Source organism: Enhydra lutris, unplaced genomic scaffold (assembly GCF_002288905.1).
Source record: "Enhydra lutris kenyoni isolate GAN:26980312 unplaced genomic scaffold, ASM228890v2 scaffoldscaffold26, whole genome shotgun sequence".
NCBI lineage: Eukaryota > Metazoa > Chordata > Mammalia > Carnivora > Mustelidae > Enhydra > Enhydra lutris.
In genome coordinates, this window is record NW_019154110.1 from 14,720,426 (window position 1) to 14,792,514 (window position 72,089).

At 42.6% G+C, this 72,089-nt stretch overlaps 4 protein-coding genes across 4 annotated transcripts; all 4 read right to left on the reverse strand.

Annotated features, from left to right (window-relative positions):
* Positions 1-8,498: 8,498 nt before the first annotated feature.
* On the reverse strand, positions 8,499-9,443 carry LOC111151619 (olfactory receptor 4D2). The gene has a single exon (XM_022509717.1). The coding sequence runs from the start codon at positions 9,441-9,443 to the stop codon at positions 8,499-8,501; it is 945 nt and encodes a 314-aa protein (XP_022365425.1).
* Positions 9,444-23,162: 13,719 nt separating this feature from the next.
* Positions 23,163-24,107, reverse strand: LOC111151622 (olfactory receptor 4D2-like). The gene has a single exon (XM_022509723.1). The coding sequence runs from the start codon at positions 24,105-24,107 to the stop codon at positions 23,163-23,165; it is 945 nt and encodes a 314-aa protein (XP_022365431.1).
* An 11,796-nt stretch (positions 24,108-35,903) lies between these two features.
* LOC111151627 (olfactory receptor 4D1-like) lies at positions 35,904-36,839 on the reverse strand. Its single transcript, XM_022509739.1, has one exon. It carries the CDS (start codon positions 36,837-36,839, stop codon positions 35,904-35,906), a length of 936 nt encoding a protein of 311 aa, XP_022365447.1.
* Positions 36,840-45,743: 8,904 nt separating this feature from the next.
* LOC111151614 (olfactory receptor 4D1) lies at positions 45,744-46,679 on the reverse strand. Its single transcript, XM_022509712.1, has one exon. It carries the CDS (start codon positions 46,677-46,679, stop codon positions 45,744-45,746), a length of 936 nt encoding a protein of 311 aa, XP_022365420.1.
* Between the last annotated feature and the right edge of the window lie 25,410 nt (positions 46,680-72,089).

Genomic DNA, 72,089 nt, shown 5'->3' on the forward strand with positions numbered 1-72,089 from the left:
TGATATACCTCCTCCAGGAAGCTTTCCTTCATCCCTTTCTTTTTCACCCCCCTACACAGTCTGGGTTACATCAGCAGAGCTCTGAGGCTTTTCTCAGCACATATCAGCCTGTATCAAAGGCACACTGTCACTATGTCTATCTCCCCGACTGGCCCCTGAGGCCTTTGGGGACCCCAGGCCTGATCTTGTTTACAGCCAGGTACCTAGCACCTTGTACTGGCTGGGCCCATGGACAGTGCTCAGAAATGTTTGTGGAACATGAGTGAACTGTGCTGTGTCCCGACTTAACTCAGGGAGTCGGCATACCCTCTTCCACCCTAGGAAGGAGGACATGTCCCTTCCCCCACCCAGCTGGGATCTCATCTCCTTTCCCCAGGTGGCAGTCTGGGACTCCCAGGATCTTGACCCTGATAGGCCAGGTAGGCAGGGTGCAGCAGGGTTGGGGAAGCACCATGGTGACCACGTGGAGCCTTGAGGTGGGCGCTAGGTGAGCCCCATGACTACCCTCAGTGTAAGGCTGAGAGGCCAGGAGCCTGCGCTGGGGGCAGCTGGAGTGGGTACTGCCTGAGGGACATGAGGACGAGACAGTCAATTGAGCACGGAGGCCCCTTGCTGAGGACATCAGAGTGGGATGCCCCCCAGGGTTGGGTGTTTGGAAAGCTTGGCTCCTTGCCAGGAGCGGGTGAATTCTTCCCTCCATATGTGGAGTCCAGAACTTGTGGCTGGGGATGGGCCAGGCTCTTTACAGGCTGTGGCCCGCCTGGACCTCAAAGGCTGGGGATTGAGCAGGAGAGCTCTTCCTCTGAAAGGGAAATGGGCAAAATGAGAGTCGAAGCCTGAGCCATACAGGAGAGAAGGATTTGTCTAACCCCACCAAAAAGACAACCTGGATGAAAGGAGGAGACGGGGCTGGTGGCGACTGAGAATAAGGGGGCCAGAGCAAGGTAGGGGTGACCTGAGGGTCAAACCCTCAACTGCTCTCCCTTGCTCGCTGGTGGCCATCGAGTATGAGGCCCTGGAGGATGTGGCACCACTGGTCTCACAAGCATTCTGTCCCCTCTGCTGACTCATCTTGGCTCTCCATACAGTGTCTCCTAAGGAAGGAGCCCCGGGGGCTCACACAGTCAGGTTCCAGCCCCCTCCCCCCTCCCCCCCAAACCCTATCTCCTTTCTCTATTCCTTGTCCTCTAAACCCGCTGGCTTTCAGCTCCTGCAACAGGCCTGTGTCCACCTACTGTGGGTTTCAACCACGACGGCCCTTCTCCTTTTGTGCCTGGTGACTCCTACCCTCCCTCCAGGCCCCACCTCAGGGAGTCTCGCCTGCCCCAGCCCCACCAGCCAGAACTCAAACGGCTGGGTTTTCTTGTTCCTGCTTACAGTTCCTTTCATAGAACCTAACATGCTTGTAACTGTACACGTATTTCTGTGGTTGGATCTGATGAAGCTCCATCCCCCAGTAGGTCTGTGTGTGTCTGTTCTTTTTTTTTTTTTTTTTAAGATTTTATTTATTTATTTGACAGACAGAGATCACAAGTAGGCAGAGAGGCAGGCAGAGAGAGGAAGGGAAGCAGGCTCCCTGCTGAGCAGGGAGCCTGATGTGGGGCTCGATCCCAGGACCCTGAGATCATGACCTGAGCCGAAGGCAGAGGCTTAACCCACTGAGCCACCCAGGTGCCCCTGTGTGTGTCTGTTCTGTTGCTCACCCGAGGCCTGGTAAAGCCTTAACAAGGGTTTGTGGAATGGTGGCATCTGCTGTGACCTTGCCCATCCCAGCTCTTGGGTCAGGGAGGGCATTTGTGCCTTTTCCTCATTTAGGACCCGTGTCCCTGGTCAGCGACATTATCTCCCTGGGCTGGGCCGGCTCTGGGTTAGGGAATGCTGTTGTAGGCCTGGCCCTGCCAGGTTGAGGCCCAGACCCTAGACCACAAGGGAGCCTTCCCTCCCTGGCTTCTTTTCACTGCAGTACTCTAGAACCTTCCCGCCCACCCTCCCCTGGCTATCTCGAAACCTCAAGATTGTGCAACCACTTACATAAGATCCGTCCCCCAGCCACGGTGGAGCTGCTGGCCTGATTGGATCTCTTTATCTGCTCGGCTCCAACAGCCCTCATGGAGACAGCTGCAGTGGGGCAGGGCTTGGGGCCTGCTGGGCCTGCTCCTGTTCCCGGGCTGTCTGGGAATGGGGTCTTTGGCCCTATTCTCATGATAAGAACACTGAGGTCTGCAGGAAGTAGGTGCTTGGCTCAAAATGCGGGGACTGGGCACTGTGCCAGAGGCCAGGGTGGGCCAGGAGTGTGTGCACGGGTGTGTACTTGTGTGCTCTAGAGCTGAAGACTCGCCTGAGCAGGCTAGAAGAAACCTACTGTGGGGCCTTGGAGAGCTGGCCTGGAAGCCCTGTACCATGCTGGCTCTGTGACCTTGGGTAAGGGCTTAACCTCTCTGATCTGCTAGTCAGCAATGAGGGGGGGATGTTCAGAAGGCAGGAGCACTCTCTGGTGAGCACTTGAGAGATGCAGAGGTCCAAACTGGGGGTTCCGCTGAGGGCAAGCGCCCTTCCCTTCTCCTCCTTCTTGCCTTGGCATTCTGTGAGAGCTGTACCTCGCCTCTTCCATTGGACTGGAAACTCCCAGGGGCAGGGACTGGGGGTGGGGGAAGGAGGGTTGTGGGCTTGCAGACAAAGCAGCAACATAGTGAGTGAGAGGGGCTCAGTGGGACATATGACCCACAGGGCCCTGATGCTTGTGGGGAAACTGTGGCCAGGCAGTGACTCAGTCAGTCAAGGACTCAGCTGTCCTTGTCATTTGCCAGCCTGGGCTCTGTGCTTTACTCTGCTCACCCGAGTCCTCACCGCAACCCTATGAGGCAGGTGCTGCCCCTCTGAGACCTCAGTTTTATGGTCAAGGTAGAGTGCAAACTTGTCATGGTCTTGGAGCCAGGGAGGGGATGTCAACCCTTACTTACTCAACAAGCTGTTTCCTTCTCCCCCAAGCACTTCTCCTCCAAGCACCCACAACAAGCAGGTGTGATAGACTGGGAAGGTGACCTGGGCCTGAGCCCACAAAGGCAGGCCTGGTGGCCCCTAAATTGGACTTAAGGGCAGTCTGCCAAGCCACCCTGGAGGCCACTGTACTCCAGGCTCCCTGCTGGGTGAGGCTGTCCCAGCCCTGGGAGGGGGATGGAAGCCACTATGGGGCAAGGGGAGATAGGGAGGAGCACGAAGGGGTAGAGACTGGGTCCCAGAGCCTGAGAGGGAGAGTTGCACCCTCCCTCATCCCCTTTGCCCTCACACGCTGAATCAAAACCTCCAACAGTCTCTCCACAAGAGAGGGCCCACAAAGATCCATTTTCCCCTCCTGGCATCTCAATACATCTAGAAAGAATAAATGCCTAAATGTTGTAGAAATTTACACATCCTGTTGAACACAATAGTCTCTTGCCTGGGACACTTACAATTTAGGAGTTTTAAAAATGTGAACAATTGGGGCACCTGGGTGGCTCAGTGGGTTAAGCCTCTGCCTTCGGCTCAGGTCATGATCCCAGGGTCCTGGGATCGAGCCCTGCATCGGGCTCTCTGCTCAGCGGGGACCCTGCTTCCCCCCTCTCTCTCTGCCTGCCTCTCTGCCTACTTGTGGTCTCTGTCAAATAAATAAATAAACAAAATCTTAAAAAAAAAATGTGAACAATGACTTGAGTGGTTCCTGACTGGCTCAGTGGTAGAGCATCCGACTCTTGATCTCGGGGTCATGAGTTCAAGCCCCACATTGGGTGTAGAGACTATTAAAAAAAAATGGGTTTTAAAAAGGCAAGCAATGACTTGAAAGATTGTGCATATCTTCCCCCTACCCTCCCAGTCATAGCCTCCCCAGCATCTCTGGTGGGGAGGATGAGTTTGGGGGTGGCCCCAGCCTCTCGGCAGCACGGGAAGTGGCTGGAACCAGCGCCCAGTGTCCTGGGCAGAAAGCCTACTAGCCGGGCCCTTTGTGGTAGGTGAGGGTCGCTCTCTCTCTTTACTCTTCTTGTCCTACCCACAGTACAGTCTTCTGATACCATCATGGAAAGAGTGACGCTCATCCCCTCAAGGAGCAGTAGCCAAGCACGAAGGTGCTACTATTTGCTGCCTCCTTCAGCCCTCAGAGCCCCCAGAGTGGGCTGTTCTGAGTTGGCTGCTGGTGTTGGACTCTGGGCAAGGACAGGTCTTAGCATTAGTTATGTCCCATCTAGGCAGCGATGACAGTTCTGACTACAGTCACGCCTTGTAGACTCCAATACACAATGGGCATGGGAACATTCCAGAAGAGATGGAGCCAGATGCTCCCTCAGTGCTCCTCCTGACACAGCCCTATCACTGAGGGCTTGCTGGGCTGGTGGATACACTCCAGAACCGGAAGGTCAGAGAGATGGGTGCTTCCATGAGATGCAGGAGACATGGCTGTTGGGGGCTCTCTGGGAGACATCATTGCCCTTGGTGCCCCAAGGCACCAAGTGGTGTTAAGGACCAGTATTTACAATACTATTGGTTCCTTTATTCTTTCAACAAATACTTGTGGAGAGCCTTCACATTCTAGGTCTTGTGGGAGGCACTAGATTTATGGAGGTGAGTAAAAGCAGGCATCTTACGGAGGAGAGACATGAAACAAACATTGTCCCCTGCAGGTCTGAGGGAGGAAAAGCCCTAGGTACATCCCATATAAATGGGAAAGGGTATTCCTATATCCTCATGTAAGGAGACTTGGCCAAGGTAACAGCCAGTTAAGGCAAGAACTTGAATCCAAGTCTCTTTTCTCTGTGTCAGATTTTTAGCCCCCTCTACTGGGTCTGACCTCTTTAACTCATTCTCTGCCCAGTAGCCACCATGTCCTTTCTGAAGTACAAATTAGATCATGCTACCACCCCAACCTCCAGTCAAGTCTTCCAAAGATTCATTGCATTTAGAATAAAATCCAAACTCTTTCCTCAACTGGGTCTTATCTACATACCCATAGTAACTTAAAAATATATCCACAAATTCTTTGACATTCCTCATCCAAAAGATGGAGTTTAATTCCCTCCTTTGAATGTGGGCTACACTCAGTGGCTCACTTCTCTCTTAGAGAATGTGGTAGAAGGGATGCTCTGTGACTTCCGAAACTGAGTGGTAGAAAGGCCACAGCTTCCACCTGGCTCTCTGTCCCAGGACACATGTCCTCAGAACCAGGCTACCAGGTTGTGGTAGACCAGTCGACTGCCCCACCTTGGTTCCTAGCTGACATCAACTTCAACAGCCAGACACGTAAGCTAGTGAAACTCACGTGCTCTTGACTCACTTTGGAGTCTTCCAGTGGAGGCCCAAGAAGCAGAGATAGGTTGTCTCTGCCATGGCCTGCCAGAACTCCTAGTCCATGGAACTTGTGGAGAGATTATATAGGACAACTTATTTTAAGCTGCTAGGTTTAGGGTTGATTGGTTATGCAGTGGTAGGTAACTTATACAACATCTTAGAGCTCACCTTCTACCAAGATCCTCTTCGTTCACCACACTCTGGTTACACTCTCTTTTCTTTTCCCTTTGACCACCAAGTTCATTCTTAGCCCAGGACCTTTGCACTTGCTCTTTCTTCTATCCGGAATGCTTGCCCATCACCCAGATCTTGGTCTGCCTGGCTCCTCGCCATCCAGATCTTTGCCCAAATATCCCCTCCTCAGAAATTCCTTCCCCAACCTCATCTTGTAACACAGCCCACCTTACCAGTCACATTACCCCATGCATTTCCTTCATAGCTTTTATTCATGAAATCATTTATGTGTCCATCTATGACTTATCTGTCTCCTCACACTTCTTCCTTCCTCTTTCGATCACCACCTGTGGGGAGGACGAAATGATGTGTCTTTTCCTTATGAGAGTTCTCACTGCAAGGCAGTGGGTCTCCTGGTCTTTGTGGCTTTTCTGTCAATTCACACTGTAGGGCAAGCCCAGGAGCCTGTGGGCCCCATTTCCACATTCTTGGGAGAGCCTCAAGGGATCTCCTGGGTACATTCCCTGTCATAGGTGACAGGGCCTCCTCTCTCCCCCCTTGGCCTTTCACCTCAGCAGTCACCCCATAGCCTTGCTGTTTTATTGACATTTGCACAGAATCAGAGAGAGCATGAGGTCCTCTCTTTCCACTGCTCACACTCTCCTCCTTCATAAGCCTCTGGTCTTCTCCCCTCTCTAGTTCTAATTCTTTCTCCCACTTTCTCAGGGTCCCCCCTAGATCTCATGTACACCACACTACACACACACACACACACACACTCCGGTTCACAAAGGGCAGGGTGGTGGAGAAAACCCACTTGGCAGGGAGAATTTTAGCTCTGATACTCTTCAGAGTTGCCCAGGCATGGCAGTTATTGAAGCACCTTCAGTCAGTCTTATGGTTTTAAATTCTCCATGGAGAGAACCTCTAATGGCCTTATAGGCAGGCTCTGCCCTTTCCTTGCACGCCCCTGCATCCATGAGGTGTAGGAGACATGGCTGTGGGGGGGGTTCTCTGGGAGGCATCATTGCCCTTGGTGCCCCAGCTGCTGCTTCTCCTGCTTTCGGCTCCCTCCCCATCCCAGCTCCCTCAGCAACTGCTAATGGTTCCTACTGGTTTAGCCACTGCTGCTCCCACATGAGTCTTCACAGGATTCCCTTCTTCCTCAGGGTCCTGCCCTTTCTTCCCTTGGGTCAGCCAAAACAAAGTCAGTTTCCCTAAGAACCTAGGGGTAAAGAGGACAAGTAGGACAGAAAAACAAAATTGGAAGTAGCTGTTTAATGGTGTTTAGTAGATGAATAAAAACATGAATGCCTAGACATAAATAATTATAAGTTCCTTGGATGGTGTCATTTAAGGAGTACCCTGCTTGTACCTTTCATGGCAGACATACCTGGGAGGGAGTCTGGCCACCCACATGCTCATTCTCTGGGAACAACCCTCACCCACAATTCCTGCTGGAGGGATGGACTTTGACAGCCATACTTATGTCACCTGACCTGCACATCCCCTCAGCCACATGGGACATGTGGCCCGATCTCAGCACATCACATTATTCTCATAGGGCTTTGGAATTTTAACCAGAGACCCTGAGCTGAAAGCAGAAAGCAGAATGGGAAGGTCCAGTTTTTGGGTTGAGGCTCCCATCTGCGTCATACACAAGGTGACTGGGTAAGGACAGAGAGAGGGCAGGAATGAGGAGACACCAGCTGTGTCTCTCCTGACAGCTTCATAGCCCCACAATATACAACTTCAGGGAGAATTTTAAACCTCCTCTTTTTATTAAAAGTGGCTGGGGTTGTAGCCCCTTGTAACCATAACCAAAACCTACTTCTCTTCAACTCTGCAGAACAACCTGACCCCAAAGGCCCAGGGTGAGAGTGAAGGAAACATGCGATGGTTGTGTGGCAATGAGGTCCAGGAAAAGAGATCACGAGGGACACCGGTGAACTGGAGGTGAGGGGAGAGCCCTTATGGACATGAAGGCTGAACTGGCAGAAACCAATGCAGGGAGGGAGAGGAAGGGGAAAGGCAGGGAAGGGGTGTGGGTAAGGGAAATGAGAGTCAGCACAGAGCTGAGGAGTTGTCTACACACAAGTACTGCAATAGGCCCTGAATGTGTGTTCCCGAAAATGAATGAATGAACACATGGACAGATCTTCCCAATCCTATTTGCAAGAAGTGTGGAGTCTAAAAATGGGGGTGAGGGCGGAGGGGAGAGCAGTAAGCTTTCAGAGCCCTGAAGACATGCCCTGAATTGAGGCTCACCCTCTGCTCTTGGTTTCACTCTCAGGCATGTCGCGGGGCCCTCCGGAGCTCAGTCCCCACCCTCTCCAGGTCTCCCTCCCTACACGGAGGAATGGCTGCCAAACACTTCCAAAACACTACCCATCTGATGAGAGAAGAAATGTCAGGAGAAGGATAACAAGGACAATAATCCTTGTCTAGGTTCTGGGTAAGGTTTTTAAAATCTTCTTCTATACGTTTTGGACTCTTACAAGAAATCTGAGAGCTTATTGGGTCAGATACTGCTCTATGCCAGTGCGGTGAGGAAGAATCCATGAGCTCAAGAGAAGCCAGAGAGCTGCTCCAAGGTCACCAGTCTGGGAAGAAATGGGTCAGGGGCTCCCAACATAGGGCTAAAGCTTTAAGGCCTGTGCTTTCTCTAACACTCTGGACACCGACCCAAAAGGGCTGGGAAAACATGTGAATGAGAACTGCTCTCACTGGGGAAATAGCCCCTCATTTAGAGGAAGCCATCCACCAAGAAGAGGAAAAGAAGGGTATGGCCTTCCAGAACCATGAGAACACTTCTCATAACTCCAGCATAAACCTTAGCCACCAAAGAGGACTTTTTCCTTCTTCCTAAAAATCTGAGTCAGTTGCTTAGTTTTAAAACTCACCCTCCTAGGAGGACCTCCACACCATATCCACAAGCTCTGAAGACAGAAGACACAGTAGATTTCCCTCCATGTAACAAATGGAAAACAAAGCCAAGGAGAAGGGACCTACTCATTGTCGCTCCTCTTACAAACCAGCCGGCGCCTCCCTAGTCTCCTCACTGCTGCCTGCACCTCCTGATTCCTCAGGGTGTAGATCATGGGGTTGAGCATGGGGGTCACGACCGTGTGGCCAATGGATACAGCCTTGTCCATGGAGAAGGCAGTGAAGGGCCGGGCATAGAGGTAAATGCTGGGAATGAAAACCATAGACACGACGACGATGTGGGTGGTGCAGGTGGAAGCTGCCTTCCTTCTCGCCTGCCCAGAATGGGACCTCAGCATCACCAGGATGATGGAGTAGGAGGTCAGGAGGAGAAGGAACCAGATGACATCCAGCATTCCACTGTTGGAGATCATGAGGAACTCCAGGAAGGAGGTATCCGTGCAGGCAAGTTTCAGCACTTGGGGGACATCACAGTAGAAGTTATCCAGGACGCTGGGGCCACAGAAAGGCAATGGGAGCATTAGAGCCAGTTGGGCAATGGAATGGACAAAGCCTCCTACCCAGCTAGCCACCACCAAGCCCACACAGAGCTGAGTGTTCATGATGGTGATGTAGTGGAGTGGCCGGGAGATGGCAACAAGGCGGTCATAGGCCATGACCGAGAGGAAGAAGACCATGGCACCTCCCAGAAAGTGGAAGAAGAAGATCTGGGTCATGCAGCCCTGGTAGGAGATGGTCTTCTTCTCAGAGAGGAAGTCCACCAGCATCTTTGGGGCAGTGACAGAGGAGAAACAGAGGTCTATGACAGCCAGATTTCGGAGCAGAAAGTACAGGGGAGTGTGGAGCCGGGTGTCCGAGGTCACCGTGACCATGATGAGGAGGTTTCCCACGACAGTGATGGTGTAGACAAACAGGAACACCAGGAACAGGAGGAGCTGGAGCTCTGGAGTCTGGGAGAGTCCCAGGAAGACAAACTCTGATGTCCACGTGAGGTTCCCTGGCTCCATAGCACCTTTTCCAAACACCTAAAGAAACCGAACCACAGGCATAGATGCCTGGAGTGACTACTTGCCTTTTTAGTGTCGAGCTCAGAACTGAGTTGTCCAGGTGTATATGGTGGGCGTTCTAGGTGTAGACCATAACATGAGGTGCTGATTAAATGACCTTGTCTGTGGAGAGTTTACAAGTTGGTGCTGTAACATACATTCATGAGATATCTTAAACCACCCAGAGACATAAGCAACCCGCTTTTTAGAGACTCTGTGTGATATAGTTGTGGGGAGACACATGGAGTCCAACAGAACATCAGTCAAACTTCAGGTGTTCCATTTCCTTAAGATTTGACCTTAAGTTTATTTAATCTCTTTGGTTTGTCTCATTATCCAAAAGTTAGGAATAAAAATACTTTATGGCATTTTCTGAGGATATTAGTAGAATGACACTTGCAAAGTTTCTAAAACAGTGCCTGGAAATAAGTGATAATCACTCTCTGGGTCATCTCCTCCTCTAAAGACATCCTTCCTTCTTCTAGTCTCAAATAAATTTTTCTCCCAGTCACTTTTCACACAATGTGTAACACATCGTAATGTTAATGAACTTTTTATGTTCTCTGTTTTCCCTCCACAACACAACCCAACAGAATCCTACAGACACATGGTCTCGATTTCACAATGCATTTGTGTCCCTTCGTACCCATCCTCACTTACAGACAGTACTTGGTCTTGAGTGCCAGATGGGTGAATGGCTACAGGGCATGCAGGTGGGCGTGGAGGAGCCCCTAAACATGGTTGGATGCCTGGGATATGAATTCTTCCCCATGCCCTAGTGTTCCTTCCCCATGCCTTAGTGTTCCTAATGTTCCTTTATTTGGTGAGATTCCCCAGAATGTACCTGACACAAGAAGCAGAGGGATCGGGGACTTTCATTAGATGAAGTAACAGAATGAATATATTGTTTGAAGAAGACTCTGCTCTTTCGAAAGAACCACCATTTCAGAAGACAGTACTGAATCCCAGGGCAGAGGAGAAAGGGAAATGTTGCAGGAATAGAAGTGGAAATTAATGAAGGACTAAAGAAGGAAGATGAAGAGGGAGGGAGAGGAAGGAACAGAGCAGGTGAAGGAAGGGGAAATGGGAAGATGGTGGGTAGAGGGTGGGGGTAGGAAACGGGCCAAAGCTGGAGAAGGAGGTGATGGAGGAGGAGAGACAGAGGGGCACCGGGTGGGCTGGCCTCAGTCCCCCATCCTCTCCCACCTGCCTGTGCAGCCCATTATCTACTAGAGATCTTTCTGTTTTCTTTTTTTTTTTTTTTTAAGAATTTATTTATTTGACAGAGAGTGAGAGAAGGAGAGAGAGCACAAGTGGGGGGAGCAGCAGAGGGAGAAGGGGAAGCAGGCTCCCTGCTGAGCAGGGAGCCCGCGATGCAGGACTCCATCCCAGGATCCTGAGACCATGACCTGAGCCGAAGGCAGAAGCTTAACCCACTGAGGCACCAGGTGCCCCAAGATCTTTCTGTTCTTACCTCCCACACCCATGCCCCTTCCCTCCGGTTCACCTTCTGCGCAGCCGAGCTGGAGACCCTTCTCAGTGCGACCCGAGCCCAGCTCGCGTTCTTGCGGCGCCGCGCTCACTAGCGCTGGTTGGGAGCCGAGCACCTCGTAGATCCCATCACAGGGGAAACACCTACCTCCATCTGTGCAAACAGCATCCACGCAGCGGGTCCAGCGGGCTCTGGGCTATCAAAACAAAGCCTCCGCCTGCCTTTCTAATCACGATCTCCTCCTCCGAGGACCACGGGCTCTTTAATAGATTGTGGCTTCTTAAACCGCCACCTCTTTTCTCCTTTCCTCGTTTGTGTCCTAGAATTCTGTTCGTTAGCTTCTCTGCCTTAGACAATACTCACTCGGACCTCACCCTCTCTGGCACCCGTTTCACCCATTCTCCCCTGCGGAATTAATTCCCATGTCTTGGGCTTCTTGTAATATTTTAAGAACCCCCCTCAGTTGTGGGTCTGTCATCATTTATTTGTTCCATCTTCTCCCATCAACCAACTACACTGTAATTTCCATATCTTAGTAACCCCAGAACTTGGAACAGCAGCTCTGACATGGTACATGCTCAATAAATCTTGTCAAATTAATGTGGCAATTAGGTAACTGAGGGATGCCTGGGTAGCTCAGGAGGTTGAGTGTCTGCCTTCAGCTCAGGTGATCCCTGGGTCTTGGGGTCGAGCCCCGTGTCGGGCTCCCTGCTCAATGGGGAGCCTGCTTCTCCTTCTCTGTCTGCCTGCTTCTCCTCCTTCTTGTGCTCTCTCCCTCCCTGTCAAATAAGTAAATAAAATATTTTAAAAATTAGGTAATTGATTTTGTGGAGAGTTTCTGAGTAATGTTGCTTGTCCCCTGCCCCTAACTCAAGAGGTTGGTTCTATGCCCAGTTGCTAACATTTCTGGGTTTTACATGTAACCAAAAGCGGCCGTTTTAACAGCACATTCCCCCTGAATTACTTCCCAAGGCTGTCCTCACAGTCAAGTCTATCACCTATTTATTCTGCCTAGCCTCCAACAAGTGTTTTCAAGAACCCAATTATTGCTGACCTATCGGCAGGTGAGGAGACCCTCAGCCACCTCACACGCATCCTCGTGGGCATGACCCTGGGGAAGAGGGCATGACCCTGGGGAAGAGGGTGTATTCTCAGGGAGAAACTATCAGTTGAGCTCAGGAACCTGAGCTGGAATGATTCCCACTGGAGGCAAGGGAACAATGGGAGTTGTTAAAAAGTTGCTAAGTCTCTCAAAACACTATTTGCGAGGTCTGCCTTGAGGGCAAAAAACAAACAGAAACCCTACTGAGGATGTTGGAAATTGTAGAGATTAATGAAATATAGGATTAGGAGACCAAGATGAGAAAAAACAGAGTCTCTTCAAAAGAAGTCAGATTTCTGGGATTTTCGGAAAGACTCATTTCATAGAGCAGTGGTTCGTGCACGTGAGAATGCCTGAGAAGCAAGCGGGGCGTGTTGACACTCAGAAGCCCCACGTGGAATTTTCGTTGAGTAGGACTTCAGTGGCACCTGAGAACTTGAATTTCTAACAAGTTTTCAGAAGATGCTGCTGCTGCTTCCCTGGGGCCACAGTTTGAGAACCACTTCAAGGTTGTCAGCACAGCATGTGAACAGTTCTCTCACGACATCCCCAACACCACTGGTTTGTTATCTCAAAAAATAGTTTTAACTGATCTTGACTTGGGCAAGTCATAGGTGGGAAAATATTTGTATATGAGCTTGGAAACCAAAGTCGTGTAAACTTTGTCTCTTTTCTGCCAACCGGACCACAGAATTGATTCCTCATCCATAATCCAATTCTACTGGACCATCTATAAAATTCTAGTACTCCATATATATGAGCATGACTCAGTAAGATCTTTCCTTTCATACAAGGACTAGTATAGGAAGTACATATATTTTCTTATTATGCTGAACTGGTGATAATTGGAATTACCTGGCTTTATAACTTTGGTGTACTATCAAAACTATGATTTCTTAGACTGCTCTGTCTACATGAGATTTCTAGGTTGGTTTGAGTTCTTTCAGTGCAAATATTTATACTTAACAACATGAGGTCCCTCTGGCATATAAAAACACTATTCAAACTTTGGTTTCTCCCACATGCAAGAGCTATAGATTTAAAAAGCTAATTCTTCCCAATATTTAGCATTTGAATCCATTTTAAAATCCACCCACTTGTGGGACCCCTGGGTGGCTCAGTCCTTTAAGCGACTGCCCTCAGCTCAGGTCGTGACCCTAGGGTCCTGGGTTCGAGTCCTGCATCAGGTTCCTTGCTCAGCAGGGAGCCTGCTTCTTCTTCTGCCTGTCGTTCCCTCTGCTTGTGTGTGCTCTCTCTCTTTGACAAATGCATAAATAAAATCTTTTTAAAAAATGAAATGATAAAATCCAGCCGCTTGTAAAAATAGTCTGTGTTAATGCTGGGGAAGGCAATAGGTTTTTACCAATCTCATTGACTATCAGATGTCACTAATATAACATTATTAACTATAATTAAATTATCTAGATTAATTCCTTATGATTCTGATTTAGTTCTCAATTAGAAAGCCCATGCGTGTTCTAGCTTACATATGTATCCACTCAAGGCACACAAGTGTCCGTAGAATGTCTGCTACACCACATCTCAACCCCAAAGTTGATTCCTCAGTGTGAGGTGGTGGGTGATTTATCTGCTTTAAAAATTGATTCCACTGTGGCTTATTGTTTTGAGGTATTGTAGCTGGCCCACTGTGAAAATTCAGTAAATGTTTGTTAGTGTGAGTGGAAGTTATCTTCCTTAAAGAGCAGGAAAGCCCAGAGAGCATGTCTGAGTCCACCTCTATGCTCAGTGCTGGGGATACCAAAATAAGACACACATTTGGCTGTCAACCACCTCACAGTCTAGCAGGGAAAACAGACCCAGAAACACATAAATGCATTCACTTCAAAGATGAAACAGCTCTATCAGGGGAACGCTCAAAGGTTAAAGGGCTAAGCCACCAGCCATGCCTGGGAGAGAGGGGAAATCTTCCCAGAGGAGGTGATATTTGAACAACGGGACAGTTCATGTCTGTGGGCAGAAGTTTGTTTCTGGCAGGAAGAACAGAGGCCCAGAGGTGAAATGGCACAGCATACACTCCAGGAAACCCTAGTGTCTCAGCAAGGCCAGTGCACAGGGAAGGGGTGGGGGATGAGGGTGGAGAGGAGGCAGGGATCAGACTCTGGAGAGCTTTGAGAAATCAGGTTAATGAATTTAGATTTTATCCTACAGGACATGAGAAGCCAGTGGAGGAGATGAGCAGGAGAGTGACCTACAGATGAAGGCCTTCCTGGCCACAGGAAGGGGGGAGATAGAAGGTTGGGGAGACTAGACAGAGGGGCACCTGCTCCTTTGTTCTTTCACAACCCATCTTGTTTCAGAAAAGACTTAACGAAGGCTGAGGACCATTAAGGGGGTGTAACTTTTCCTGTGTCCTTGACCCATCCCATTCCAGGTTCAAAAACTCTTAAAGATGTGAGGCAGGTGAAGAGAAGAGAAGAGGAGGAGAGGAGAGGAGAGGCTAAGGGAGAGATAAGACAAGAAAGAGGAGAATAAAAAGGTAATTCAGAAAAACCAAGGAGTCAAAGCCAATGAGCCAGCTGGGACCCATGGCCCAATGATATTAAGACACTTCTTCAGTGACTCTGTGATACTCTTGGCCTTTCCATAATGAGCCAAGATGGTCTCTATGGCTCCAATCCTCATACACTCCATTCAAAGGCTGGAGGTGAGGAAAATGGTGGGGACAGTTTCCTTCTCCTCCTGCATCTCTTGCCTTTAATCACAGAGGAAAAATCTTTCTGAAAATCTCCCCAGCAAACAAACACATCCTTTGTTGTATTTGTCATTTCTGGATCACTTGAACATATAAGCACTCCTAGCTTTTAAGTGTTCTGGCAAAGTGAACACTATATTAGGGAACAAGCAAGGAGAAAGGAGTTGGGAATGACTGTTATGGTCTTATAAAGCACTTGGGAACAGGAATGAACATAATGGGCCAGAAGCAAGAGAATCTTGACAATGATGCAAAGTTTCTCTTAAAAAAGAAAATTCATAATAGGAGAAGTCACCAGCTCAAATGCAAGTAATGTAAATGAGAGAGGGAGGTCAGGTAGGAATCTCTCTCTCTGAAGAAGTCCTGAGATGCATCACCCATCTCCACCCAGTACAAAATTCCAGCATATGAGCCAAAGACAGGAAATCAAGATTTTTTTTTCTTTAGAGAAAAAAATTCAGAAAAGTAATCCTTTATGTGTTGACACTTAGGGGTCCTTCAGCAAATAGCTGCTTCCCACCTGAATCCCTGAGCGAAGCCTAAAAGCTTTATCTATACATAGAAGTAGGAACTAGCATTATATTGTCTTACTCTTAAGTGCAGATAAAAAAAGATCACCACGAATTTAAGGAAGACCACCAATGCAAAGAGCAAATATAAAATAAATAGAAAAATGAAAGAGAGGAAAACAGAAATGGCCTGGGAAAGAGAAGGAAACTTTTTTTTTTAAGGGTAACTTCTTTTTTCTTTTCTTTTCTTTTTTTTTTTAAGATTTTATTTATTTATTTATCAGGGAAAGAGAGAGAAAGCACAAATAGGGGGAGCAGCAGGTGAAGGGAGAAGCAGGATCCCTGTTAAGCAAGGAGCCCAATGTGGGACTCGATCCCAGGGCCCCGGGATCATGACCTGAGCCAAAGGCAGGCGCTTAACAACTGAGCCACCCGGATGTCCCAGAAGAAAGCTTTTAAAAAACCTCCTTTTTATATAATCAGCATCCTCTGAGAGAAGCAAGAAGATATAATAGCCATAAAATAAAAACAGGATGGGATAGATGAAAGTCACAGAACAAAAAAGAATTCTCGGAAATTAAAATATGTTGACAGACATGAAAACTATAATGGAGGAATTGGAAAATAGAGTTGAGAAAATTGCTTCTGAATGTAGACTAGAAAGGCAGTCTGAATAGGGTGTCCACAGATGGGCCCAGTGTGGAATGTCAGAGTCTGGGTGTCCCTTCCTGGCAGCTGCCCATTGTGGGCATTCAAGCAAGAGCGTCCCCAGAGGGAGACGACTCAGTGTGGAAGGTCAGGTCTTCAAAGGGATGAGAAGCGTGTTCATGCAGCAGTGCAGTCCGACAGCAGGTGTTGGAGACCAAGCAGGGCGAGGAGGGTGTCCACACAGGGGATGTTGGGATGTGAGGTTTTGGAGAGCACGAGTAGGCTAAGAAAATTGGGTTGGCCTACAGTGGAGTGAGGAAATGGAACTAGTATGGGAGATTGGTTGTATAGAGGGAGATGAATTAAATAAGTTAGCAAATTAAGAATACAGTGATGTCAGAGAAAATGGCAGAGTGGAGAACTCCAAGGGCCTGTCCCTCCACAGAAATACTGAAAAGATATATACATGCCAAAGAACAGAATTAAAGACTCCAGGAACAAATCCATACATTTAAGGTCAATTGATTTTTAAAAGACTTTTCAGTGGGGACAAAATAATCTCTTCAACTAATGGTGTTGGGACAAGTAGATATCCACATGAAAGAAAAAAGCTGGACTACCACCTCAGACCATATACAAAAATTAACTCGAAATGGATCTCTAAGGGCCTATTTAGCCAGAGCGGCCCCACCTCGGTTGAACAGCCATTTTGTTGTTTATGCAGTAAAACTTAAATTGACTCTGCCCCTTCCCCCAGGGGACTTAACTTAAAACAAGTCCCGGAAACTAGTTCCAGGTAACAAAGCCCAAATACTAGGGTGGGTCAGGCCAGGTGGAGGTGTTCAATCAGTGGGGGTGCATACTGTCTCCCTAGCTACCAAGGAGTATGGGCCCCACCCTTTGGGTGCCTTTTGGGTGCCAGTTCTGACCAAGGTGCTATGCTTGTTCAAATAGCTCCTATGGGGTGAATTGTAATTCAATTGGCCACCCATGTGGGACCTAGCATGACTGTGCAGCTTTCTCTGCGTGTTACAATCTCATTGGCCACCTTTGTGTGGCCAGGCCCAACCACATGGCCTTTGCTCTATAAAAGTTAGTCTGTAAGGCAGGGAGGGGTCGCCTCTTTGCAAGAGATGTCCCTGGCCGGTCAGTTTGATTCTCAATGCTTGGCACAAAATAAAGCTTTGCTTTACCTTTGCTTTGTATTAGTCTCACTCCTTTGACCATGGACCCAACAGATCAGATATCTAAATGTAAGAGTTAAAGCTACAAAACTCTTAGAAGAAAACTGGAGTAAATCTTCATGACCGCGGATATAGGAATGACCAAGTCCAGCAGCCAGAGAGTGACTCCTAAGGGCCATTCCTCAGCAAAAGGAAGCAGAGTAGGAGGCATTTCCCTACTCTTTAAGGAAATACTTGATTCCAGAGCTGGATCAGGGAAGTACAAGATAAGCGTGAGCATATCACTGGGCCAGAAAGTAAGGATGTGCTCAAAGAAGAAAAAGAACACAGAAGCCAGCTAGGAAAGACTCTAACTGGCCAAATATGGGGCAAATTAGTAACAGATTAGAACTCAATTGATTTTAAAAAGGAAAACACAAGTCCACACAGATATAAATAAACGAATAAATTGGAAGTTTGTTAAGGAACCATATATTGACAGTATCAAAGTACCTGCCCACAAAATATTTACTATTCTTTTTTTTTTAAGACTTTATTTATTTATGGGGCGCCTGGGTGGCTCAGTGGGTTAAGCCGCTGCCTTTGGCTCAGGTCATGATCCCAGGTCCTGGGTTCAAGCCCCGCATCGGGCTTTCTGCTCAGCAAGGAGCCTGCTTCCTCCTCTCTCTCTGCCTGCCTCTCTGCCTGCTTGTGATTTCTCTCTGTTAAATAAATAAATAAAATCTTAAAAAAAAAAAAAAGACTTCATTTATTTATTTGACAGACAGAGATTACAAGTAGGCGGAGAGGCAAGCAGAGAGAGAGGAGGAAGCAGGCTCCCTGCTGAACAGAGAGCCCGATGTGGGGCTCGATCCCAGGACCCTGAGACCACAACCGAGCCGAAGGCAGAGGCTTTAACCCACTGAGCCACCCAGGTGCCCCTATTTACTATTTTTCAAGAGAAAATGATAACAAAGATGAGAAGCAATTAAGGGTCTCTTCTGGTTCCATACAAATTTTGGGATTGTTTGTTCCAGCTCTTTTATAAATGCCATTGGAATTTTGATCGGGATGGCATTGAAAGTATAGATTGCTCTGGGCAGTGCAGACATTTTAACAATGTTTATTCTTCTGATGCAAGAGCATGGAATGTTCTTCCATCTTTTTGTGTCTTCTTCAATTTCTTTTATGCATGTTCTTTGAGTACAGATCCTTTACCTCTTTGGTTAGGTTCATTCCCAGGTATCTTATGGTTCTTGGAGCTATAGTAAATGGAATTAATTCTCTAATTTCCCTTTCTATTTTTTTGTTGTTAGTGTATGAAAGAAAGCAACTGATTTCTGTACATTGATTTTGTATCCTGCCACATTACTGAATTGCCATATGAGTTCTAGTAGTCTGGGGGTGGAGTCTTTTGGGTTTTCCACATAAAGTATCATATCACCTGCAAAGAGAGAGAGTTTGACTTCTTCTTTGCCAATTTGAATACCTTTTCTTTCTTTTTGTTGTCTGATTGCTGTTGTTAGGAATTCTAGTACATGTTGAACAACCGTGGCAAGAATGGACATCCTCGTTGTATTCCTAATCTCAAAGGTAAGGCTGTCAGCTTTTCTCCATTGAGGATGATGTTTGCTGTGGGTTTTTCATAGATAGATTTTTTTGAAGTTGAGGAATGTTCCCTCTATCCCTATACTTTGAATCGTTTTAATCAGGAACGGATGCTGTATCTTATCAAATTCTTTTTCTGCATCAACTGAGAGGACCATGTGGTTCTTCTCTCTTCTCTTATTGATTTGTTCTATCACATTGGTTGATTTATGAATGTTGAACCACCCTTGCTTCCCATGGATAACTCCCACCTGGTCATGGTGGATAATCTTTTTAAGGTACTGTTGGGTCCTATTAACTAGGATCTTGTTGAGAATCTTGGCATCTGTATTCATCAGGGATATTGGTCTGAAATTCTCCTTTTTGGTGGGGTCTTTGCCTGGTTTGGGGATCAAGGTAATGCTGGCTTCATAAAAAGAGTCTAGAAGTTTTCCTTCTGTTTCTATCTTTTGAAAAAGCTTCAGGAGAATAGGTATTTACCCCAAAGATACACATGTAGTAAAAAGAAGGGCCACCTGTACCCCAATATTTGGAGCAACAATGGCCACAGTCGCCAAGTTGTGGAAAGAACCAAGATGCCCTTCAACGGACGAATGGATAAAAAAAGATATGGTCCATATGTACAATGGAGTATTATACCTCCATCAGAAAGGATGAATACCCAACTTTTGTATCAACATGGACGGGACTGGAGGAGATTATACTGAGTGAAATAAGTCAAGCAGAGTCAATTATCATATGGCTTCGCTTACTGTGGAGCATAAGGAATAACATGGAGGACATTGGGAGATGGGGAGGAGAAGTGAGTTGGGGGAAATTGGAGGGGGAGACAAACCATGAGAGACTGTGGACTCTGAGAAACAAACTGAGGGTTTTGGATGGGAAGGGGTTGGGGGGTTGGGTGAGCCTGGTGGTGGTGATTAAGGAGGGCACGTTGGCATGGAGCACTGGGTGTGGTGGATAAACTGTGAATTTTGGAACACTGAAAAAAAATTTAATTTAATTTAATTTAAAAAAATAGATGAGAAGCCTAACAGGTAATCAAAGTGATGGGACAGCAGTAATGGGACAAAGTGAAATCACTTGCACTTCATAAGATGTAATAAAAGCACAGCATGATTTCTGGGATGCCCCTGAAAAAGTCACTGGAATGCATCACCTGAGTCTAATCACCATGAAACATCAGAAAAGTCTAAATCAAGGGACATTCTACAAAATCACTAGCCTGTAATCTTTGAAAGTGGCAAGATAACTAAATTCAAGGAGAAGCTCTTCCAGATTCAAGGAGCCTAAAAAGACATGACAACGAAATACAAATTGCAGTTTTGAACCAGATTCTCTTTCCATGCAACTTTCCATACAACTTTGACATTTGGCAAAACTTGAATAGAAGCTGAAGATTGGATTCTAGCAAGGTATTGTTACGGCATTAATGTTAATGATGGTATGGCAGTTCCATAAGAAAATGTCTGCAGAGAATGCATGTTTAAGTATTAAGGAATGGTGGGTATCAGGTTGGCTACTTACCCTCAAGCCTCCAAAAATAAAGTCCTTTATACTACACTGGCAACTTTTCTGTAAGTTTGAGATTTTTCAAGAAGTTAAAAAAAAATTTTTTTTTAATATCAAGAATCAGTTGCTTAACCGACTGAGCCACCCAGCACCCCCCCAATTTTTAAAGTTAAGAAAATGTTTAAGTTAAAGAAATATGTAGAATATCTTTCTGTCCTCTAAATGAGATATCAGTAAATGTTAATATTAGATATCAGTAAGAGTTAATATTAAAACGAAAGGACTGATACACTGGACTACATTAAAATTAACACCCCAGGGTGCCTGGGTGGCTCAGTGGGTTAAGCCACTGCCTTCGGCTCAGGTCGTGATCTCAGGGTCCTGGGATCGAGTCCCACGTCGGGCTCTCTGCTCAGCGGAGAGCCTGCTTCCTCCTCTCTCTCTCTCTCTGCCTGCCTCTCTGCCTACTTGTGATCTTTCTCTGTCAAATAAATTAAAAAAAAAAAAATTAACACCCCATATAGAAAAGACAGACCACAAGCTGCAAGAAGATATTGCAATGCCGTAACTGAAAATAGAGCAGTAACCCAGTGATAGGAGAATTCCTACATTCACTAGAAAAAGTCAAGAGAAAGATTAACAAAAGGCTTTCATGGGAAAACTGAATGCAATAAAAACATAGAAAGAAACATTAGGGAGGAGAGAAGTGCCAATTTCTACAGACTACAGAGAAATACTTTTTACCCACTAAACTTGCAGAAATTAAAAGGTCTGACAATATCAACTGTTAGAAGAATGTGAATCGGTGGGAACACTTAGACACCACTTATGAACATGTAATGGGCACAGCAATTTTGGGAAACAATTTGGCACTATTTTGTAAAGTTATATGTTTGGAGATCTCAAAATTTAGCAATCCCATTACAAGATATATAACCCATAGCTCCTCCACAAAGGCACTTGGAGACAGAGGAATATTGAAAATAGCACTGTTGGCAATAGGAAAAAAACAAACAAACAATAAACCTGAAAAAAAACCAAATAAGCTTAAAAATATAATGTTGAGTAAAAAAACCCCAAATCCCAGAATCTTATGTATAGTAGGATATTTTCATAATGCTCAAAATAAGCAAAACAAAGCAATATACTGAATATGTAAAACTGTGATTAAAATGTTTTTATTTATTTTTTTTAAATATTTTATTTATTTATTTGACAGAGATCACAAGCAGGCAGAGAGGCAGGCAGAGAGAGAGAGGGAAGCAGGCTCTTGGCTGAGCAGAGAGCCCGATGCGGGACCCGATCCCAGGACGCTGAGATCATGACCTGAGCCGAAGGCAGCGGCTCAACCCACTGAGCCACCCAGGCGCCCCTTAAAATGTTTTTATAAGCAATAGGATGGCAAATGCAAAATTTAAGATGGTTTATTTTGGGGAGGAGTGAATGAATGTGAGGGAAAGCACCCTCTGGGTATCAGTTACTGGTAACTTCTATTTCTTGAATCAAGTAGTCTTTATAGGAGCTTTCATAATGCTATAATATTTTATAACTTACATGTATTTTACATAATCTTTTATGTATTTTACATGTATTTTACACAATCTTTTGTTTGTAACAATTATTACATTACACTGAAAATGTAAAGAGGAAATACTCTGAACATCGATGACATTTTCCAATTTGAAAATAAAATAAAAGCATTGGAAAAAGACTGGAAAAAAATAGTTACATGGTTTACCCAATGTTATCTCACACATTTTTTTTATTTGATTCTTATGATAAATGTGGAGTTTGGAGGTCAGATATTATTTTAAGCAAGTTTATTGAAGATGTCATGAGGCCAAGAGAGTCAAGTGAACCATCCCAGGTCAATCATCTGTTTGGTAAGTGGTGGGTTAGGGGTGTCTCATTTAAAGATTAACCTTGAAATCTTGTGCTGTTTCCAACAATCCAGGCTCACACCGAAACAGAGTATTGGAAAAAGAAGTCAAAATACAGACAGTAGATACCTCTTATGGAGAAATGGTACCAACATTTGGTGGAAACTGTCCACCAAGAAGGCAGAAACGAAAGTGTGGCTTTCCAGAATGCTTTCACAAGACTATACTTGTAATAAGATCACAAGAGTTCAAGCCATCCACCACAAATGAAAATAAGAATATTTTCTTGCAGACATGTCCCCAAACTGAGGTGCACTTTCTACTCTCAGTTTCACTCTCGGGCATGTCGCCAGGCCCTCTGGGGCTCAGCCCCAACCCTCTCCAAGCCTCCCTTCCTGCACAGAGGAATGGCCACCAAACACTTCCAAAACTCTACCCATCTGATGAAAGAAATGTCAGGGAGAAGGATAACAATGACAATAATTTTTGCCTAGGTTCTAGGTAAGGTTTATAAAATCTTCTTCTACACGTTTTGGACTCTTACAAGAAATCTGAGAGCTTATTGGGACAGATACTGCTCTATGCCAGTGCGGTGAGGAAGAATCCATGAGCTCAAGAGAAGCCAGAGAGCTGCTCCAAGGTCACCAGTCTGGGAAGAAATGGGTCAGGGGCTCCCAATGTAAGGCTAAAGCTTCAAGGCCTGTGCTTTCTCTAACACTCTGGACACTGACCCAAAAGGGCTGGGAAAACATGTGAACGAGAACCACTTTCACTGGGGAAGTAGCCCCTCATTAGAGGAAGCCATCCACCAAGAAGAGGAAAAGAAGGGTATGGCCTTCCAGAACCATGAGAACACTTCTCATAACTCCAGCATAAACCTTAGCCACCAAAGATGATTTTTTCCTTCTTCCTAAAAATCTGAGTTAGTTGCTTAGTTTTAAAACTCACCCTCCTAGGAGGACCTCCACACCATATCCACAAGCTCTGAAGACAGAAGACACAGTAGATTTCCCTCCATGTAACAAATGGAAAACAAAGCCAAGGAGAAGGGACCTACTCATTGTCGCTCCTTTTACCCACCAGCCGGCGCCTCCCTAGTCTCCTCACTGCTGCCTGCACCTCCTGGTTCCTCAGGGTGTAGATCATGGGGTTGAGCATGGGGGTCATGACTGTGTGGCCGATGGACACAGCCTTGTCCATGGAGAAGGAAGTGAAGGGCCGGGCATAGAGGTAAATGCTGGGAATGAAAACCATAGACACGACGATGATGTGGGTGGTGCAGGTGGAAGCTGCCTTCCTCCTCGCCTGCCCTGAGTGGGACCTCAGCATCACCAGGATGACCGTATAAGATACCAGAAGGAGAAGGAACCAGATGACATCCAACATTCCGCTGTTGAATATCATGAGGGACTCCAGGAGAGAGGTGTCCATGCAGGCAAGTTTCAGCACTTGGGGGACATCACAGTAGAAGTTATCCAGGATGTTGGGGCCACAGAAAGGCAATGGGAGCATCAGAGCCAGTTGGTAAATGGAATGGACAAATCCTACCATCCAGGCTGACACCACCAAGCCTACACAGAGCTGAGTGTTCATGATGGTGATGTAGTGGAGTGGCCGGGAGATGGCAACAAGGCGGTCATAGGCCATGACCGAGAGGAAGAAGACCATGGCACCTCCCAGAAAGTGGAAGAAGAAGATCTGGGTCATGCAGCCCTGGTAGGAGATGGTCTTCTTCTCAGAGAGGAAGTCCACCAGCATCTTTGGGGCAGTGACAGAGGAGAAACAGAGGTCTATGACAGCCAGATTTCGGAGCAGAAAGTACATGGGAGTGTGGAGCCGGGTATCTGAGGTCACCATGACCATGATGAGAAGGTTTCCCACAACAGTGGTGGTGTAGACAAACAGGAACACCAGGAACAGGAGAAGCTGGAGCTCTCGAGTCTCTGAGAACCCCAGAAAGACAAACTCTGATACCCATGTGTGGTTCCCTGGCTCCATGGCACCCTCTCCATCCTCCTAAAGAAAAGGAATCATAGATACAGATGCATGGAATCACTTTAAGTGCTCATTCGGGGCTCCAGCTGAGTTGTGTGGGTCCAGAGGACGCAGCCTCACGTGCAGACCATATCACCAGGTGCTATTACTATTAATGGGCTTGTCAGTGGACAGCTGAAAAGCTTGTGCTGTCATATACATTCGTGAGATATCTTAAAGCCATCCAGAGACATATGCAACCTGCCTTTCAAAGATTCCATGGGATCCAGTCTGAGGACACAGTTGGAGTCCAACACACCCGCCGTCAAATTCAGGGCTTCTAGTCACTTGAGATTTGACCTTGATTAAGCTACTTAATCTCTCTGAGTCTCAGTTTCCACATCTGTAAGACAGGAATAAACACATCTTCTTTAGAGAATTGTCTAGGGCATGAAATAGAATAACCCATCAAGTTCCTTAGAAAGTGTCTGGAAACGAATCACTCTGGCAATCACTTCTTCTGGGTATTCTCCTCCTATAAGACATCCTCCCTTCTTTGGGTCTCAAATACACTTTTCTAGCAATCACTTTTCATGCAACATTTACCACATCCTCATATTAATGGGCTTTTCCTGTGACTATGGTTTTCTTCCAAGTTCAACTGAAAGTTCCCGGAGGCAAAAAGACACAAATCTTTATTTGTGCCCCACAGTGTCCATCTTAGTGGATAGTCAATGCTCCCAAGTCAGGTGGAGTTGATGCTGGGTTCGTGAAGAGCTGTAGGGTGCATCCCCTTACCTGGAAAGAAATGGAGTAAGAAAGAAATGTGCTGAGACAAGAGAGAGGCCAAGGTGAGAGAGAGTCTCCGGTTTAAGAAATAGGTGATGAATATTGCATGACAGGGACTCCGAGAACTCTGCTGAAAGGAAAAAGAAGTTTAGAAGATGTTACTGATACAAGGGGAGAAGATGGAGGAAGATGTTGAAACAAGAGCGTGGAAACAGACAAAGGAATCAAGGTGGGGGAGGAAGAGGAAGGGAGAGGGAGCAAGAGAGCAGGTGAAGAAAAGAGAAAGGGGAAGGTGTGGGGAGAGGAGGGAAGAGGGCAAAGCTGGAGAAGGAGGTGAGGGGGAGATATAGAGGGAGATGTGTTAGGGTGGGGGCCTCCCGACTCCTCCTGCCCATTCTCAGTCCCATCCTCTCCCATGTGCCTACAGCAGTCCATCAGAGATTAACGGTCAAGTTCATCTCATTCTTTGTCTTCCATTTGCTTCCACCACAAGCCAGTTCTAAAAGACCGTCAGTGAGAGCTTTCTAAGCTCATATCTGATTCACACTTCTCTCTCATTATAATCTTCCAATGACTCTCTAGTGCCCCTGGTTTATAACTCAAACTCTTTGAAGCTGCCTAACATGCTTGGTGGACTTCCAGGGATTTTGTGGTGCCTTTCCTCACGCTCTGCTCCCAGCACCCTCTATCCCTGCTTGGTAGTTAAAAGCCTGGGTTTTCACATGTGACCTGAGGCATCTGTTTTCAACATAATTCCCCTGAATTCCTTCCCGAGACTCTCCTCACACTTTAAACATACTAGCATCTAGTCTATGTCACTTATTTAATCTCCCCATATTCCAGTAAGTGTTTCTGGGTCCTTCTCGCAGCTGACTTATCTACAGAGGAGAAAACCTGGGTGTCTCACTTTCCTCCAGCCCAGGATGGGAGAATGGCTTCAGGTCTCACATCATCTTGGAGATTTCCTTCCTGCAACGTCAATTCCCTGGCCACTGCCCACACGTCACCTATGACAGCGGGGGTGACCCTAGGGAGAGAGGACATATCCTCAGGGACACACTATTGAACTGGGCTTGGCTCTAGGAGCAGAGCTGAGCTGATTCCCGCCCCACCACCACCATTTTCTCTGGAGGCAAGGGAACAGAGGGGGTTGTTAAAAAGTTTCTACAGGTCTCAAAACCACTTACTCTCTGAGAGATCGTCCTTAGGGGCCCAAGTACCAAGGACAATGAAAACTTTAGAGATTTGCAGGATGTGGAATTCTCAGCCCATGATCTAAAAGAGACTCAGAGTTTTCTTCGACAAACCCACTTGTTAGATCAGGGATTCTTACCTTTAAAAGAAGCACCTGGGGGCACCTGCGTGGCTCTGTAGGTTGAGGGTCTGCCTTCCACTCAGGCTGTTATCTCTGGGTCCTGTGATCAAGCCCCGCATCAGGCTTCCTGCTCACGGGGCGGGGCGGTGGGGGGGTGGAGTCCGCTTCTCTCTCACTCTCTCCCCCTCTCCATCACTCCTTTTCTCTCTCTCTTTTTCTAATAAATAAATAAAATCTTAAAAAAAAAATAGAACCACCTGGAGAGCTTTTGAAGAACGAGTAGTGTCCCCAGCTCCACACTTTCTCATTCAGCAATAATAGGGCCAAGAATCTGCATCTGGAAGGAGTTCTCAGATAATGCTGATGCTCCCGGTTCTGAGCCACATGCTCAGCTCGACTGATTGTTCTTTCTTGGGTGGGTGCACTCAGAATCATCAAGCTAACAGGTTTGATTTCATTCTTTCTTCTTCTCCCCCCTTCTTTTTCTTTTTTTCCTTTTCCTTTTCCATATAAACTTAATCGATCTTTATTTAGAGAAATTCATAGGTGGGAAAATGTTTCTATACAACAGTGGAAACTTATGAAAAATCTTGTCCCTTATTTTACCTACCAAATCCTCTGATTGATTTACTATCCATATTCCAGGTTTACTCACATTATCTATAAAATTCTAGAATTTTTAAGTTTTTTCTTTAAATTCAATTCATTATAATACAACATATTATGAGTTTCAAAGGTAGAGTTTAGTGATTCATCAGTTGCATGTAACACCCAGTGCTCATCACATCACATGCCCTCCTTAATGCCCATCACCCAGTTTCCCCATCCCCCACCCACGTCCCCTTCGGCAACCCTCACTTTGTTTCCTGTAGTTAAGAGTCTCCTATGGTTCGTCTCACTCTGTGATTTCATTTTATTTTATTTTTGCCTCCGCTCCTATGATCATCTTTTTTGTTTCTTAAATTCCACATACGAATGAGATCATACGTTAACTCTCTTTCTCTGACTGACTTATTTCACTTAGGATAATACTCTCTAGTTCTGTCCATGACATTGTAAATAGTAAGATTTCATTTTTTTTCATGTCTGAGTAATATTCCATTGTATATAAAGTGCTAGAGTTTTTACGCATGAATTATTACTGCTTCTAACACATGGATTCCTACAAGAAATTCCTATAATTTCTCATGATAAGAACCTGATCAAAACAGGAATTGACTGCCTTTGTAAGCTTGATGTGATGTAAAACCTGATTTCTTAGACTTCTCTGATCTACACAGCATTTCCAGGCTGGGCCACAGCAAATATTCACACTTGGCCAAATAAAGTTCTGTCTCTGGCAAATAAGAATACAACGTGAAGATCTTCCACATACAAGAGATGTAGATGAAAAAACAAACCAACCTGGGTACCAGAGTGGCTCAGTCTTTTTAAGTGCCAGGTCATAATCTCAGGGTCCTGGGATGGAGGCCACATCAGGCTTCCCTGCTCGATGGGGAATTGGATTCTCCCTCTCCCTCTGACCCTCCAGCCTTCCTGCTCAGGCTCAGTCACTGTCTCTCTCTCTCTCAAGTAAATAAATAAAATCTTAAAAAACCAACCAACCAAACCACCACTGATTCTTATTTAGAACTTCAGTCTATTTCAAAATTTAATCACTTGAAACCGGTTAGCCTGGATTGATTCTGGGGAAGGGAACAGGACTTGTATATTTCATTGACTATCATGTGGGTGACTTTGAGTTCTGATTCTGACTTAGCTTTCACTAAGAGAAAACGAATATGTTTCAGTTCATATATTTCCCCTGTCAAGTCACATAGGGGTTTGTAGAATGTCCACCAAACCTCTTCTGTTCACTGCATCCACTAGGCAACATAATGAATTCCAAAGACCAGAATGGCAGGGAGAGAGGAATCACACTAAAGACCCAGTCATGGAAAATGAACTGAGAAAATGATTTCCCCATGTAGCATATATCTAAGAAAATAAATATTTGTCACACTTAACTATTGTTACCACTTCAAACTTAAATGGGTACATCCAGAAGCAACTTCATTTAGATTCCCATTGAGGGTGTCCAGCATCACTGATAATCAATAATTCTCCCGTTACGATGGTCGGTTTTATATGTCACCTTGACTGGTCTATAGTTCCCAGTTATTCGATCCAACACTAATCTAGGAGTTGTTGTGAAGGTACTTCACAGATGTGATTGCTGGCTACAATTTGTTGATTTTAAGTGAAAGAGAATTTCCTATGATAATCTGGAAGTGCCTGATTCAATGAGTTAAAAAGCCTTGAGGGCAGGCCTGAGGTTTCCTTGAAGAAGGTGACATTCTGGACTGTGGCTTCAGCTCATGCAAAGTCCCCACCTGCCCATCCTGTGCATTTCTACTGGCCTGGGGATCAGTCTCACAATCATATAAGCCAACTCCTTGCAACAAATCTCTTATTATAAGACATGTCATCTATATCCAACTGGTCTTGTTGCTCTGGTGGAACTCGGACAGATACACCACCTTTCATGGATCCAATGTAAAGTAAACATTTAGGCAAGGTTGAATGAGGTCTTTTCCTCCTCACACCTCAATCATCCCTGAACTTGATTAAAAATCCAACTGGAGGGGCGCCTGGGTGGCTCAGTCAGTTGGGCATCTGCCTTCGGCTTGGGTCATGATCCCAGGGTCCTGGGATAGAGCCCTACATCAGGCTCCTGGCTCAGCAGGGGAGTCTGCTTCTCCTTCTCCCTCTGCCCCTGCTCATGTACTCTCTCTCGCTCACTCTCTCAAATAAGTAAATAAAATCTTTTAAAAAATCGAACTGGAGGGTGCCTGGGTGGCTCAGTGGGTTAAGCTGCTGCCTTCGGCTCAGGTCATGATCTCAGGGTTCTGAGATCGAGTCCCACATCAGCCTCTCTGCTCAGCAGGGAGCCTGCTTCCCTCTCTCTCTCTCTCTGCCTGCCTCTCTGCCTACTTGTGATCTCTGTCTGTCAAATAAATAAATAAAATCTTTAAAAAAATCGAACTGGAATGGCAAGATCAACAGATTCATAAGGCTGAGACATTAAGTGTTCTCTGAGCCAGAATCAAACTATCACTAAACATATCAGATAGAGAAGCTGAATCACCCAGAGGTACACCTGAAAGTAATGCACCATCGTGTGTCAGTTGAGTAGAGTTACACTCAAAAAAATTGTTTTAATCTGCTAAAACTGAAATAATTTACAGCCTTCCATCAACAACTTCTAAGAGCTATTTTCGCTAATCCTATATAAGCAAAATGACAATAGAGCATTACTTCAGTAGACCTGATTGTTTAGACCCTAAAGAACCAGTTCACTAACTATCTTGGTTTAATTTAAAAGTACTGATGGAGGGCGCCTGGGTGGCTCAGAGGGTTAAGCCTCTGCCTTCGGCTCAGGTCATGGTCTCAGGGTCCTGGATCAAGGCCCGAATCGGGCTCTCTGCTCAGCGGGGAGCCTGCTTCCCTTCCCTCTCTTTGCTTGCCTCTCTGCCTACTTGTGATCTCTCTCTCTGTGTCAAATAAATAAAATCTTAAAAAAAATAAAAAATAAAATAAAAGTACTGATCGAGAAGTGCCTGGCTGGCTCAGTCGGTAAAGTATGTGACTCTTGACTTTGGGGTTGTAAGTTTGAGCCCCACATTGGGTAGAAAGATTATTTAAAAACAAAATCTTAAAATAATGAGAAATAAAGATATTAAGGTGAAGATTTCAAATTATACTACAAAGCTCAAGTAATCAAAACAGTATGGTCCTGACACATAAATAGACACATACACCAATAGAACAGAATAAAAATCCCAGAATTAAATCCACAATTATATAGTCAATTAATCTTTGACAAAGCGGGAAAGAATAGCCAATGGAAGAAAGACAGTCTTTTCAATAAATTGTGTTGGGAAAATTGGACAGCCCATGAAAAAAATGAACTGGACCACAGTCTCACTTCATATACAAAAATAAAATGAAATGGATTAAAGACCTAAATGAGATACCTGAAACCACAAAATTCCTAGAAGAGAGCATAGGCAGTGATTTCTCTAACATCAGCTGAAGCAACATTTTTGTAGATATGTCTTCTGAGGCAAGGGAAATAAAAGCAAAAATAAACTATGGGACTATATCAAAATAAAAGTTTTCTGTACAGTGAAGGAAACAATCGATTACACTAAAAAATGACCTACTGAGTGGGAGAAGACTTTTGCAAACAACATGTCCAACAAAGGGTTAGTATCCAAAAGATACAAGGGACTTCTACAGCTCAACAGCAGAAAAGCAAATAATCCAATTTAAAAATGGGCAGAACACATGAACACACATTTCTCCAAAGAAGACATCCAGATGGACAACAGACATGTGAAAAGACACTCAACATCACTCACCACCAGGGAAATGTAAATCAAAACCACAATGAGAGATCACCTCCTACCTTTCAGAAATCAAAAATACAAGAAACAATAAATGTTGGCGAGGCTGTAGAGAAAAGGATCCCTCATGCACTTTGGTGGGAATGCAAACTGGTGCAGCCACTGTGGAAAACAGTATGGAGTTTCCTCAAAAAATAAAAAATAGAACTATCCTGGAGCACCTGGGTGGCTCAGTGGGTTAAAGCTTCTGCCTTCAGCTCAGGTCATGATCTCAGAGTCCTGGGATCAAGTGCTGCGTCGGGCTCTCTGCTCAGCAGGGAGCCTGCTGAGAGCCTCCTCCTCTCTCTTTCTCTGCCTGCCTCTCTTCCTACTTGTGATCTTTGTCAAATATATACATAAAATCTTTAAAAAAATAAAAATAAAAATAGAACTATCCTATGAACTAGTAATCACACTACTGGTTATTTACCCAAAGAACATGAAAACAATAATTTAAAAGTGTGTGTGCCATATGTTTCTTGCAACATTATTTACAATAGCCAAATTATGGAAACAGCTCAAGTGTCCATCGACACATGAATGAATAAAGATATGGTGTCCATATATATATATATATATATATATATATATACACACACACACACACATATATATTTTGGATTTTATATATATGTATATGTATATATGAATATATTCATACACATGCATATATAAATAAAGGAATACTATTCAGCCATATAAAGTAATGAAATCTTGCCATTTCCAACAACATGGATGGGTCTAGACAGTATAATGTTAAGTGATATAAATCAGTAAGAGAAAAACAAATATCATTTCACTCATATGTAGAATTTAAGAAACAAAACAAATGAACAAAGGGGGGAAAAGAGACAAACCAAAAAATAGACTTTTAACTACAGAGAGCCAACAGAGGGGAGGTGGGTGGCAGGATGGGTGAAATAGGTGAAGGAGATTAGGAGGACACCTATTTTGATGAGCACTGAGTAATAGATGGAATGGTTGAATCACTATAAACTATATACTATATATTGTTGAATCACTATAAACTATAAACTATAAATCACTATAAACTAATTTAACCCTGTGCATTAACTATACGGGAATTAAATTGAAGAAAAAGTATTGATGAGAAGTCAAAAAACAATTGGAAATGGGAATGGGTGGAGGAACTAACATTAATTGAATGCCTATAATAAGCTAAGACCTGTGTTGGAATTTTTTCCATTCACCCCACTGACCCACACAACACTGTGAGCAATTATGGAAATTTTATAGCTAAAGAAGCAGAGATTCAATGATGTCCAAAAGGAACACAACCAGCAGAAGTTAGAGCCCAGATAAAGCACCTTGGCTGCAAAACCTGTTAATGTCTCACTATACAATTTAAGGCAGCATTAGAACTTGAGAAATATCTTTAATTTAGACCATTTTATGAACAATTTCTTTTAAATTTTTTCTCTACCATCTTTATGAAAGACATTGCACCAATCCATTAAGGTTTCATAATATTTATTTTTTTATTTTTTTATTTATTGAGATAGAGAGCATGAGCTGGTGGGGAGGGAGAGAGGAGGAGAGACAATCTTAAGCAGGCTCCACTCCCAGTACAGAGTCCAACTGTGGGCTTGATCTTACTACACTGAGAATCATGATTGAGCGGAAATCAGAGGCAGACACTCAATCCACAGAAACTCAGATGCCCCATAGGGTTAATATATTTAGATATGAGTCACATTTACATCATAAACAGAGCAAGCTTCAATAAGAATTGTCTTAAATTCTCATGGATATTTAAATTTAAAAAACTTGCATGCATATAGCTGTGTCCATCAAAAGGGGGTATCGCTCAACAAATTCAGTTCAAAATTGAGTATCTCATGTTGGGAAATGATCACGTGTAAGATACATCTGAAGAAATGTCTCCCATTTCTCTCCTTTAGGTCAATGTTATAAATTATAATTAGCATTTCTATGCTTCCTATCATCCTTAGAATTGAATTCTGGGTCACATAAAAGTAAAATTTTCATAAATTAAGAAAGGAACTCAAGATAACTTTTTATTTTTATTTTTTTTAAAGATTTTATTTATTTATTTGAGAGAGAGACAGTGAGAGAGAGCATGAGTGAGGAGAAGGTCAGAGGGAGAAGCAGACTCCCCATGGAGCTGGGAGCCCGATGCGGGACTCGATCCCGGGACTGCGGGATCATGACCTGAGCCGAAGGCAGTCGTCTAACCAACTGAGCCACCCAGGCGTCCCTCAAGATAACTTTTTAAATTGTGTTATGTTAGTCACCATATGATACATCATTGGTTTTTGATGTAGTGTTTCAAGATTCATTGTTTACATATAACACCTAGTGCTCCACGCAATGTGTGCCCTCCTTCAGGCTCACACATGTCTATGCTTCCCAGAGCAATCTTTCAGTGCCATCCTTTTTTTTTTTTAATTTTTTAAAAGATTTATTTATTTATTTATTTATTTATTTATTTGACAGAGATCACAAGTAGGAGGAAAGGCAGGCAGAGAGAGGAGGAAGCAGGCTCCCCGCCAAGCAGAGAGCCCGATGTGGGGCTTGATCCCAGGACCCTGGGATCATGATCTGAGCCAAAAGCAGAGGCTTTAACCCACAAAGCCACCCAGGCGCCCCTTTCAGTGCCATCCTGATCAAAACACCAATGGCATTTTTCAAAGTGCTGGAACAAATAATCCTAAAATTTATATGGAACCAGAAAAGACCCTAGATCACCAAGGAAATGTTGAAAAAGAAAAACAAAGCTGAGGCATCACATTGCCTGATTTCAAGCATTATTACAAAGCTGTGATCACCAAGACAGCATGGTACTGGCACAAAAACAGACACATAGACCAATGGAACAGAGTAGAGAGCCCAGATATGGACCCTCAACTCTATGGTCAAATAATCTCTGACAAAGCAGGAAAAAATATCCAGTGGAAAAAAAGGCACTTCAATAAATGGTGCTAGGAAAACTGGACAGCTATGTATAGAAGAATGAAACTCGACCATTTTCTTATACCATGCACAAAGATAAACTCAAAATGGATGAAAGACCTCAACGTGAGACAGGAATCCATCAAAATCCTAGAGGAGAACATAGGCAGTAACCTCTTCAACATCAGCCACAGCAACTTCTTTCAAGACACGTCTCCAAAGGCAAGGGAAACAAAAGTGAAAATGAGCTTTTGGGACTTCATCAACATAAAAAGCTTGTGCACACAAAGGAGACAGTCAACAAAACAAAGAGGCAACCCACGGAATGGGAGAAGACATTTGCTAATGGCACTATAGACAAAGGGCTGATATCCAAGATCTATAAAGAACTTCTCAAACTAAAGATGCCTTTTAAAAAATTGAACCAGTAAATGACTTCTGATCATTTTAAATGGAATCAATAGATTGAAAGGACACAGGAAAATTGACAACCATCAGTGAATGCAACTACCTAGCTGAGTAAAGTTACAGAACTCCATAGATAAAGAAAGAAGAGTAAAAGCAGGGAGCAGAAAAGATTGTGATTATTCCAGAATTAAGATGAGATTGTTCACCAGTCATCACAGATATTCATCCACAGCTGAGGAACTCTCGAGGTTTTCGCTTGTGTCTGTAGGAAACCTTGAATTTCACATCCCACCCACAGCCTTCCCTCTAAACTTGGAGTCAGAGTAACCAAGTCCTGGCCAAGCTCTGCCACTCACTTGCTGTTCACCACTGAGCAATTCACCTCTCCCTGAGTTCTCTCATTGTTAAAATGTTTAATATAATAATAATGTATCCACTGTCCATCTTATGAGGAAGAGATAAAAGTGAGAACGTGCCAGAGCACCTGGGTGGTTCAGTCATTTGAGGATCTGGCCCATTGATTTCAGGTCCGGTCATGATCTTGGGGTCCCCCTCAGCAGGGAGCCTGGCTTGAGATTCTCCCTCTCCATCTCTCTCTTTCCCTTCCCCGGACACAGTCTCTCTCTCTCTCTCTCTCTCTCTCAAATAAATAAATAAATTTTTAAAAAATAAAAGTGAGAAAGTGCCTAAAATAATACCAAACATAAGAGTAGGTACACAGGGGCACCTGGGTGGCTCAGTGGGTTAAAGCCTCTGCCTTCGGCTCAGGTCATGGTCCCAGTGTCCTGGGATCGAGCCCCACATCGGGCTCTCTGCTCTGCAGGGAGCCTGCTTACCACCTCTCTATTTGTCTGCCTCTCTGCCTACTTGTGCTGTCTGTCAAATAAATAAATAAATAAAATCTTTAAAAAAAAAGAGTAGGTACACAGAAATATTGATTTAATGTCAAATGTCACACTCTATAAAGACTTTCCTCTATTTTTCACATGGTAAAATAAAAGTTCATATGGAAAAATTGTCTTTTAAAGTCAAGATTAGGGGCGCCTGGGTGGCTCAGTGGGTTAGGCCGCTGCCTTCGGCTCAGGTCATGATCTCAGGGTCCTGGGATCGAGTCCCGCATCGGGCTCTCTGCTTGGCAGGGAGCCTGCTTCCCTCCCTCTCTCTGCCTGCCTCTCTGTCTACTTGTGATCTCTCTCTGTCAAATAAATAAATAAAAAATAAAAATAAAGTCAAGATTATTTCTTTAATTAGGCTGCACACAGGGCTTGAACTCACTCCCTAAGATCAAGACCTGAGCTGTTATCAAGAGTTGGACACCTAAATGACTGAACTGCCCAGGTGTCCCTAGTCAAGACATTTAAAAAAAATTTTTTTATAAACATATAATGTATTTTTATCCCCAGGGGTACAGGTCTGTGAATCGCCAGGTTTACACACTTCACAGCACTCACCATAGCACATACCGTCCCCAATGTCCATAATCCCACCCCCCTCTCCCGACCGCCCTCCCCCAGCAACCCTCAGTTTGTTTTGTGAGATTAAGAGTCACTTATGGTTTGTCTCCCTCCCGATCCCATCTTGTTTCATTTATTCTTTTCCTACCCCGCAAACCCCCCATGTTGCATCTCCACTTCCTCATATCAGGGAGATCATATGATAGTTGTCTTTCTCTGATTGACTTATTTCACTAAGCATAATACCCTCTAGTTCCATCCACGTCGCCACAAATGTCAAGATTTCATTTCTTTTGATGGCTGCATAGTATTCCATTGTGTGTGTGTGTGTGTGTGTGTGTGTGTGTGTGTGTGTATACCACATCTTCTTTATCCATTCATCTGTTGATGGACATCTAGGTTCTTTCTATAGTTTGGCTATTGTGGACACTGCTGCTATAAACATTCGGGTGCACGTGCCCCTTCAGATCACTCTAGTCAAGACATTTTAAGCTCACTCCCTGTTACATATCATGAGGCGCTTGCGTAATCTCTTCATGGCTGCCTGCATCTCCTGATTCCTCAGTGTGTAGATCATGGGGTTGAGCATGGGGGTCATAACTGTGTAGCTGATGGATAAAGTCTTATCCAAGGAAAAGGTACTGAAAGGCCGGGAATAGACAGAGATACAGGGAATGAAGATCATAGACACTACAATGATGTGGGTGGTGCAGGTGGAAGCTGCCTTCTTCCTTGCCTGCCCTGAGTGGGACCTCAGCATCACCAGGATGACCGTGTAAGATATCAGAAGGAGAAGGAACCAGATGAGGACCAGCATTCCACTGTTGGAGATCATGAGGAACTCCAGGAGGGAGGTGTCCGTGCAGGCAAGTCTCAGCACTTGGGGGACATCACAGTAGAAGTTATCCAGGATGTTGGGGCCACAAAAAGGCAATGGGAGCATCAGAGCCAGCTGGACAATGGAGTGAACAAATCCCCCTACCCAAGCAGCCACCACCAAGCCCACACAGAGCTGAGTGTTCATGATGGTGACGTAGTGGAGGGGCCGGGAGATGGCTATGTAGTAGTCAAAGGCCATCACTGAGAGGAAGAAGACAGTCCCGCCACCAAAAAGGTGAACAAAAAAGATCTGGGCCATGCAGCCCTGGTAGGAGATGGTCTTCTTCTCAGAGAGGAAGTCCACCAGCATCTTTGGGGCACTGACAGAGGAGAAACAGAGGTCTAAGACAGCCAGATTTCGGAGCAGAAAGTACATGGGAGTGTGGAGCCGGATGTCCGAGGTCACCGTGACCATGATGAGGAGGTTTCCCATGACAGTGGTGGTGTAGACAAACAGAAACACCAGGAACAGGAGAAGTTGGAGCTCTCGAGTCTCTGAGAACCCCAGAAAGACAAACTCTGATACCCACGTGAGGTTCCCTGGCTCCATGGCACCCTCTCCATCCTCCTAAAGAAAAGGAATCATAGGGGTGCCTGGGTGGCTCAGTGGGTTAAAGCCTCTGCCTTAGGCTCAGGTCGTGATCCCAGGGTCCTGGGATCAAGCCCCGTGTGGGGCTCTCTGCTCAGCAGGGAGCCTGCTTCCCTTCCTCTCTCTCTGCCTGCCTCTCTGCCTACTTGTGATCTCTGTCAAATAAATAAAATCTTAAAAAAAAAGAAAAGGAATCATAGATACAGATGCATGGAGTCACTCTAAGTGCTCATTCGGGGCTCCAGCTGAGTTGTGTGGGTCCAGAGGACGCAGCCTCACGTGCAGACCATATCACCAGGTGCTATTACTATTAATGGGCTTGTCAGTGGACAGCTGAAAAGCTTGTGCTGTCCTATACATTCGTGAGATATCTTAAAGCCATCCAGAGACATATGCAACCTGCCTTTCAAAGATTCCATGGGATCCAGTCTGAGGACACAGTTGGAGTCCAACACACCCGCCGTCAAATTCAGGGCTTCTAGTCACTTGAGATTTGACCTTGATTAAGCTACTTAATCTCTCTGAGTCTCAGTTTCCACATCTGTAAGACAGGAATAAACACATCTTCTTTAGAGAATTGTCTAGGGCATGAAATAGAATAACCCATCAAGTTCCTTAGAAAGTGTCTGGAAACGAATCACTCTGGCAATCACTTCTTCTGGGTATTCTCCTCCTATAAGACATCCTCCCTTCTTTGGGTCTCAAATACACTTTTCTAGCAATCACTTTTCATGCAACATTTACCACATCCTCATATTAATGGGCTTTTCCTGTGACTATGGTTTTCTTCCAAGTTCAACTGAAAGTTCCCGGAGGCAAAAAGACACAAATCTTTATTTGTGCCCCACAGTGTCCATCTTAGTGGATAGTCAATGCTCCCAAGTCAGGTGGAGTTGATGCTGGGTTCGTGAAGAGCTGTAGGGTGCATCCCCTTACCTGGAAAGAAATGGAGTAAGAAAGAAATGTGCTGAGACAAGAGAGAGGCCAAGGTGAGAGAGAGTCTCCGGTTTAAGAAATAGGTGATGAATATTGCATGACAGGGACTCCGAGAACTCTGCTAAAAGGAACAAGAAGTTTAGAAGATGTTACTGATACAAGGGGAGAAGATGGAGGAAGATGTTGAAACAAGAGCATGGAAACAGACAAAGGAATCAAGCGGGGGAGGAAGAGGATGGGAGAGGGAGGAAGAGAGCAGGTGAAGGAAAGGGAAAGGGGAAGGTGTGGGGAGAGGAGGGAAGAGGGCAAAGCTGGAGAAGGAGGTGAGGGGGAGATATAGAGGGAGATGTGTTAGGGGTGGGGGCCTCCCGACTCCTCCTGCCCATTCTTAGTCCCATCCTCTCCCATGTGCCTACAGCAGTTCATCAGAGATTAACAGTCAAGTTCATCTCATTCTTTCTCTTCCATTTGCTTCTGCCACAGGCCAGTTCTAAAAGACCGTCAGTGAGACCTTTCTAAGCTCATATCTGATCACATTTCTCCTGTTCAGGGGGGAGTCTGCTTCTCACACACTCTCTCTCTCCCCCTCTCCATCATTCCTTTTCTCTCTCTGTTTTTCTAATAAATAAATAAAATCTTAAAAAGAAAAAAAGAACCACCTGGGGAGCTTTTGAAGCCCGAGTAGTGTGTCCCCAGCTCCACACTTCCTCATTCAGCTGGTCAGTAATAGGGCCAAGAATCTGCAGCTGGAACGAGTTCTCAGATAATGCTGACGCTCCCGGTTCTGAGCCACACACTCAGCTCCACTGACTGTTCATCTTGGAGAGCTCCTTCCTGCAACATCAGTTCCCTGGCCACTGCCCACACGTCACGTATGACAGCAGGGGTGACCCTAGGGAGAGAGGGCATATCCTCAGGGACACACTATTGGACTGGGCTCAGCTCTAGAAACAGAGCTGGGCTGATCCCCACCCCCCTGCCTGCCAAACACACATACTGCCCCTGATTCCCACTGGAGACAAGGTAACAATGGGAGTTGTTAAAAAGTTTCTAAAAGTTCTCAAAAACACTTAGCTTTCTGAGAGGTCTTCCATGGGAACCAAAGTAACCCAAGGACACTGAAACTTTAGAGATTTGGAGGATGTGGGATTGTCAAGCCATGATCTAAAAGGTAAGGGTCTCTTCCAAAGAAACAGTTTCTGGGAGTTTTAGACAAACCCATTTATGGGCGGGGGATTCTTACCCTTAATAGAATCACCTGGAGAGCTTGTGAAGACCGAGTAGTGTGTACCAAGTCCCTGACTTTCTCATCCAACTGGTCAGTAATAGTGCCAAGAATCTGCATCTGGAACAAGTTCTCAGATAATGCTGATGCTCCCAGTTCTGGGCCACACCACCATCTGTTCTCTCTCTTTCTCTCTTTCTTTCTCTTTCTGAGAGTGTGCAGAATCATCAAGCTAACTGGTTTGATTACTTTCTTTCTATACCTTCTCCTCCTTCTCTTTCTCCCTTCTTTAAACTTTATCTTTCTTTAGAGAAAGTCATCCATGGGAAAACATTTCTACAATACAATCAATACTTAAAAAAATCTTATCCTTTATTTTACCAACCAGATCCCCCAGTGTTGATTTACCATCCATATCCAGGTCTACTAACATTATCTATAAAATGCTAGAATTTTTTTTACATGTGAATTACTACTGTTTCTAACACAAGGGTTGCTGCAAGAAACTCCTATAATTTCTCACTATGAGAAAGTGATCAAAACCAAAATGGACTGCCACCGTAAGCTTGATGTATTGTAAAACCCGATTTCTTAGATCTCTCTGATCTACACAGTATTTCCAGGTTAGTCTAAATTCTCTCATTGTACATGTTTACACTTGGTCAAATAGTTTCTGCCTCTGGCAGATAAGAATATAATGTGAAGATCTCCCACATACAAGAGACGTAGATTAAAAAGCAAACCGACCAATGACTCTTATTTAGAGCTTCAGTCCATTTCAAAATTTAATCACTTGGAGTCAATTAGCCTGGATTGATTCTGGGGAAGGGAACAGGACTTGTACATTTAATTGACTATCGCTTGAGTGACTTTGAATTCTGATTCTGACTTCGCTTTCACTAAGAGAAAACGAATATGTTTCAGTTCATATATTTCCCCTGTCAAGTCACATAGGGGTCTGTAGAATGTCCACCAGGCCTCCCTGTTCACTGCATCCACTAGGCAACATAATGAATTCCAAAGACCAGAATGGCAGGGAGAGAGGAATCACACTAAAGACCCAGTCATGGAAAATGAACTGAGAAAATGATTTCCCCATGTAGCATATATCTAAGAAAATAAATATTTGTCACACTTAACTATTGTTACCACTTCAAACTTAAATGGATGCAGGATACATCCAGAAGCAACTTCATTTAGATTCCCATTGAAGGTGCCCAGCATCACTGATAATCAATAATTCTCCCATTATGATGGTCGGTTTTATATGTCACCTTGACTGGTCTATAGTTCCCAGTTATTCAATCCAACATTAAACTAGGGGTTGCTGTGAAGGTACTCCGCAGATGTGATTGCTGGCTACAATCGGTTGATTTTAAGTGAAAGAGAATTTCCTAGATAAACTGGATGTGCCTGATTCAATGAGTTAAAAAGCCTTGAGGTTAAGCCTGAGGTTTCCTTGAAGAAGGTGACATTCTGGACTGTGGCTTCAGCTCATGCAAAGTCCCCACCTGCCCATCCTGTGCATTTCTACTGGCCTGGGGGTCAGTCTCACAATCATATAAGCCAATTCCTTGCAATAAATCTCTTATTAGACATATGTTATCTATATCCAACTGGTCTTGTTGCTCTGGTGGAACTCGGACGGATACACCACCTTTTATGGATCCAACGTAAAGTAAACCTTTAGGCAAGGTCTTTGAATGAGGTCTTTTCCTCCTCACACCTCAATCATCCCTGAACTTGATTAAAAATCCAAATGGAGGTGGGGTGCCTGGGTGGCTCAGTTGGTTAAAGCTGCTGCCTTCGGCTCAGGTCATGATCTCAGGGTCCTGGGATCAAGCCCCGAATAGGGATCTCTGCTCAGCGGGGAACCTGCTTCCCTTCCTCTCTCTCTGCCTGCGTCTCTGCCTACTTGTGATCTGTCAAATAAATAAATAAAATCTTTAAAAAAAATCTAACTGGAGGGGCGCCTGGGTGGCTTAGTCAGTTGGGCATCTGCCTTCGGCTTAGGTTGTGATCCCAAGGTCCTGGGATAGAGCCCCACATCAGGCTCCTGGCTCAACAAGGGAGTCTGCTTCTCCTTCTCCCTCTGCCCCTGCTCATGTACTCTCTCTCGCTCACTCTCTCAAATAAGTAAATAAAATCTTTTAAAAAATCGAACTGGAGGGGCGCCCGGGTGGCTCAGTGGGTTAAAGCGTCTGCCTTTGGCTCAGGTCGTGATCCCAGGGTCCTGGAATCGAGCCCTGTATTGGGCTCTCTGCTCAGCAGGGAACCTGCTTCCTCCTCTCTCTCTGCCTGTCTCTCTGCCTACTTGTGATCTTTGTCTGTCAAATAAGTAAATAAAATCTTTTTTAAAAAATCGAACTGGAATGGCAAGATCAACAGATTCATAAGGCTGAGACATGAAGTATTCTCTGAGCCAGAATCAAACTATTACTGAGCATATCAAATAGAGAAGTTGAATCACCCAGATGTACACCTGAAAGTAATGTACCATCGTGTGTCAGTGAGTAGAGTTACATTAAAAAAATTGTTTCAATCAGCTAAAACTGAAATAATTTACAGCCTTCCATCAACAACTTCTAAGAGAGCTGTTTTCACTAATCCTATATAAACAAAATGACAATAGAGCATTACTTCAGTAGACCTGATTGTTTAGACCCTAAAGACCCAAATGACTCTCTTGGTGTAATTTAAAAGTATTGGTGGGAAGGTTGCAACTTATACAACAAAGCTCAAGTAATCAAAACAATATGGTACTGGCACAAAAATAGACACATACACCGAAGGAATAGAATAGAAAACCCAGAAGTCAATTAATCTTCAACAAAACAGGAAAGAGCATCCAATGGGGAAAAGAAGTCTTTTCAACAAATGGTGCTGGGAAAACTGAACAACTGCATGCAAAAGAGTGAGGATGGACCACTTTCTTACTCCATATGCAAAAGCAAACTCGAAATGCATTAAAAACCTAAATGTAAGACCTAAAACCGTAAAATCCTAGAAGAGAGCACAGTCAGTAATGTCTATGACATCAGCCAAAGCAATATTTTTGTAGATGTCTTCTGAGGCAAGGGAAATAAGAGCAAAAATAAACTGTTGAGACTACAATAAAATAAAAAGCTTCTGGGGTGCCTGGGTGGCTCAGTGGGTTAAGCCTCGGCCTTCGGCTCAGGTCATGATCTCAGGGTCCTGGGATCAAGGCCCACATCAGGCTCTCTGCTTGGCAGGGAGCCTGCTTCCCCCTCTGTCTCTGCCTGCCTCTCTGCCTGCTTGTGATCTCTCTCTGCCAAATAAATAAAAAATTAAAAAAAAAATCTTAAAATAAAAAGCTTCTGCACAATGAAGGAAACAATCAACAACACTGAAAGACAACATATTGAACGGGAAAAGATATGTGCAAATGATGTATTCATAAAAGGATTTAGTGTTCAAAAAAGTAAAGAACTTCTACAATTCAACAGCAGAAAAACAAATAACCCAATTTAAAAATGGGCAGAAGACATGAACACACATTTCTCTAAAGAAGACATCCAGATGGACAACAGACACATGAAAAGACACTCAACATCACTCATCATCAGGGAAATGTAAACCAAAACCACAATGAGACATTACCTCTTACCTGTCAGTATGGCTGAAATAAAAAACACAAGAAACAACAAGTGCTGGTGAGGATATGGAGAAAAAGGATCCCTCATGCACTTTGGTGGGGCAAACTGGTACAGCCACTGTGGATAACAGTATGGAGGTTCCTCAAAAAATTAAAAATAAAACTACTCCAGTATTGCACTATTCCATATTTACCCAAAGACTAGGAAAACTCCTATGTGAAAGGATATGTACACCCGTATGTTTACTGAGGCATTATTTACAATAGCCAAATTGTAGAAACAGCCCAAGTGTCTATCAACAGATGACAAGATAAAGAAGATATGGTTTATATGTGTGTAGATGTGTGTCTGTATAATGGAATATTATTCAGTCATATAAAGGAATGAAATCTTTCCATTTCCAACAACATAGATGGGTCTAGACAGTATAATGTTAAGTGATATAAATCAGTAAGAGAAAGACAAATATCACATCATTTCACTCATATGTAGAATTTAAGAAACAAAACAAATGAACAAAGAGGAAAAAAGAGACAAACCAAAAAATAGACTTTGAACTACAGAGAGCCAACAGAGGGGAGGTGGGTGGTGGGATGGGTGAAATAGGTGGAGATTAAGAGGACACCTATTTTGATGAGCACTGAGTAATAGATGGAATTGTTGAATCACTATATTGTACACCTGAAACTAATTTAACACTGTACATTAACTATTCTGGAATTAAAATTGGAGAAAAAGTATTGATGAGAAGTCAAAAAACAATTGGAAATGGGATTGGGTGGAGGAACTAACATTAACTGAATGCCTACAATATGCCAAGACCTGTGTTGGAATTTTTCCATTCACCCCACTGACCCACACAACACTGTGAGCAATTATGGAAATTTTATAGCTAAAGAAGTAGAGATTCAATGATGTCCAAAGGAAACACAACCAGCAGGAGCCCGGATAGAGTGCCTTGGCTACAATTCCTGTTAGTGTTTCACTATACAATTTAAGACAGCATCAGAACATGGGGAATGTTTTTAATTTAAGCCATTTTATGAACAACTTATTTTTTTAAGATTTATTTATTTACTTTAGAGAGAGAAAGCATGCACATGAGTAGGGGGCATGAACAGAAAGAGTGAATCTTCAAGAAGACTCCCTGCTAAGTGTGGAGCCTGACTTGGGGCAAATCACAGGATGCATGAGACTGTGTCCCCAGCCAAAACCAAGAGTCGGTCACCCAACCAAATGACCTACCCTTGAGGCCCATGAACAATTTTAAAATTTTTTCTGTACAGTGTTTATAGTGAAAGACATTGCACCAACCCATTTAGGGTTAATAAATTTACATCCAAATAACATTTATATCATAAACATAGTATAGCTTCAGTAAGAGATGTCTTAAATTCTCAAGGATATAGCTGTGTTCATCTAAAAGAGGTTTTTCTCAACAAATTCAGTTCAAAATTGAGTATCTCATGTTGTGAGATCACATGTAAGTACATCTGAGGAAATGTCTCCCATTTCTCTCCTTTAGGTCAATGTTATAGATTATAATTAACACTTCTTTGCTTCCTACCATCCTTAGAATTGAATTCTGGATCACAGAAAAGTAAAATTTTCATAAATTAAGAAAGAGACCCAAGATAACTATTTAAAAAATTGAACCAGGGGGCGCCTGGGTGGCTCGGTGGGTTAAAGCCTCTGCCTCCAGCTCAGGTCATGATCCCAGGATCCTGGGATCGAGTCCCACATTGGGCTCTCTGCTCAGCAGGGGAGCCTGCTTCCCTTCCTCTCTCTCTGCCTGCCTCTCTGCCTACTTGTGATCTCTGTCTGTCAAAATAAATAAATAAAATCTTTAAAAAACAATTGAACCAGTAAGTGACTTCTAGTTATTTACAAATGGAACCAATAGATTGAATGGGCAAATGAATATTCACAACCACCAATGGATGCAAATACCTAGCTCAGTAAAGTTACAGAACTCCATAGATATACACTATGGAGTATTATGCCTCCATCAGAAAGGATAAATACCCAACTTTTGTAGCAACATGGACAGGACTGGAAGAGATTATGCTGAGTGAAATAAGTCAAGCAGAGAAAGTCAATTATCATATGGTTTCACTTATTTGTGGAGCATAACAAATAGCATGGAGGACAAGGGGAGATGGAGAGGAGAAGGGAGTTGAGGGAAATTGGAAGGGGAGGTGAACCATGAGAGACTATGGACTCTGAAAAACAGTCTGAGGGTTTTGAAGGGGCAGGGGGTGGGAGGTTGCGGGATCCAGGTGGTGGGTATTGTAGAGGGCACAGATTGCATGGAGCACTGGGTGTGGTGCAAAAATAATGAATACTGTTGCACTGAAAAAATAAAAAACTAAAAAAAAAAATCTCCATAGATAAAGAAAGAAGAGTAAGAGCAGGGAGCAGAAAAGATTGTGATTATTCCAGAATTAAGATGAGATTGTTCACCAGTCATCACAGATATTCATCCACAGCTGAGGAACTCTCCAGGTTTTCGCTTGTGTTTGTGGGAAACCCTGAATCCCACCCACAGCCTTGCCTCTAAACTTGGAGTCAGAAGAACCAAGTCCTCGCCAAGCTCTTCCAGCAACATACTTGTTCACCATTGAGCAAGTTACTTCTCTCTGAGTTCTCTCATTTGTTAAAGTATTTAATATGAAACAATATATCCACTGTCCTTTTTTTTTTTTAAGATTTTATTTATTCACCTGACAGACAGAGATCACAAGTAGGCTGAGAGGCAGGCAGAGAGAGAGAGAGGAGGAAGCAGGCTCCCCACCAAGCAGAGAACCCGATGTGGGGCTCGATCCCAGGACCCTGAGATCATGACCCGAGCCGAAGGCAGAGGCTGCAACCCACTGAGCCTCCCAGGCGCCCCTCCACTGTCCATTTTATGAGGCTGAGATCAAAGTGAGAAAGTGTCTAACACAATACCTGACACAGGAGTAGATCCAGAGAAGCATTGATTTCATCTCAAATGTCACACTCTATAAAGATTTCCCTCCACTTTTCACGTGGGAAAACAAAAATTCAGAGGGAAGATTTGTCATTTAAACTCAAAACGTTTTATGTTCATTCCTTGTTACATATTACAAGGCGCTTGCCTAATCTCTTCATGGCTGCCTGCATCTCCTGATTCCTCAGTGTGTAGATCATGGGGTTGAGCATGGGGGTCATAACCGTGTAGCTGATGGACACAGCCTTGTCCATGGGAAAGGGGGTGAAGGGCCGGGAGTAGATATAGATACAGGGAATGAAGATCATAGACACTACAATGATGTGGGTGGTGCAGGTGGAAGCTGCCTTCTTTCTTGCCTGCCCTGAGTGGGACCTCAGCATCACCAGGATGACCGTGTAAGATATCAGAAGGAGAAGGAACCAGATGAGGACCAGCATTCCACTGTTGGAGATCATGAGGAACTCCAGGAGGGAGGTGTCCGTGCAGGCAAGTCTCAGCACTTGGGGGACATCACAGTAGAAGTTATCCAGGATGTTGGGGCCACAAAAAGGCAATGGGAGCATCAGAGCCAGCTGGACAATGGAGTGAACAAATCCCCCTACCCAAGCAGCCACCACCAAGCCCACACACAATCGAGTGTTCATGATGGTGACGTAGTGGAGGGGCCGGGAGATGGCTATGTAGCGGTCATAGGCCATTACTGAAAGGAAGAAGACAGTCCCACCTCCCAGGAGGTGGAAGAAGAAGATCTGGGCCATGCATCCCTGGTAGGAGATGGTCTTGACCTCATGAAAGAAGTCCACCAGCATCTTTGGAGAAGTCACTGTGGAATAGCAAAGGTCTATGACAGCCAGATTTCGGAGCAGAAAATACATGGGGCTGTGGAGTCGGGAGTCAGAAGTCACTATGACCATGATAAGGATGTTTCCCACAACAGTGGTGACATAGACAAATAGGAACACCAGGAACAGAAGTTTCTGGAGCTCGTGGGTCTGTGAGAATGCCAAGAGGACAAACTCTGACACCTGTGTGATATTCTGTGCTTCCATGGGATCTTCCCCACATGCCTAAAGAAAAACCATGCAAAAAATCATGAAAATTCCATCATTTACCTTTAAAGAGTCAGAATAAGTTGATCAAAGTCATTGTTGAATATTTTCTAAGATGGAACTTAGGCGAGCCTTCCATGGAGATAAATATATTTTCAAGGCCCTCACAGACTTATCTCCTTAACCACACCCTACATCGTATCCCAGGCTTTTATGGGTCCCCCCGCCTTTGTATCACTCTGTCCTTGTCCCACAGGTTTCTTGTTGATTCATACCTAATGTGCCCGACATAGTGCCATGTGAACTACAGGCTCCACGAACATGGTTGAATCAATGAAAAAAATGAATAAACATGTCATCAAGTACAGGTGATTACAAATATCATCATCCTGGCTGCAAAAATCTTGAAAGGATACAGACACTAATGGTTTTAGATAAACAAAGAGATGCTTCATCATGGCAGTTTGAGCTGCGAATGATTCATTGCCGAGGAAGAGAGGTGTGGATTAGAAGAAATGTTCATGCCCTAATTTGGAACCAAATGTAAAGCAAACAAGCAGATGATCTTGGCTAAATCTGGGATGATTAGGACTTCTCAGACTTTTCCAAATAAATACTTCTCTAATGGCATTGTTGCCATGAGGCCATCTGCAGAGGTATCTCAGAACAGCCCAGGACAAATGCAAAATTTCCTTGAACTCTCAAGCTTTATATTTTAAAAACTATTGGAACTTTCTATTATAGGCATATCTCTAGACCATCTTTGAGGGTTTTTTTTTTAATTTAAGTATTGTGGCTTGTATACTTTGATTGCTAAGATCAAGGAGTTACAGAAAATACAGAATAAAGAAGAAACAGATTTCATTAATTCAGTAAGTGGAAGTTCTAGCAGGCATTCCCTTGAAAAATAAACTTAGTTCTTTAATGTTAAAACCCATTCCCTCGAGTTACACCTTTCTAAAATTTTCTCTAATCATTCAGGAAAACTTGTTCTGAGGCTCCACCCTGTAAAGACAATGGAACCTAAAAGGATTTCTCTGCCCGGCTTCCTACCTGATATATGAAAAGAAAACAGCAATTGCACTGATATGCTTTTCATAGGGAATTGAATGAATAAGTGTAAAAAGACTTCTATCTATAATTATGAAACAGAATTATCTCTGAAATTATCTGTGAGGTGTTCCAAGACTCAAAATATTGTCATCTTTATTTTATCCCTAGAATTCACATTCAACCCCAATATGTGTGTAAAAATGGTGTACCAGGAAGATGCATTTTTTTTTTTATCCTGTGACTCCACCAACTGTCAGCATAAGACTATATGAAAAGCATCCCCATGGACAACTGAGAACCCCTGTAAGCCTTTTGGTGGGAAATAATGTGATGAGACAGGGTTAAAATAGGCTTATCCTGGCACACTGGGGTGGAAAGCCCCGAGATAGGCAGGAGTGGAGCAGACACTCGAGGGGCATTGTCAGAACAACTCTAACAGAGGGTAATACATCTCTGTCTCCAGCTTTGTGTCCTTGCTCTACCACATGCTGTCAAGATTAGACTGGGTGGGCAGCATCTTTAATGGCCAGGTTTGGCCTCTCTGAGAAAGTGCCTGACCTCTAACCCTATACCCCAACCCCAACCCTCCCATCTAATTATGGATTCCTAAAATGCCAACAACAGAGTTCTATTATCCCTATTTTTACCTTTATCCCTATAAAAATTACAACTGTCACACACGTCTCTATGTCTTCATCAGTCAGAGATGCACACTCTGTAACGTCAACTTCCTAAAAGACATTTTCCATCTAAATCAAAACTTTCCAGATTTTTCCATGGTTCTTCATTGCCTATAAGAAAGAATTCACACTTAGATGGCTTTTCAAGGGCTCCTACCTTTCTTTGCAGACCCATCTGCCACTTAGCAGTAGCTGAAGTAGTCAACATTTCTTGTAGTGGTGACAGGAATTGCTGTCATTATAGTAGCAGACATTTACTGAGTGTTCGCTAGGTGTTGGCACTATGCTAAACAATTTATAAACATTAACCTGTTTAATTCTCATATAGTATTTGCATCCTTATAAAATATAGTAAATACTATTAATTATCCCCACTTTACAAACAAATAAACCGAGGCTTAAAAAGGTTAAATAATTTGTCCCAGGTCACACTGAGAGTGAGTAGCAGAGCTGGAACTCTGACCCAGGTCTGATGAGTCCCATATTCTGCACTCCTAAGCACTATTCTCTTCTTACTTGCTCCCTGCTGAGAACACTTGACTTCAACCAAACTGATCCCCTCCTCAGTTCCTCAGGCGTCAGGACCTATCATCAGGCCAGTACCCCACCTGGATTGCTCATCTGTCTGAATCCTACCCCTTCTTCAAGGCCTGAGATTAATGAACATTCTCTAACATTACCACAGACTGGTATTTTTCCACAAGGATGTCTCCTCGCTTGTATTTGTAATTTCAATGCAAGTCTGATATGTTGAGTGCTACACAGTTCCTGGGGCACACATAGCCTTTCTCATAGATAATTCCTAAAAGAATGCTTGATGGCTTGATGTGCTGGGATGGGCAAGACCACTGGGAGAGATGAAAAGAGAGCAAGTCGCCAACGAATGAAAGTTCAGTTCAAGGGAATTTAAAGGGAGCTCCAAATTCTAATTCCCACCATCACCAGAGTTACAAACCTAAAAGCGTCCTCTTAGCATGGCCAGCATGCGTTCCACGAACTTGTAAGAGTCTTTGAAATGATTCTTCCGCCTACGTGCAAAAAGAATAGATTTAGATGGGAAAGCAAAATAAAGTGACATACTGAGGGTCATGGATATGAAGAGGGAAAGAGAAGGATTCCAGACCCTTTTATTTTGTTGCTCAACCTTGTTTCCCATCCACCTTACTCTTACGAAATTCGTCCATGCCGGACTGAGAGGAGAGGGGGGGAACAAGTGATTCCAAAAATGGGGGTGAATCTAGTCTGTGGTCATCTTGGAAGTATTAACAGGTCTTATTAAGACAGATCTTGAAGAAGGGAGGATGGAGACATAGAAGTAGAAAAGGAATGAATACTCAGAGTGGGAGAGCAGCGGGCAGGAGGAGGAGAAGAACAGAGGATTAAAAGGGAAACAGTAGAGGGCGGGAAGTGTGAGAGAAAGACCTGGTGTGTTTTCTTCTAGATGTGGGAAGAAGCTGGAGTATGTGTGTGGGAGATGGGGGAGAAACCAGCTGTGTCTCTTTTGCTCTCCCTCCCACCCTCTGTCCTGAATTCCACACAACACATAAGCCAGGATGGACAAAAGTCTTAGATTCAGATAAAATTAACTGTTCGCCCAAGCCCCGTCCCCCAGCATCCTTGCCCAGTGACTTTCCCATACCCTCCCTCCACCCCATTCTTGTCTTACAATAGGCTTTGCAGGAGCCTTTTCAGTGCTGACTTGTCCATGGGAAGGACACAGTAGCCATCACCTACCTCTGGCCCAAAGTGGCCAAAGGGACTTAGAACCTCCACCCTCCAGACCATCCTTCTCTGGCAGCTCCATTCTTTTCCTGGCCTCTGTCAGACCAAGAACACAGAAGATTGGCCTTAAGGGAAAGGACACACCTCAGGGAACAAAACTTAGGCTTAATTCATGCAATGAAGCTGGGCTGAGGCTGCTGAGGGCAGGAGCAATGGGAGTTATTAAAAAAGTGTGTGAGCTGTTGCATCAAATGCACATTATCATTGAGAAACCGCCTTGGGTCCCAGCGCTCTGGGAGCACTGATCATAGGACCAAGACAAAGAAGAAGAAGAAGAAGAAGAAGAAGAAGAAGAAGAAGAAGAAGAAGAAGAAAGAAGAAGAAGAAGAAGAAGAAGAAGAAGAAGAGGGAAGAAGAAGAAGAAGAAGAATGCTTCTAGGAAATGAATTCCCGGGGAGGTTTACAAGAACCAAATCCTTGGAGGTCAGCACGATGGGCAGTGCAAGGCCTCTACCCTCCACCCTCTGCTTCCATCACTGTAATTGAAAAAGTAAGCTCTATCCTATGACATGGTCAAAGTCATGACCTCTATAAACTCCAAAGCCTTTTCACATGTCCATTTGTTAAGGCATCTCTCACCCCCACCTCTGATCTGCTGTCCTCACAGCTGGCATGACCTTCTCAGTACAAATTGGCTAAGTTTACCCTCAAGATACAACTCACATGCCATAAAATTCACCATTTTTAAAAAATATTTTATTTATTTATTTGACAGAGATCACAAGTAGGCAGAAAGGCAGACAGAGAGAGAGGAGAAAGCAGGCTCCCTGCAGAGCAGAAAGCCCGATGTGGGGCTCGATCCCAGGACCCTGAGATCATGACCTGAGCCAAAGGCAGAGGCTTTAACCCACTGAGTCACCTAAGCGCCCCTTATCTGCTTTAATCCACTGAGCCACCCAGGCACCCCAAATTTACCATTTTTAAAAGTACACAGCTCAGTGGGTTTTCATACATTCACAGGTCTGTGTAGCCATCACCAGCCACTGCCTAACTCCAGAGCATGTTCTACTCCCTGAGAGCAACCTTCTGTTCTCTAGCAGTTGACTCTCCAGTCTGTTCTATCCCCAGGCCCTGGCAACCACTAATCACTAATCTACTTTTTGTCCCCGTGGACTTGCCTATTCAGGACACTTCATATACATGGAGTCATAAAATATGGAGTCTTCTTTCTTCTTTCTCCAAGCATAATGTTTCCAAGGTTCTTCCATGTTCTGTTAGTACCCCATTCCTCTTCCTGCCTGAGTAATATTCCGTTGTGTGGATATACCAGTTTGTTTACTATTAGTCCGTTCTTGGGCGATTGGCTTGTTTCTACTTTTTGGCTATTATGAATAATCTTGCTATAATATATGCACACATGTTTTTGTGTGGACATATGTTTTCAGTTATCTTGAATATACACCTGGGAGGTGAAATACCAGGTCATGGGATAACCCTATGTTTACCCTTTTAAGGAACTGCCAATCTGTTTTCCAGAAGCTGCACCATTTATATTCCCACCAGCAGCATCTAAGCAGTGACAATTTCTCCAACACTTATTATCTATCTTTTTATTGTAACTATCCTAGTGGGAGTAAAGTATTTCGTAGTGGTTCCGTTTTAATTTTGATTGTAGTGTAGTTAACATACAGTGTTGCATTAGTTTCAGGTGTACAATACAGTGATTCAACTATTCCATACATCACCCTGTGCTTATCACAACAGGTGCCCTCCTTAATCCCCATCACCTATCTCACCCACCCCCCACCCACCTCCCCTCTGGTAACCACCATTTTGTTCTCTATAGTTAAGAGTCTGTTTCTTTCTCTCTTTTTTAAGATTTATTTTTAAGTAATCTCTGTACCCAACATGGGGCTTGAACTTACAACCCCAAGACCAAGACTCGCCTGCCCTGCCGACTGAGCCGCAAGGTGCCCTAAGAGTCTGTTCCTTGGCTTCTTTCTCTCTTTTTTCCCTTTGCTCACTTGTTTTGTTTCTTAAATTCCACATATGAGTGAAATCAAATAGTATTTGTCTTTCTCTTACTGATTTATTTCACTTAGCATTATACTCTCTAGCTCCACTCATGTTGTTGCAAATGGCAAGATTTCATTCCTTTATATGGCTGGATAATAGTCCATTGTATATATATATACCACATCTTCTTTATCCAGTCATCTACCAATGGACATTTGGGCTGTTTCCACAATTTGGCTATTACAAATAATGCTGCTATAAACATAAGGGTGCATGTATCCCTTTGAATTAGTGTCTCCTTTTCTTTGGGTAAATCCAGTAGTGTGATTACTGGATTATAGGATAGCTCTATTTTTTTTTTTTAAAGATTTTATTTATTTATTTGACAGAGAGAGATCAGAAGTAGACAGAGAGGCAGGCAGAGAGAGAGAGAGAGAGAGGGAAGCAGGCTCCCTGCCGAGCAGAGAGCCCGATGCGGGACTCGATCCCAGGACCCTGAGATCATGACCTGAGCCGAAGGCAGCGGCTTAACCCACTGAGCCACCCAGGCGCCCAAGGATAGCTCTATTTTTAATTTTTGAGGAAACTCGTACTGTTTTCCACAGTGGCTGCACCAGTTTGCATTCCCACCAAAGAGCATGAGGGATCCTTTTCTCCACATCCTTGCCAGCACTTGTTGTTTCTTGTAATTTTATATTTCAGCCATACTGACAGGTGTGAGATGATGTCTCATTGTGGTTTTGATTTGCATTTCCCTGGTGATGAGTGATGTTGAGTGTCTTTTCATGTGTCTGTTGTCCATCTGGATGTCTTCTTTGGAGAAATGTGTGTTCATGTCTTCTGCCCATTTTTAAATTGGATTGTTTGCTTTTCCGCTGTTGAGCTGTAGAAGTCCCTTGTGTCTTTTGGATACTAACCCTTTGTTGGACATGTTGTTTGCAAAAATCTTCTCCTATTCAGTAGGTCATTTTTTTAGTGTCATTGATTGTTTCCTTTGCTGTACAGAAACCTTTTATTTTGATATAGTCCCATAGTTTATTTTTGCTTTTATTTCCCTTGCCTCCAGAGACATATCTACAAAAATGTTGCTTTGGCTGATGTCAGAGACATTACTCCTTGCACTCTCTTCTAGGATTTTTATGGTTTCAGGTCTCACATTTAGATCTTTAATCCATTTCAAGTTTGTTTTTGTATATAGTGTAAGAAAGTGGTCCAGCTTCATTCTTGTTGCTGTCCACTTTTCCCAACATCATTTGTTAAAGAGACTGTCTTTTTCCCTTTGGGTATTCTTTCCTGCTTTGTCGAAGATTAATATAATTATCACATAATTGTGGGTTTATTCCTGGGTTTTCTTTCAGATTCCATTGGTGTACGTGTCTATTTTTGTGCCAGTACCATACTGTTTTGATTACTTGAGCTTCGTAATATAACTTGAAGTCTAGAATTGTGATATCTCCGGTTTTGCTTTTCTTTTTCAAAATTCTTTTGGCTACTCAAAATCTTCTGTGGTTCCATATAAATTTTAGGATCTTTTGTTCTAATTCTGTGGAAGACGCTGTTGGTATTTTGATACAGATTATATTAGATTAGTAGATTGCTTTGGGTAGTATAGACATTTTAACAATATTTTTTCTTCCAGTCCATTAACATGGAGTATCTTTCCATTTCTTTGTATCATCTTCAATTTCTTTCATCAGTTTTTTACAGTTTTCAGAGTACAGGTCTTTCACCCCTTTGGTTAATACTATCCCTAGGTATTCTTTACTTTTGGCACAATCATAAATGGAACTGTTTTATTAATTTCTCTTTCTGCTGCTTCATTATTAGTGTATAGAAATGCAAAAGATTTCTGCACATTGATTTTGCATTTTGTGATCTTACTGAGTTCATTTATCAGTTTTGGTAGTTTTTTTGGTGGAGTCTTTAGGGTCTTCTAAAGGATAGTATAGTATCATGTCGTCTGCAAATAACGAAAATTTACTTCCCCCTCACCAATCTGGATGTCTTTTACTTCTTTTCATTGTCTAATTGCTGTGGTTAGGACTTCCAGTACTATGTTGAATAAAAGTGGTGAGAGTGGATATCCTTGTCTCTTTTTCCCCTCATTGTGGTTTTGATTTGCATTTCCTAATGATCGGTGATGTTGAACATCTTTTCATGTGCTAATTGGCCATTTGTATATCTTCTTTGGAGAAATGTCTATTCAAACTCTTTGTCTTTTTTTAATTGTGTTATCTTCTTTTTTTGAGTTATAAAGATGCTTAGTGTGTTCTAGATATTAAACCCTTATAAGATGTGTGATATGCAAATACCATCTCCTGTTCTGTAGGTTATTTTGTCATATTTTTATAATGTTTGATGCACAAAAGATTTTAATTTTTGTGAAGTCTAATACATCTATTATTTCTTAAGTTGTTTGTGATTTTACTGTCAAATTTTAAAATCCATTGCCAAATTTGAGGTCATAAACTTTATCTTATGTTTTTGTTTAATAGTTTTATACTTTTAGCTCTTTTCTATAGGTAGTTGATTCATGTTGAGTTCATTTTTATGTGTGGAGTGAAGTAGGAGTCAAACTTTATTGTTTTGCATATAGTTATCCAGTTGTCCCAACTCCATTTTTTGAAAAGACTCTTTTTCCATTGAATGTCTTTGGGACTATCGACCATAGATATGATAGTTTATTTCTAGACACTCAATTCTCTTCTTTTTAAAAATTATTAACAAATAATGTATTATTTATTTCAGGGGTATAGGTCTGTGATTCATCAGTCTTTCACAATACACAGCACTCACCACAACACATACCCTCACCAATGTCCATTACCGAGCCATCCCATTCCACCCACCCCCTTCCACTCCAGCAACCCTCAGTTTTGTTTCCTGAGATTAAGTTTCTTATGGTTTGTCTCCCTCTCTGGTTTCTTCTTGTTTCATTTTTCCCTCATTTCCCCTATGATCCTCTGTCTTGTTTCTCAAATTCCACATATCAGTGAGATTACATGATAATTGTCTTTCTCTGATTAGCTTATTTCACTTAGCATAATACCCTCTAGTTCCATCCACATAGTTGCAAATGACAAGATTTCAAATTTTGATAACCACATAATATTCCATTGTATATAGATACCACATCTTCTTTATCCATTCATCTGTCAATGGACATCTAGGCTCTTTCCATAGTTTGGCTATTGTGGTCATTGCTGCTCTAAACATTGGGGTGCAGGTGTCCCTTTGGATCACTACATTTGTATCTATGTGGTAAATACCTAGTAGTGCACTTGCTGGGTCATAGAGTAGATCTATTTTCAACTTTTTGAGGAACTTCCATACTATTTTGCAGAGTGGCTACACTGGCTTGCATTCCCACCAACAGTGTAGGAAGGCTCTGCTTCCTCTGCATCCTCGCCAACATGTGTTGTTTCCCAACTTGTTAATTTTAGCCATTCTGATTCATGTGAGGTGGTTTCTCATTGTGATTCTGATTTGTATTTCCCTGATGCCAAGTGATGTTTAGCACTTTTTCATGTGGACACTCAATTCTCTTTGGTTGGCCTAGATGTCTATCCTTATGCCAATACCTTATGCCAGACCTTATCCTTATGCCAGACATTTTGATTACTGTAGCTTTGTAGTAAGTTTTGAAATTAAGAATTTTGAGTCCTTTGTTTTTCTTTTTCAATGTTTTTTTTTAGCTATTTGAGGCTCCTTGTAGGTTGTATATGAATTTGAAGATTGTGCATTCAATTTCTGAAAAAAAAAAAGCCCATCAGAATCTTGATGGGAATTGCATTGATTCTGTAGATCACCTTGGAGGATATTGCCATCTTAACAACATTGAGCCTTCCAATCTATGAACATGGGATGACTTTTTATTTATTTAAATTCTTATTAATTTTTGTCAGAAATGTTTTTCATTTTTCAGTGTGCAAGTCTTTCACATCCTAAGTTCAATTTTTCTTAAGTATTTTATTCTTTCAGATGCTATTGTTAATGGAATTGTTTTCTTAACCCCTTTTTCTAATTGGTTTTAGAGAAACACAAATAAAATGTATATTTTGATCTTGCACAATGCAACTTTGTTGAATTTTTTTTAATTAGTTTTAATAGTTTTTTGTGGATTCTATGGGATTTTCTATATAGAGAGCCATGTCTTCTGCAAACAGAGTTAGTTTTAGTTCTTCCTTCTTTTTGTCCTGCCTTTTATATCTCTTTCTTGCCTATTTGCTCTGGGTAAAACTTCCAATACAGTATTGAAAATAGCAGTGGTGAAAGTGGGCATCTTTTTCGTGAAGGCTTTCAGGTTTTCACCATTGACTATGATGTTAGCTGTGACTTTCATAAATGCCCAGCTTCTTGGGGCTCCTGGGTGGCTCATTTGGTTAGATGTCTCACTTTTGGTTTTGGCTCAGGACATAATCTCAGGGTCATGGGATTGAGCTCCACACTGAGCTCTGCACCCTTGAGGAGTCTGCTTGTCCCTCTCCCTCTGCTCCTCCTCTCTCTCTCTCTATCTCTCAAATAAATAAATAAATAAAATCTTATTTTTTAAATGCCTCCCTTCTATTGTTAATTTTGTGAGTTTTTTATCGTAAAAAAGTTATTTAATGCATCTATTGATATTATTATGGGGTTTTCCTTCATTTTATTAATGTGACATATTACACTGATTGATTTTCTTGTAGTGAACTATCTTTGCATTCCTGGCATAAATCCCACATGGTCATGGTGTATAATCCTTTTAACGTACTGCTGGATTTGGTTTGCTAGAATTACATTGAGGATTTTTGCTTCCATATCTATAAAGAATATTGGTCTATAGTTTTAGTTTCTTGTGTTACTTTTCACTTTGGTATCAGGGTAATCATGACTTTATATAATGTGCTTGAAAGTGTTTCTTTTTCTTTAATTTTTTTGAAGCATTTGAGTAGTATTGTCATTAATTCTCCTCTAAATGTTTGGTAGAATTCAGTGAAGCCATCTTCTCCTGGAATTTTCTTTGTTAGGAGGTTTTTTAATACTAATTCATTCTTTACTTGTAGAGGTCTATTGAGATTTTCTATTTCTTCTTGAGTAATACCTTTTTAATTTGTATGTTTCCAAAAATTTGTCCATTTAATATGGATTATCTAACTTGTTTGTGTATAACTGCTCATAGTATTCTATATAATCCTTTTCATTTCTACAAGGTTGGTAATATGTTCTGTTCTAGCAATTTCCTTCCATAAGGTTGGTTTCTTTATTTTTTTATTTATTTGCATCTTCTCTCTCTCTCTCTCTCTTTTATTTAAATACTTTATTTATTTATTTGACAGAGAGAGAAAGAGAGAACACAAGTTGGCAGAGCAGCAGGTCGAGGGAGAGGGAGAAGCAGGCTCCCCACTGAGCAGAGAGCCCAATGTGGGTCTTGATCCCAGGACCCTGAGATCATGACCTGAGCCAAAGGCAGACACTTAACTGACTGAGCCACCCAGGCACCCATCTTCTTTCTTTTTTTTCTTAGTTTAGCTAAAGATTTCAAAATCTTGTTCATCGTTTCAAAGAATCAACTTTTGGTTTTGTTGATTCTTTCTATTCTTTTCATATTCTTTGTTTCATTTATCTTACTCTAATATTTATTACTTCCTTCCTTCAGCTGGCTTTAGGTTTAGTTTGCTTTATTTTCTCTAGTTCCCTAAAGTATAAAGTTAGATTGTTGATTTTAGATTTTTCTTCTTTTTATTTTAGATTTTTTAAAAAGTAATCTCTACATCCAATGTGGGGCTTGAACCCACAATCCTGAGATCACACACTCTGCTGACTGAACCAGTCCAGTACCCCTCTTCTTTTTTAATGTAGGCATGCATGCTATAAACTTCCTTCCAAGTACTGCTTTTACTGCATCCCATAAGTTTTGGTGTGTTGTGTTTTTGTTTTCATTCCTCTCAAAGTATGTTCTAATTTCCCTACTGATTTCTTCTTCTATCCATTTGTTAAGAATCTAGTTTAATTTCCACGTATTTGAAAATTTTCCAGTTTTCCTTTTATTAATTTCTAACCTTTTTCCATTGTTGTCAGAGAAGATACTTTGTCTGATTTCAATCTTTTAAAATATCCAGCAATATCCTGGATGAGATCCTGCACTCTATAGAGCTTTACCACTGGAAGAAATTGTAGAAATGTACAAGAATTCTCTATTATTTCTTACAGCTGCAAGTCAATCTACAATAATTTTAGTTAGCAACAACAACAACAAATACTGAACCAGAATTCAGAAGACATGTGCTACAGTATCAGCTCTATTACAAATTAACAATATGTCCTTTGGAGTGTCACTTAAACTCTCAACTTCTATTCCAAATCTCCAAAAATAAAAGAATCAGAAAAAAAAAAACCTAGCAGAGCAATAGATTGCAAAGTAAATATCCACGGACAACATTTATAATAAAACTAGATAACAAGGTTTACAGACCCCAACAAGCAAGTGAGAAAAATCCCTGTACAAGGGCTGCGTGGTCTCAGCATCTGTGAAGGAGGAAGCAGAGGGAAGCAACAGGATGCCTAACAGACCTGCAAAGAAGAAAATAAAAATAGCCAACAGGTATTCTCTGGAAAGTACGGCAGGCCAGTTCAATAATAGCAGCTAAAAGAGAGCGTTTTTTCCAAATCAGGTAGAGGGTGAATGTAAGAAGCCTTGAGTCAAATCTCTGAGAACTGAGAAATCAGAGCTTCTTTCCAGCACACACCCCACATGGAAGAGAAGCTGCTGGAAGCGAGATCAAAACTGATCCAGATGAGACAAAGGAGTGGTAGAGCATTTGACTGCAGATGAGACAAAGGAAATAGAAGGTACAGACAAAAATGGTGGGGAAGACAGAGCTAGTAGATCTCAGAAAGCAAGAAACCACATTGCTGAAGACCACACAAAAACAACAGAAGAGAGGATGTATGAATCAGGCCCTCTTCCAAAAGTTCAGCAAAACTACTTTCACATAAAAATGAGCCACAGAAAAAAAATCAAGGGAAAATCCCATATTTTAATTTCTTGTAAGAAATTTTTTAAAAATAAGAGGGAAAAAAAAAAAACAAAAACAAAGACTAAAGAACAGTATAATAGCCCGGGGACATGTGATTACACCAGAAGGAGATGTCCACCAAACAAACCAAAAGTACAATGTAGAGGTTCTAAGACACATTCCAACTTCTCCCACTTACTACAGACAAAAACTAAAATCTGAGGACACCAAGCAGAAAGCATAGCAGGTAGTTTGGGAAGGGAAGTAAAAACTTGAATACCGATCAATATGGTAGCTGGTTCCCTGATTTGTTTTTTCCTTCCATAGCGATTGTCTTAGATTCTAGAATCCCAGAAGTGTTCAGTGGATGTGTACCAAAAAAAAAAAAAAAAAAAAAAAAAGTCTAAGAAAAGCCTTCTCTTTATAGTCAGAGGACTGGGAAAGGGGCCACTGCAGAACTAAGAATATATGGGGAAATCTCCTTTATGCCCCCTTTCTCTTTTTCTTCTCCTGGCCCTACCCCAAGTAAAGCACCATCATAAAACTACAATCCAACAACAACTGCACAGACACTTAAAACTCTGACCAAACCCCTCTCTTGCCAAAAAGCCTGGATAAAGAGACTCATAGCATCCAAATAATGGAGAGTGGGGGGTTCCATGATTTTTTCTCTCTCTGTCTCAATTTTCACCACTTTGTTCCAAGGCAGATTTAGTCATAGGAATTTCATGACAGCACAAGGATGTGAAAACCCTGGCTTTATAGCCAGAGCACCAGGAAAAGAGGTCCCTGGGAACCCGATGGCATAAATGATGGAGAGAAAAGTATCCTTTAATCTGTGCATAGGCAACATTGATGTGAATTAGCGTAGCAAAAGCTTTAGGAACTGAGATATAATGTCCACCACCGAAACGGTCCCAGACTGGCTCCTAAGTGGCATAGACATTGTGCCACCCATAATAGCACTACAAAGGTTTGGAAGTCTGCTGACATCGGAAGCACACCTCACACAAGACAGGTCAGGTAGACAGACAGCTAAACACACAAACAAACAAATTCAACATTCTCCAAAGGTTGTTGACAGAGTCAAGGTCTCTCAATGTAATATTTCCAAGATACAATCCAAAATTATTCAACATTAAAAGAAAAAAAGAGAAAACAGGGCAACTCTCTACAACTTGCAAGGAAAAGACCATAGACACCAACCCTACCATGAGGCCAACGTGAAATTATCAAACGCCAACTTTAAAGTAGCTATCGTCACCATGTTCCGTGAGGAAAAAGTGAACACCCTTGAAACACGTGGAAAGATAGCAGTTTCCTGCTAAGAAATGACAGCTGTAGAAAAAGAACCAAATGGAAATTTTGGAACTGAAAAATACAACAGAAATAAAATATTCACTGAAGAGCCTCAATGGAGATGACAATGGGATGTGAACTTGAAGATAGTGCAATGGACATTATCCTGTCTGAAAAAAGATCACAGGCATGGCTAAGTTCACATGCAGTTGGAGTTTGCCTGAGAGGCAGGCTTGTCTGGGCCTGATGATCTGGACTTAACGTCTTCCTATGTTTCCAGGGTCTCATTTCCATGTGCATGTATGTTCCTGGGCCCTTTCTGCTTTAAAAGTCACCCCGTGCTCAAGTGAAAGGGAGTTAACAGCAGCTCAAGGGCTCTCTGCTTTCCTGGACAATTGCCCTGGATGAGTTTTCCTTATCCAAAGGCTCAGTTTACTTCAGCTTTTACAGATTCTTAAAACCTCCACATCTGCCCTTGGTTAGGTGCCTCTCCTGTCTCCTGCCATATGTTACCTTTCAGAGGTATCTCTGCTTATGGAATCAGACTTTTTTTTTTTTTTTAAGTAAACTCTACCCCAATGTAGGATTCAAACTTGTGACCCTGAGATCAAGAGTTGCATGCTCCACTGACTGAGCCAGCCAGGTCCCCTAGAATCAGATTTATTTTTACCTCACTATTTTTAAAGCTGCCTTACTCAAGGGTGAGGATATGTGACTGAGTTTCACTCATTTCCTCTTCAAAATGTTCCCAAAAAGTGACTTGAGCACTTTCCCCAAGATTTCCACTACTTATACCTTGGATTGTTCTTCCTTATAGCCCAGATTTAAGTTCTTTGTTCTTTCTTTACTTCATCTACCCTCCCAGCTCACCCAGCCCTGTTCCTTTCCTCCAGCCAAATCCTTCTTTACCAACAGTGGATGGAGGAGAAGGAGGATAGAGGCCACAGCATCCACTCATTCTGGAGGAAATTCTCATGGAGAAACTCAGATTATTTTGTGGAGTGACTGGATAAGCACTGGACCAGAAGCCAAAAAACCTGCATTATTGCCATAGTTCTGCCACAAACAAGCCATATAACTAAGAGTAGGGAAGGAAAAAGTTTTTCTCTACCTTTCAAGGTCTTCCAGCAGGACTAAGAATTAAATTAACATGAGACAATTAACAGGAGGGAAAAAACAAGGTTTTATTATGTGCACACGGAGGCCCAACTATGAAATTGAGACCTAAAGAAATAACCAAGGCAGACAGTTTTTATAATTTTTAGACAAAGAGACAATAAGTCTGTGAGGCATTGACAGGACAAAGAAAATAATTTTGTGAGCTTCAATTAGTAAGGAATTCTAAACAGAATTTGGGCAGGGGTAGGAAATTAGTAAAGGTAACAAGCCCTCTCTATGCTGCCTCTTTGGCTTTAAATTTCTTACCTCTGGTCATAAGGATGTCTCTTTACCTCTTTACAGGGAAGGTCCCTATCTCATAGGAGACTGATTTTCTGCTCTCAGAGGGACAGAGGAGGATCTGAGTATCCTTCTTGCACAGGGACTCTCTTGAATAACTTTTATTTAAAATAATCAATATGCCAAAGTGGCGTATTTTGGGGAAGCCTGCCCTTGGCCCCCACATTACCTTGAATAGCACCCAAAGTGTTATTCAAGGTTATGTATAAATTCAGCTTCAATTTTGAAGCTCTATGAAGCCTTAAGAGGTCATCTGATCTAACATTCGCCTTTCACAAATGCAGAAACAGAGGCCCAGAGACATGATATAACTTGCTCAAAGTCAGGTGATTGGTTAATAGCATAGTAGTTCTTACACACAGCACTATTATACCAACGCTCTTTCCATCACCCCTCCCTGAGTGCCTCCATTTCCTCATGAGCACAGTGAAGGTTATAGATGAGAATAAATGAACTACCGCTGCTGTACAAATATGGAAAATAGAAAATGTATTCAAATGATAGTTTATCGACCTTATTGACAATCCCCACTGGAAAATGACTCACCACTGGGCCCCAGTGGAAGGCCATAACCCACGGGAGGGCTAAGCTGGCTCGTCCACCTCTCCTGGGGCCTGTAAACTTTTAATGGAAGCACGGGGCAGAGATCCACGGCCACTGCAGCTAATAAGGCTCACTGGAACCACTTTAAAAGTTGGTTTGTTCAAAAATATCTGCATTAAATACCCAAATCCCTACAACAAATGTGTTAAGGGAATGTGGGGCTGTGGATGGTTAATCCTCTTCCTTTCTCTATTTTACAAATTGATTACAATGTGATTATTTTGGTATATTATACCTGGTCTATTGTGAGCATTCAGCAAACTTTTGTTAAGTATGGAAAACATAATTTGAAATGAAATGTCTTGAAGAGTTAAAAAGCAGCAAGAGACATGTCTGGGTCCACCTCTATGCTCAGTGCTGGGGATACCAAAATAAGACACACATTTTGCTCTCAACCAACTCACAGTCTAGCAGGGAAAACAGACCCAGAAACACATAAATGCACTCACTTCAAACAGCGAACAGCTCTACCAGGGGAAAGCTCAAAGGTTAAAGGGCTGAGCCACTAGCCATACCTGGGAGAAAGGGAAAGCTTCCCAGAGGAGGTGATATTTGAACAAAGGGGCAGTCCATGTCTGTGGGCAGAGGTGTGTTTCTGGCAGGAAGAACAGAGGCCCAGAGGTGAAATGGCACAGCATACACTCCAGGAACCCCAAGTCCCTCAGCAAGGCCAGGGCACAGGGAAGGCAGGGGGGGATGAGGGTGGAGAGGAGGCAGAGATCAGACTCTGGAGAGCTTTGAGAAACCAGGTTAACGAATTTTGATTTTATCTTACAGGACATGAGAAGCCAGTGGAGGAGATGAGCAGGAGAGTGACCTACAGATGAAGGCCTTCCTGGACACAGGAGGAGGGGGGATAGAAGGTTGGGGAGAAAAGACGGAGGGGGAGCCAGCTGCTCCTTTGTTTCTTCACACCCCATCTTGTTTCAGAAAAAAAGACTTAATGAGGGCAGTTGAGGGCCTGCAACTTTGCCTGTGTCCTTGACCCATCCCATCCCAGCTTCAAAAACCCTTAAAGATGTGGGAGGGTGGAGAGAAGAGAGGAGAATGGCAAGGGAAAGGCACATAAGAAAAGAAAGAGGAGGATAAAAAGGTAATTCAGAAAAACCAAGGAGTCAAAGCCAATGAGCTGGCTGGACCCATGGCCCAATGATATCCAGACATTCCTTCACTGATTCTGTGATACTCTTGGCCTTTCCATCATGAGACAAGAGGGCCTCCATGGCTCCAGTCCTCATACACTCCATTCAAAGGCTGGAGGTGAGCAAAAGGGTATGGGGCAGTTCTTTCTCCTCCTATATTTCTTGCCTTTAATCATGGAGGAAAAAATCTTTCCCCAAAACTCCCCCAGGCATAGCCCTATGTCTTATTGGTCATTATTACATTAATCACATGACTACTCCAGGCTGCAAGGTGGTCTGGGAACATAAATATCTAGCTTTTTCAGTTACTTTGGTAGGAGTCAGGCAAGGGAGAAGGCATTTGGAATGGCTTCTGAGTAGGCAACTTGCAGCATCTGCCTTGTTGTTGTGAAGTACCTGGGAACGAAAATGAACATGGTGGGCCAAAAGCAAGGGAATTTTGAGAGTGGCACAAAGTCAACCCTGTACTGAAAAATTCTTACAGTACCATGGTCACAAATTCAAATGTAGGTAACGTAAATGAGAGAATGTGAGTGGGAACTTCCCTGAATAAAAGAAAACTTACTTATCTTACTCCTTAACCCAGTGCAAAACTCTTACATCTAACTAAAAGGTAAAGAAACAATTTTTTTTGGAGAAGCAACAACCCTAGAAATGAAAGCCTCAACATACTGGTACTTGGAGGTCCTCTGGTGAATTAGTGATTTCCCACTTGATCCCCTAAAGTGAAGTCTATCAGTATAAAAGCTCCACCTGTATAGAGAGGTCTCAATCAACATTTCAGTGTCTTATTTGTAAGTGGATATAGACAATCAAGGATCAACAGGCATTTAACCTGTTCCAAGACAAAGTAGAGAGACAAAATAAATAGAAGTCTCCAAGACAAAATAAATAGAAAAATGAATGAGAGGTAAACAAAATGATGCAGGGAACACAAGAAACCTTTTTTTAAAAGTCTCTGGTTCATATAATTAGAATACTTAAAGAGGAGCAACAAGAAATAACACCTATAAAATAAAAATAGGAAAAGGACACTTGGGTGGCTCAGTCAATTGAGTGTCTGACTCTTGATTTCAGCTTGGGTCATGATCTCTGGGTCATGGGATCGAGCCCCACATTGGGGTCCATGCTCAGCGCAGAGTCTGCTTGTCCCTCTCCCTCCCCTTCTGTCCTTCCCATGCTCTCATTTTCTCTCTCCCCTCTCTCTTTCTTTCTTAAATAAATAAAATCTTTTAAAAATAAGAATAGGAAAAGGTGGAAAACAAGAAATAGCTCTTAAAAATTCAAGTATCATTACAGATGTAAAAACTTCAACAGAAGACATAGAAGATAAAGTTGAAATTACCTCCGAATGTAGAATAAAAAACTACATGGTCGTTTAGTTCTTTACTAAAATGGTAAAGAACTGGAGAGACTATATAAGAGGCTTAGAAATTAATTTATTAGGAATTCCCCCAAAGAATGGCAATTACAGAGGTGGAAAAAACTATGGAAGAAATAATACAAGAAATTTTCCAAATTGCAAAGGTGCACCACTACCAGTAGAAGAAATAAAACCTGCACTAAACACTTCCTTGTAAAATTTCAGAACACTGAAGACAAAAAAGAGATGTTTTAAAAGGTAAAAGATGTTTTAAAAGGTAAGAATAGGAGGTAAGGAATGGGCTACCACAAAAAACAAAAAACAGAACAGTTTCCTATTCCTCAGAGCAAGCTGGATGCTGGAGGAAAATCAAAGAATATCTTCAACATTCAGGGGTGGGGGAGATTATTTTCAATCTACAATTCCATCTCAGCCAAAACATCAATTAAGTGTGAAGGATTCATTGAAGGATTCTGCAATGAACTGAAAGTTTGAGCTATCCCAAAATTCATATGTACTAACATCATGGTATTAGGAGGTAGGGCCTTTGGGAGGTAATTAGGTTATGAGGATGGAGCCCTCATGAATTAATACCCTGACAAAAGGGACCCCAGAGAGCTCTCTCACCCTCTTTCCATCAGGTAAGGGCACAGTGAGAAGACAGCCATCTACACACCAAGAAGTGGACCTCACCAAACACAAAATCTGCTGGCATCTTGATCTTAGCCTGCCCAGCCTCCAGAGCTGTGAGAAATAAAATTCTGTTGTTTATAAACCATCAAGTCTATGGTATTCTGTTATAACAGCCCAAACTGACTAAGGAAGACTCTTATTGCCCCTTTCCTCAAATGTTTAACACTCCCTGCCTAGGCATTTGTGTGTAAGATGTTGTGGGAATTGAAAAGAGTAAGAATGCTCATTTCCACTACTCCTATTCAATATTACACTGGAAGTCACTGCCAGAAAATTACAGCAATAGAAAGAAATTGAAAAATCATCCAGATCATCCCTATTCTCAGAAAACATGATTGTGCAAGGTACACAATAGAAGGTCCAAGGAATCAATGAAAGTCATCCTAAAATTAATAAATGAGTTTAGCAAGATGGCAGTATATTGCCAATGAACAATTAAAAACCAAAATATAAAGAAAAACATTTAAAACATCTCTGAAAATGAAGGACTCAGGTATAAATCTAACAAAATATGTACAAAATTTGTATGCTGAAAACTACAAAACATTGATCAAAAAAAAAAAAAATCAAAGACCTAAAAAAGAATGGAGAAACATACGGTGTTCATAGACCAAAAGATTCAGTATTGTTAAGACATTAATCATCCCCCAGTTGATGTATACATTCAGTGTAAACACAATCAAAATCCCAGCAGGTTTTTTAGTAGATATTGATAAGGTGACTTTAAAACATACACAGAAACCTGGAAGATCCAGAATAGCCAAAACGATTTTGAAAAGAATAAGGTTGGAGGAATCACACTACCTGATTTTAATACTTACTATAAAGTCAAGGTAATCAAAATAGTGTGTATTGATAAAAGGAGAGACACAGAGATTAATGAAATAGAATAGAGCGTAGAAATAAATATGACCAGTTGATTCTCTTTTTTTTTAACATATAATGCATTATTTGTTTTAGGGGTACAGGTCTGTGATTCATCAGTCTTGCACAATTCACAGCATTCACCATAGCACATACCCTCCCCAATGTCCATCACCCAGCCACCTCATCCCTCCCACCCCCCACTCCAGCAACCCTCATTTTGTTTCCTGAGATTAAGAGTCTCTTCTGGTTTGTCTCCCTTTCTGGTTTCATCTTGTTTCATTTTTCCCTCCCTTCCCCTATGATCCTCTGTCTTGTTTCTCAAATTCCTTATATCAGTGAGATCATATGATAATTATCTTTCTCTGATTGACTTATTTCGCTTAGCATAATACCCTCTAGTTCCATCCATGTCATTGCAAACAGCAAGATTTCAGGGTTTTTGATGGCTGCATAATATTCACACACCACCTCTTTTTTATCCATTCATCTGCCAATGGACATTTAGGCACTTTCCATAGTTTGGCTATTGTGGACATTGCTGCTATAAACATTCAGGTGCACGTGCTCCTTTGGATCACTACATTTGTATCTTTGGGGTAAATACCCAGTAGTGCAATTGTTGGGTCATAGGGTAGCTCTGTTTTCAACTTTTTAAAGAACCTCCATACCGTTTTCCAGAGTGGCTGCACCAGCGGGCATTCCCTCCAACTGTGTAGGAGGGTTCCCCTTTCTCCACATCCTTGCCAACATGTGTCAATTCCTGTCTTGTTAATTTTAGCCATTCTGACTGGTGTGAGGTGGTATCTCACTGTGGTTTTGATTTGTATTTCCCTGATGCTGAGTGATGTTGAGCACTTTTTCTTGTGCCTGTTGGCCATTTGGATGTCTTCTTTGTAGAAATGTCTGTTCATGTCTTCTGCCCATTTCTTAATTGGATTGTTTGTTCTTTGGGTTTTGAGTTTGATAAGTTCTTTATAGCCCTTTATCTGATATGTCATTTGCAAATATCTTCTCTCATTCTGTCAGTTGTCTTTGGGTTTTGTTGACTGTTTCCTTTGCTGCGCAAAAGCTTTTGATCTTGATAAAGTCCCAATAGTTCATTTTTGCTCTTGCTTCCCTAGCCTTTGGCAATGTTCCTAGGAAGAATTTGCTGCAGCTGGGGTCGAAGAGGTTGCTGCCTCTCTTCTCCTCAAGGATTTTGATGGATTCCTGCCTCACATTTAGGTCTTTCATCCATTTTGAGTCTATTTTTGTGTATGGTGTAAGGAAATGGTCCAGTTTCATTCTTCTACATGTTGCTGTCCAATTTTCCCAACATCATTTGTTGAAGAGACTATCTTTTCCCCATTGGACATTCTTTCCTACTTTGTCAAAGATTAGTTGACAATAGAGTTGAGGGTCCATTTCTGGGCTCTCTATTCTGTTCCATTGATTTATCTGTCTGTTTTTGTGCCAGTACCATACTGTCTTATGGTTACAGCTTTGTAATATAGCTTGAGGTCTGGAATTGTGATGCCACCAGCTTTGGTTTTCTTTTTCAACATTCCTCAGGCTATTCGGGGTCTTATCTGGTTTCATACAAATTTTAGGATTATTTGTTCCATTTCTTTGAAAAAAGTTGATGGTATTTTGATAAGGATTGCATTAGATGTGTAGATTGCTCTAGGTAGCATAGACATTTTCACAATATTATTCCAATCCATGAATATGGAATGTTTTTCCATTTCTTTGTGTTTTCCTCAATTTCTTTCAGGAGTACTTTATAGTTTTCTGAGTACAGATTCTTTGCCTCTTTGGTTAGGTTTATTCCTAGGTATCTTACAGTTTTGGGTGCAATTGTAAATGGGATCAACTCCTTAATTTCTCTTTCTTCTGTCTTGTTCTTGGTGTATAAAAATGCAAATGATTTCTGTGCATTGATTTTATATCCTGACACTTTACTGAATTTCTATATGAGTTCTAGCAGTTTTGGGGTAGAGTTTTTTGGGTTTTCCACATGAAGTATCATATCATCTCCAGAGAGTGAGGGTTTGCCTTCTTCTTTGCTAATTTGGATGCATTTTATTTCTTTTTGTTGTCTGATTGCTGAGGCTAGGACTTTTAGTACTATGTTGAATAGAAGTGGTGATAGTAGACATCCCTGCCCTGTTCCTGACCTTAGGGGGAAAGCTCTCAGTTTTTCCCCATTGAGGATGATATTTGCTGAGGGTTTTTCATAGATGGCTTTGATGATATTAAGGTAGGCATCCTCTATCCCTACACTGTGAAGAGTTTTGAACAAGAAAGGATGCTGTACTTTGTCAAATGCTTTTTCAGCATCTATTGAGAGTGTCATATAATTCTTGTTCTTTCTTTTACTAATGTATTGTATCACATTGATTGATTTGTGGATGTTGACCAACCTTGCAGCCCAGGGAAAAAAAACCCCACTTGGTCGTGGTGAAAAATCCTTTTAATATACTGTTGGATCCTATTGGATAGTCTTTTGGTGAGAATTTTTGTATCCATGTTCATCAGAGATATTGGTCTGTAATTCTCCTTTTTGATAGGGATTTTTTCTGGTTTGGGGATCAAGGTAATGCTTGCCTCATAGGATGAGTTTGAAAGTTTTCCTTTCATTTCAATTTTTTGGAACAGTTTCAGGAGAATAAGTATTAATTATTCTTTAAATGTTTGGGGGAAATCAGAGGGAGATATGAACCATGAGACACTGTGGACTCTGAGAAACAAACTAAGGGTTTTGGAGGGGAGGGAGGTGTGAGGTTGGGTGAGCCTGGTGGTGGGTATTATGGAGGGCATGTATTGCATGGAGCATTGGGTGTGGTGCATAAACAATGAATCCTGGAACAAATAAATAAAAAGTTAAAAAAAATGTTTGGTAGAATTCCCCTGGGAAGCCATCTGGACCTGGGCTCTTGTTTTTTGGGGGAGATTTTTGACCACTGCTTCAGTGTCCTTACTGGTTATGGGTCTGTTCAGGTTTTCTATTTCTTCCTGGTTCAGTTTTGGTAGTTTATATGTCTATAGGAATGTATCCATCTCTCCCAGATTGTCAAATTTGCTGGCATATATTTGCTCATAATATGTTTTTATAATTGTTTGTATTTCTTTGGTGTTGGTTGTGATCTCTCCTCTTTCATTCATGATTTTATTAATTTGGGTCCTTTCTCTTTTCTTTTTTAAGTCTGGCCAGAGGTTTATCAATCTTATTAATTCTTTTAAAGAACCAGCTCCTAGTTTTGTTTATCTGTTCTACTGTTCTTTTGGTTACCATTTCATTGATTTCTGCTCTGATCTTTATTATTTCTCTTCTCCTGCTGGGTTTAGGCTTTCTTTGTTGTTCTTCCTGCACCTCCTTTGGGTGTAGGTTTGGGTTGTGTACTTGAGACCTTTCTTGTTCTTGAGAAAGGCTTGTATTGCTATATACTTTCCTCTCAGAACCACCTTTGATTTTGAACAGTTGTGTTTTCATTTTCCTTTGTTTTCATGAGATTTTTTTCAACTCTTCTTTCATTTCCTGTTTGATCAATTCATTCTTTAGTAGGATGCTCTTTAGCCTTCATGAATTTGGGTTCTTTCCAACTTTCCTCTTGTGATTGAGTTCTAGCTTCAAAGCATTGTGGTCTGAAAATATGCAGGGAATGATCCCAGTCTTTTGGTACCAGTTGAGACCTAATTTGTGACCCAGGATGTGATCTCTTCTGGAGAATGTTCCATGTGCACTAGAGAAGAATGTGTATTCTGTTGCTTTGGGATGGAATGTTTTGAATATATCTGTGAAGTCCATCTAGTCCAGCGTGTCATTTAAAGCCTTTATTTCCTTATTGATCTTTTGCTTAGATGACCTGTCCATTTCAGTGAGGGGGGTGTTAAAGCCCCCTATTATTATTGTATTATTGTTGATGTATTTCTTTGATTTTGTTATTAATTGGCTTATATAATTGGCTGCTGCCACATTAGGAGCATAGATACTTAAAATTGTTAGCTCTTCCTGTTGGATAGACCCTTTAAGTATGATAAAGTGTCCTTCCTCATCTCTTATTATAGTTTTTGGTTTAAAATCTAATTTGTCTGATATAAGGATTGCCACCCAGCTTTCTTTTGATGTCCTTTAGCATGGTAAATCATTTCCCACCCCCTCACTTTAAATCTGGAGGTGTCTTTGGGTCTAAAATGAATCTCTTAAAAACAGCATACTGATGGTTTTGGTTTTTTTAATCCATTCTGATACCCTGTGTCTTTTGATTTGGGGCATTTAGCCCGTTTACATTCAGGGTAACTATTGAAAAATATTAATTTAGCGCCATTGTATAAGATGACTGTTACTGTATATTGTCTCTGTTCCTTTTTGGTCTATGTTATTTTTAGGCTTTCTCCTTGCTTAGAGGACCCCTTTCGGTATTTCCTGTAGGGCTGGTTTGGTGTTTGCAAATTCTTTTAGTTTTTGTTTGTCCTGGAAGCTTTTTATCTCTTCTATTTTCCCAATGACAGCCTAGCTGGATATAGTATTCTTGGCTGCATATTTTTCTCATTTAGTTCTCTGAATATATCATGCCAGTCCTTTCTGGCCTGCCAGGTCTCTGTGGATAGGTCTGCTGCCGATCTAATGTTTCTATCTTTGTAAGTTACAGACTTCTTGTCCCGAGCTGCTTTCAGGATTTTCTCCTTGTCTCTGAGATTTGTAAATTTTACTATTAGATGATGGGGTGTTGACCTATCTTTATTGGTTTTGAGGGGGGTTCTCTGTGCCTCCTGAATTTTGATGCTTGCTTCCTTCCCCAAATCAGGGAAGTTCTCCACTGTAGTTTGCCCCAATATACCTTCTGCCCCCTCTCTCTTTCTTCTTCTTCTCAATCCCAATTATTCTAATATTGTTTCATCTTATGGTATCACTTATCTCTCAAATCCTCCCCTCGTGATCCAATAGCTGTTTATCTCTCTTTTACTGAGCTTCTTTATTCTCCATCATTTGTCCTTCTATATCACTAATTCTCTCTTCACCCTCATTTATCACAGCAGTTAGAACCTCCACTTTTTATTGCAGCTCATTAACAATGTTTTTTATTTCAATTTGGTTGCATTTTAGTTCTTTTATTTCTCCAGAAAGAGATTCTCTAGTATCATCCATGCTTTTTCAAGCCCATCTGTTATCTTTATAATCATCATTCTGAACTCTAGTTTTGACATCTTGCTAATGTCTTTATTGATTAGGTCCCTGGCAGTCAGTACTGTCTCTTGTTTTTTTGCTTGTTTGTTTTTGTTTTGTTTTTTGAGGTGAGTTTTCCCACTTTGTCATTTTGTCCAGAGAAGAATAGATGAATGAAAGAACAAAATGCTAAAAGGGTAAAAATGACTCCAAAAAAATATACACACAAAACAAATCAGAAGAGACCCAAAACTGGGGGGTGGGGAGGGGGGCAGGAAGAGGGAAAAAGAAAAAAGAAAAAAAGAATATAATCAGGCTGGTGAATACAAGTGAGCTACACCCTAGATCTTGGGTGTATTTTGGTCTCTTAGAA

What these genes read in the sequence shown, in the direction of transcription:
- LOC111151619 (XM_022509717.1), bottom strand. Translation starts at nt 9,443, where the DNA reads ATGGAGCCAGGGAACCTCACGTGGACATCAGAGTTTGTCTTCCTGGGA.
- LOC111151622 (XM_022509723.1), bottom strand. Translation starts at nt 24,107, where the DNA reads ATGGAGCCAGGGAACCACACATGGGTATCAGAGTTTGTCTTTCTGGGG.
- LOC111151627 (XM_022509739.1), bottom strand. Translation starts at nt 36,839, where the DNA reads ATGGAGCCAGGGAACCTCACGTGGGTATCAGAGTTTGTCTTTCTGGGG.
- LOC111151614 (XM_022509712.1), bottom strand. Translation starts at nt 46,679, where the DNA reads ATGGAAGCACAGAATATCACACAGGTGTCAGAGTTTGTCCTCTTGGCA.